The sequence below is a fragment of the Suncus etruscus genome, chromosome 18, assembly GCF_024139225.1.
Source record: "Suncus etruscus isolate mSunEtr1 chromosome 18, mSunEtr1.pri.cur, whole genome shotgun sequence".
NCBI classification, from domain to species: domain Eukaryota; kingdom Metazoa; phylum Chordata; class Mammalia; order Eulipotyphla; family Soricidae; genus Suncus; species Suncus etruscus.
The window spans coordinates 58,419,423-58,491,511 of record NC_064865.1 but is presented as its reverse complement, the minus strand read 5'-3'; the positions used below and the strand labels follow the sequence as shown (position 1 = coordinate 58,491,511).

At 35.6% G+C, this 72,089-nt stretch overlaps 5 protein-coding genes and 1 pseudogene across 5 annotated transcripts; 2 read left to right on the top strand and 4 right to left on the bottom strand.

Annotated features, from left to right (window-relative positions):
* Nucleotides 1-4,191: 4,191 nt before the first annotated feature.
* LOC125995937 (olfactory receptor 14J1-like) lies at nt 4,192-5,157 on the bottom strand. The gene has a single exon (XM_049764885.1). It carries the CDS (start codon nt 5,155-5,157, stop codon nt 4,192-4,194), a length of 966 nt encoding a protein of 321 aa, XP_049620842.1.
* Nucleotides 5,158-9,570: 4,413 nt separating this feature from the next.
* LOC125996863 (uncharacterized) lies at nt 9,571-9,706 on the top strand (annotated as a pseudogene).
* A 7,909-nt stretch (nt 9,707-17,615) lies between these two features.
* On the bottom strand, nt 17,616-18,581 carry LOC125995936 (olfactory receptor 14J1-like). The gene has a single exon (XM_049764884.1). It carries the CDS (start codon nt 18,579-18,581, stop codon nt 17,616-17,618), a length of 966 nt encoding a protein of 321 aa, XP_049620841.1.
* A 7,105-nt stretch (nt 18,582-25,686) lies between these two features.
* On the bottom strand, nt 25,687-26,655 carry LOC125995934 (olfactory receptor 14J1-like). Its single transcript, XM_049764883.1, has one exon. It carries the CDS (start codon nt 26,653-26,655, stop codon nt 25,687-25,689), a length of 969 nt encoding a protein of 322 aa, XP_049620840.1.
* A 6-nt stretch (nt 26,656-26,661) lies between these two features.
* Nucleotides 26,662-41,173, bottom strand: LOC125995933 (olfactory receptor 14J1-like). Its single transcript, XM_049764882.1, has 2 exons — nt 40,291-41,173; nt 26,662-26,681 (listed from the first exon to the last, which is right to left on the bottom strand). The coding sequence occupies exons 1-2, from the start codon at nt 41,171-41,173 to the stop codon at nt 26,662-26,664; spliced, it is 903 nt and encodes a 300-aa protein (XP_049620839.1).
* An 18,989-nt stretch (nt 41,174-60,162) lies between these two features.
* On the top strand, nt 60,163-64,856 carry LOC125995932 (olfactory receptor 14J1-like). The gene is made up of 2 exons (XM_049764881.1): nt 60,163-61,059; nt 64,653-64,856. The coding sequence occupies exons 1-2, from the start codon at nt 60,163-60,165 to the stop codon at nt 64,854-64,856; spliced, it is 1,101 nt and encodes a 366-aa protein (XP_049620838.1).
* Nucleotides 64,857-72,089: the final 7,233 nt, after the last annotated feature.

The window sequence follows — 72,089 nt, the reverse complement described above, 5'->3', positions numbered from 1 at the left end:
GAAAAATGTTTGCTTTTGTGATCTAGCACAGTTCTTAGTGTGATTTTTTTCTTCTTGTTGTGATGGTGTTCTTTTCTTAGAAAGAGCACACGGCCACATAGCGAAGTGAAGCAGCAGGCTCTGCTGGAGTCTCTTTTTGGCCCACTCCCAAGAGTTTCACGCAAGAGGACAGTAGACAGACATACACAGGTAGCACTCACAGTTTTTCTCATTTGGCCCCCACTGGGCAGGTGTAGTTTCGTGAATTTTCCAGGCCTGATGTCACAAACAGGGGACCTGGCTTCTGCAAAAGCTAGCCGGTTTTTATGTTCTGGAGTCCCGCCCTTGAAAATGGCCTCTAGGAGAGCGAGTTTTCTGGAGTCTCTTTTCGGCCCACTCCCAAGTGTTTCACACAAGAGGACAGTAGACATACATACACAGGTAGCACTCACAGTTTTTCACAGTTGGGCCCCACTGGGCAGGCGTAGTTTCGTGGATTTTCCCAGCCTGATCTCCCCTTGGTCTTTTTAAATATAAGTTACTTTGCTCGTATGAGGTTATAAATCAATATCTATTGGACTGTATTTCTTTAATAACTAGTGATAGGTACACTTTTTTTCTGTGGCATTTGTTCCTCTTTATGTTTTCTTTGATTCGGTGTCTTCTCAGTAACTCTCTATTGGTGGGCATTTTTCTTCTATGTTTATTGTTTTTAAATAATTTTTATTGTGACCAATATGAATTACAAGTCTTTCACAGTTATATTTAAGGTATATTGCGACAGTGAATTAGGGTCCTTCTCACCATCAATATTGTCTTCCCTACACCCTTGTTCCCAGAATGCATCACATACCACCCCCTGTGCCCCCTAGATTACTAGTATAACAGGCCCCCTTTATATAAAGCTTGTAGATTGGATTATCTTGATTCTATTGTCGTTTATTTTGGGTTTGGTGTATAGGTCTGATCAATTTTTATTTCTATTCAATGTGAATGTGAATGTTTGCTCCTGGTACCATCACTTTTGCCCCCTCAGTTTTTGAGGCAGAAAAAGATGATTCAAGTTCTGCGGTTATGTTGAAAAAAATATGAGAGGAGCACACCTGAAAAATATAAATATAAATTTAAAAGACGAAAACAAACAAACAAATCAAAACAAGCAAAGACAAAAGACAAAAAAGAACAGCAACTAAAAAAAAAAAAGGAAGGAGGCTGGTGTGATAAAGTTTTTTTTTTTTTTAGTTTTAGTTTTTAACCAGCTATGCTCAGGGGTTATTTCTGTCTCTTCATTCATAAATTACTTTAGCAGCACAGTAACTGTGGGATGCTGGGATTCAAACCACTATACATCCTGGGTAGGCTGCATGCAAGGCAAATAAATACCCTATCGTTGGACTATCTTTCTGACCCCCAAATATTTTATTTTTTCTATAGACATAGTAAGTATTGTGGAAATTAGAAAAGAAATTCCCTTGGCCTAAGAAATACAAGGTCTCTCCACCCTGGAAGCATAATATTATGAGAACATCTACAGGCTCCAGATATGCTCATTGTCGAACCCTCAGGTCTTTTTATGATGCCAGGAAACATTCTGCTCAGTTGTAGTTGTCAAAATCAGTTCTCTGTAACAAGAGATCTTGGTTTTTGCACAGATCCTAGGATGAAGCCTAAGACAGGGTTTTTTTACTTTATGGTCTCAGAAGTACTGCACAGTCATGGTTGTCAAAGTCAGACCTCTGAAATTAGAGATCTTGGTTTTTTGCACAAATCCTAGACTGAAGCTTAGGCTAGGATCTTTTTTTTTGTCTCAGGGAAAGTTCTGCTCAGTAGCGGTTGTCAAAGTCAGTCTTCTTTACTTAGTGATCTTGGTTTTTGCACAGATCCAAGGATGGAGTGTCCTCTGATTTCATCTTAACATTAGATGATGAAATAGGGCATCCTGCTCTTAGATTAAATTATTGCTGTTTTCTGGTGCAAATTGGTACAAGAGCAGTATTAGGAACTCCCTAGGGGAGATTGATTCCTGGTGTTGCTGCAAGGAGTTGTGTTGGTTCTATGGTTGGGATCTGGGGTTCGGGGTTGGATGGACACTGTCTAATCACATGGAGTCTAAGTCGAGTCCCCATGACAAATGTTCTGGATGAGAGGCCCCCCTGTATTATAAAACATATGGATTCTTATCCCTAGTAGATAAAAGCTCATTTCTATACATAAGATTTCTCCATTATTTTAGTATGCCTATGCAAAAGGGAATGATGCCATATTATATTGCTGGTGCCTTTGGGGGTAAGAATGACAGGCTACACAATCACTTCTGTGTCGTGGTTTTGACTTGAGCAAACAAACCTTTTTCTATTAGAATTTTTTACCAAGCAGAAAGAAAGCAAGCAAAATAATAATAATAATAATAATAATAATAATAAAAAAGGATGGAGGAGGCTATCTTTATTTGTGAAATAAACACACTAAGAGCCTGTGACTGTTCTGTTCTTTTAGGTCTGTTTCTTGCAGGCAGCAGATAACTGGTTTTTGCTTTCTGATCCAACCCACAGCTCTGTGTCTCTTAATGTGAGAGTTTAGTTTGATGACAATTAAGATTATTAGCATAGAGGGTTTATATGCTATTATATTGTATAGGTTTGTTTTTGTTAAAAATGTGTGTTTGTGTAGGAAAATTTCATGATTTCATCTCTCCTGACAGCTGCATAATATTCTATTGTGTATACGTACCACATTTCTTTAGCCATACATCTGTTGAAGGGAATCTTGGTTGTTTCCAGAGTCTGGCTATGGAAATAGTGCTACAATGAATATAGGTGTAAGGAAGGAATTTTTGTATTGAATTTTTGTGTTCCTCGGGTATATCCCTAAAAATGGTATAGTTGGATCATATGGGAGCTCAATTTCCAGTTTTTGGAGGAATCTCCATGTCAATTCCTATACATTTATTTATTATAGGTACATTAGTATATCTCAGAATGGTAGAGATGTTGCAGTCTAGTTTGTTAGGTTTTTCTTTTGTTTGGGGGTCTAAATGTAATCTAAGAGAGATGGAGGTTGGGCCTGTTCTGCCTAGAACTATCTGATATAGACTGAAGTGTCAGCGGGGTTTGTAGCACAGTAGTATTATGGCTAGTGTGTGCATACTCATCTTCTCTTCACCAGGAAAGGGATGGAATTATGAGAGGCAGGTGGCTGATTTCATAGTGTTGGGGGTAACAGTGCCTTGTAGAGTGATGATCTACATGGGTTTCGCTCCCAAATCCCCCGCCCATTGTCAGCAGCAATGACTGAGGTATAGAGCTGGCAGGGGGAGGGGCTGATTGCATGCCAAGTTTGAACTTCTTCCTTAGCCCCCCACCCCCGTTTCACTACACTGTAGAAGGACCTATGAAGGTGGGGTGCTTGTGGTCTGCGGGAGTGTTGCTTCCCACTCACCTGCCCGGTGTTGGGGACAGAACTGCATTTCTGATTAGCTATTTTTTAAATGAAAACTGAGAAAACAATATTAAAATAAGTATAAAATCACAAAAGACCTTGAAAAACCTTTATAACCTATGCAATGAACAATATATCTCCTGAGCTAACATTTTTATATAACAAAAATTTTTCAGATTTAGGGGTAACTAATAAGTAACTGGGTTGGTGCTGAAACAAAGTAGGCCTGAGACTATATTGTCAACAGCTTTATAGGAAGGGGCCTTAAAAAATTAAATAATACCCGTATTTCTGTGGCACTCCTACATTGTGTAGTTATATTAATATTTCTTCCTTAAAAATTCATATATAATAACCAAGTGCATTTTAAGAGACAATTCAATGGAACATATGACTTTTATAATATAAATGACTTATTTAAAGACCACGCATAATAGTTGATATAGTTGATCATAGTACATTTATTTTCAGAAAAGTTATATCAAAATTATTTTTAAATAAAGATAAAAGAAATAAAATAAAAAGAAGAAAGAAGAGTACAGCAGCAAGAAAATTTGTGAAAATCATTATATCTTTCAATGAGGTCATTAGACATTATTAGTATTTAGTAAGCTTTTGTTGCTAGTTGATCATTCCATTACTTTTGTTTCTGAATATTAGGAGGTATCAGATATACATTAGTGTCCTAATTAATGTGTTTCTTTGAAATGACAATAATAAAAATTGGAATATGTCACACAATTTTGAGTTATTGATCAACTATATCAATATTAGTCATATGTTGAACTTCTCCTTGAATACAGAGCAAATAGGAAATGCTTCAGTTCTTCTTTGTAAAACCTTCTTTACAGCTGACTTTATGGCTTTATTTCTCAGGCTGTAGATCATTGGATTGAATGTTGGGGGAATGACTGGGTACATCAAAGTCAGAAACATGTCCAAAGCAGTTGGAGAGTAAGAATGAGGCTTAAAATATTCAAAGGCACCTGTAGACATAAACAATATGACAACAACAAGGTGGGGGAGGCAGGTGGAAAAGGCCTTGGCTCTGCCCTCCACAGATGGCCTCCTCAGCACAGAGGCAAATATGTGCACATAAGAGAATATAATAAAAATGAAACAAAGAAATGACAGCAAAACCATGAAGACAGTGACACCAACCTCAGCAAGATAGTCATTGGAGCAGGAGAGTTTCAGGATCTGGGGGATGTTACAGAAGAACTGGTGGATGATCTTGGGGCCACAGAAGCGAATGGAGAAAGTAGCTGCTGTGTGCATGACTCCGGAGATGACCCCACTGACCCAGGCACTGATGACTCCATGGACACAGGTTCTGACATCCATGATGATGTCATAGTGCAGCGGAAGGCAGATGGCCACGTAGCGGTCATAGGACATCACTGTGAGCATGGCCATTTCAACACTACCACAGACAGCAAAAGCAAAGCACTGCACTATGCATTCCCCAAGGGAAATATTGCCACTCTGCATGAAAGAGTTGTAAATGTATTTCGGTACAGTCACAGAAATATAGCAGAGATCCAAGAAGGAGAGATGCTTCAGGAAGAAGTACATGGGGGAGTTGAGACTCTCATCCACTGAAGTGGTGGTGATGATGAGGATGTTGCCAGTTAGAGCCAACAAGTAGAAGACTAAGAACAAAGACGTATATAACATTTCTAGCTCAGGGTTGGCAGAAAACCCCATGAGGATAAACCCACTGATATTGAGATTAGCCATAGTCCTTCATCTCTGATTGACTTCAGCTGCAAAACAGATGAAAACATTTGAATAGAGATTTTCTGTTTTTTTTTTTTTTATTAATTTAAGCTTCCTGGAATTCCCACATTCCTGTTATAAATGAGCATCAAAACTCTCATTATTATTAATAGTATAAGGTGATCACATTAAGTCATTTTATTACCTTTTTCTCATCCTTGAAATTGATTTGGAATTTGATGAAGTTATATCAAAGAAGTTATATAAAACAAACTAGTTGATGAAGTTTTGCCTTTCCATCTCACTTAAAGAGGAAATTTATTTATATAGAGCTAACATGTATATAAAACTAAACAATTTTATTAATGTGACTCTGAAACATTCTCTTTTATTACCTAAAATATTTGTCCTGTGAATCCAAGTTTTTCAGAGAATTTGGGTTCTCATTGTAATTATATATAGTTTAATAGATCTGTAAAATACAATATCTACACAGTGTCCTGATTCATATCATAAATATGTGACCGGAACAGAGATATAACTAATATCAGTCAATAACTAAAACCATACTTTGGTTTCATAAAAGAAAAAAGCTTATGCATGCAAAAAGTTTTTTTTAATGCATTCCTCAGACTTTAGTACAATTACTTAATGGTTTCATTTGGAATATCAATAATTAAAGTGAATAAATTAACAAATGTCAGCAAAACAAACCCTAACATTTGTGTAAATTCTAGTGATTACCATGGATAAAGGGAAGGAGGAAGAGAGATAAGGGTAATGAGTTATTTTGACTGTCATTGGTGATATATGTGGTTTGCTGATATAATTGAACTAAAATTACATAGAAGGTAAAATGATGATTAATGAAACAATTAATAAATTTATTTTTTTCTTTATTTTAAGATTTTTGAAACAGAGTTGTACTATAGTTATGCTATTAAGTAGAGATAACTTTGACATAAAATTAAATAATTATGGACATGAAGTAACTCAATTCCCAATAGAAAAGGATAGAATTTGCCTAGAATAACATGCATATTAAAATACAGAACATTTATGTACTTTAGAAAAGATATTTAAGTGTGTATTTAATAAAATGTAATAATTATGAAATTAAGTTTTATATGAACGTGATATAACCAAATTTATAATCTATTTACATGAATAGTCATATAAGACAAACATTAGTACATTCCATTTGTGTATAAAACCAAAGATTTTAACAGTAACAATATAATTATATAAAGCAAAGTTACCATATCTTAAGCAAAATTTTAATGAAGTCAATAAATAATCAATAGTTAAGAGACACGCAGTTATTTTACATTGGTTTAATACAACATCATTGGTAATCTTAAGTGTAAATTAACAGCTATTTACAAGATAATATCTTTAGGAGGTTTTGAAAATATGATTGAAGAGTGATGTTTTTCTTTCTTCAGCATGGACTATTTTATATATACCTGATGCCAAAATATGATCTCAGAAATGTAATTGAAAGAAACTAAAGAGCAGAAATTAGCCACATAAAATGTAATTATTTCTAAATGGTATGTGAATAATTATGTTCATTGCTGATAGGTTGTTAGCCTCACTCACAGACCAATGACAATCAAATCCTCCATTTTCATTTTGCCATACTAATTCCATTGATGAAGTGAAATACTTGACTTGAAATGGATGATAATGTATATTTTCTTCTCCAGATATGTATCAAGTAATCAGACAATAAAGTTGTTCAAATGTGAGTTTAAAAATGAGGCCATCCAATTAATTATACATTGAGTATGACCTATTTGAAAACTGGAAAACCCTATTTATGTGTTACTTATATTTGTGCAGGTATATATCTCCATGTATGTAAATGTGCATGCTCCCCTAACTATGTATGCTTCTAGACATGAAAAGGACACATTTACTCATTTATCTCTTCCAACTAAAACTCACCAGCTCAATTTTTAAGGCTTCCAGGAAACTTCATTTTTTTCAATTTGGAGAACATTCACATTTCCCTGTATGGAACCAAAGAAAGATTTATTTATATACATAAAAGAGTGTCTAGTAACCCTAAGTTTCTTGTTTGGTTTTACTCACTAATTTAGAACTACTATTATAATGGCCATAGAGTAGAATATTATCCAGGTTTTCATTTATATTCATGTTTTAGGTCTCTTGGAAATAAAATGTTATCTAATTATACATGGTGAATATATCTCACTTAGATAGCTGTTGTATATAAAAGTAAGTTTATTACCTTATTAGATATAGAGACCTAACCCTGAATCATAAATTTACTACATCTCTGTGATTCCAAAGTTACAGCATGATAAAAGAGAAGGACCTTACATTTCCTCAGTTGCTCTTAGATATTATTTTAAGATCTTTGGCTCTACTTTTTGAATTATAATTTCAAATATTAAAATTAATACTTGAACAGATTACATCTGTATGCTTAAAATCTCTAAGTATAGTCTTTTAAGTGTTGCCCCAGAAGTGGACACTGGATTGACTTCTTTGATTGTAAATTGCTTCAACTTGCTAAAACTAATAAAATCACAATTAGGATCCTACGGGTCTATCCTAATTTTAAGGATATTAGTGCTTTCAAATGTAAAAATTATTGCAAATAATCTAGTTGGAGATTTTGTTACTAGTTATTATTGTTGCATATATTTTCCCTACAATTCTCAATAAAGCCTTTAAAAATGTATTTTGTCCATTCCACGATTTTCTTTCATCAAGGATGCAATCAGGTGGCTGAGATGATTGGTTGCATCAAGAACCAGAATATCTCATGACATTCTTGTAATATTTTTCTAGATTTCACTTATAGGTGGGGGTGGAGATAAGAAGTCTTGGGGTGGACTTGAGGGTAGGACTGATGTTAGGGGGAAGGGAACAATGATTATAGATCCATCTCTGTGATCTGGGATTATTCCTGGTGGTGTTTTTGAATCCAATTGGTCTTTGGATCAGGGCAAGATAAGCACCTTAACCTTGGACTATCTCTTTACTTCTGGATTTTTTTCTTAATCCCTTAATGTATTAATGACAAAATATGAATGTATGCTTTGATTAAAATATATAACTAAGGGTTTAGGGTATGGATCAAAGGGATGAGACATGTGAAATTCATGTAGTGTAGTCAGATACTGTTCTCAGCAACACACAGAATCCCAGGCTGTGCTGACTTTGGATCCTCCAAATATATTTAATCCAAGAATTGAGGATTTGGCTCTTGTCATTGGGAGTGCCTGGGTTTAATCTCTGATCAAATATCAAATATGCACACACATACTTTGATATATTTTCTATATAAAAATGTGTTTACTTCTCTTAAATAACTTATTTCTGCAATATGGAAAGTATATCAAAACTTTGGAAACAATTTTCTAACTGTAAATAATGCAAAAATAATGTATTAATGTTTCTACAATAAGAAAATAAACTCTATCACTGTGCCATCTTTTATGTATTTGTTCTGTCACTGTGCCATCTTTTATGTATTTGTTCTGATATTCTACAATGTATAAAGAAGAAAGGTTTTTCTAGGGAAGTGAGAATTTTATTCCACATAATATTTCTATATTGGAATGGAAGGTATTTCCAGTTTTTCTCCATTTTTCTCCAAATTATCTGTTCTAATGCATTTAATTAAACGTTTACAACTTAATCACTAATACAGTTTCAAAAATCTCTATAATCTTTCCCTTTAGCATCCCAGGAAACTCACCATAGACAACCAGAAACTTGTTTTGACATAAGACAAGTTCAGTGTCAGCAGTAGACAGCAAAATAGCAAAATAGCAAAAGTAGTAAAAGTAGCTATGGGTTTGATCTCTGTTAGTTACTTTCCCACCATGATATTAAGTTTGTGGAAGGAAAATGGTCTATATTAGTCCTTCCTTGATCACCAGAGGTGGCCAAGTCCCTTTGGTACTAGCAAATTTTCTGTTTCTCAGGGCATGTACATAGTTTTAATAATACCCTTGGGCCCAAACATGCAATTATATTGAGTTTTCCTGGAGATTATACACTTGAGTTTATTTCATGATGGTGACCCTGAGTGTCCTGAGGGTCTAATTTTATTTGTGCTCATTGTGCCAATTTATGCAAAAAAATATAGTTCTGTTTTAAATAAATTATTGCTTTATTTTGCTGTGCTGGGAATCACCCACTGCTTTATAAGTGCCAAGAAAATACTCTCCTCAGAGCTATACACCTGATTTTATAGTTTTTGTTGTGTTTGAAATTCATAATATCAGAGTTAATTATGAAAATTAGTAGATATTGATTTGATCCAAGTCATCTCATTCAGCATTTAATGCTATACTTTTAATAATAAGAAAAGTGAATAAATACTAGAATATTACAATCAATGAAGCAAACATATATCTCCAAGTTTGATACCCCTAAATATGAAAGGAATTCATACTTACCTGGCAGGGGAGATACCATGATCACGAAGGTGGTTTTTCCAGGGTAAGGCTTAGCCATTGAACTTCGGATATGCTGACCCCTGCGGTTTCCCCAAATGTGGGAAACTCGACTGCATAATTTAAAAAACAAAACCAAAAAATTATGAAATGAATTTTAGTTTGACCAGGAGGCACATCCATAAAAATTCATCAAGATACTTGTTCAGTGGTGGATTGAATACTATAAAGCCATTCGATATTATAAAACAACTTCTAGTTTGTGATCACAACCAATAGAGAGTTTTTATTAGTAAAGGTGAAAACCCGTATCTAACAGAAGAGTCCCTTTTTCTTCATTCTAGCCAGTCCTGGGTCTTCTTCATATAAGTTATTTTGCTCATATGAGGTTATAAATCAATGTCTATTGGACTGCATTTTCTTGATAACTAGTGATAAGGAACACTTTTCTCAGTGACATTTGTTCCTCTTTCTGTTTTCTTTGAGTTAGTGTGCTTGGTTCCACTCTCTATTGGGGAGTGGATTTATTATTAATTAATTAATTATTAATTTATTAGTTTTATGAATGTGTCAATAGCTTTGATAGTAGATTTTAGATATATGGAGTGGGAACATTTTATCACATTAAATATGGTTACTTTAGACTATCCATTGTTTTGCAGAGCAAACAAGCTTTGAGAAGGGGCATGTGGGCTCAAATGAAATGTTCAGGGCTTATTCCTGACTTTGCACTCAGGGTACAAGACATTGAATTGATGTTGGCCACATTGGAGGCAAGTATCTTAATTTTCTGTACTATCTCTTTGGTCTAAAATGATAACTATAGTTTTTATTATTATAGTTTTGTAGAACAATCAGAGAAAATAACACCTATTTTTGTCACTGCTTTAACTATTGAGTTGTTTATAGTTTCATATGCAATTTCTTATATTTGTGTTGTATTATTGAAAATGCCAGTATTGAAAATGATGTTGTGTCCTGAGGCCATATAGGTGGCCACTTGCTCAGGAATTCCAGGCTCTGTGGAGTGGGGTCTATGTTCTGACATGGCTGCTGATGTGGATCATGGGTGTGGCTACCGGACTTCCAGAAATACAGAGGAGAGACAAGCTGCTTGTCCAGACTCTGAGAAAATATTCATTCTTGTTGAATTGATGGATTAGACATTTCTGCAAGATCAGTGAAAACGCACTGCAGTTTGGCCATTGGTGGTTGTTGTGGGTGTGTGTTCAGCAGACAAGGCTTCAGCAGCTTGTGATACTTCTCTGAGACTGGGTGATGTGCCACAAAGCTATCAGTTGAGACTGGTGTACCCAGGAGTTTTTGCAGCTTGACTTGCTTCTCTTTCAAGAGTAAAATGACATTTTTAGCTGACTGATAAGCAAACATGGCAACATTTATGGGCCATGGGCTCTCAAATTTATTTATCTTAACCATATTTGTTGACTACATTTTCATTTAACTTATATTGGTGGCCATGGGATGTCAAATTTATTTATGTTAACCATATTTGCTGACTACATTTTCATTTAACTTATATTGGTTCTTAGTATAATTTCTAAGCCTGTTGTGCCTTTCTTTCAAAAGAAAATATATCAACTGTTTGCAGACAATGAAACAAAGAAATATCTTCTAGTCTCTTAAACATTACTAACATGTTTGTATTATAATTTAAGCAAAATTATTATAATAGTATTAGTTTATTATATTACTACAAAGTATTTAAGATTCTCTACCACTATCCTTATATCATGCCTTATATTTCTCCTACTTCTCTTTGCTCCTTCACTGTTTTGTCATCCGAGATTTGGAATCTAAGAATAAAGGCGCATCAATGTTTGATATTCTTCAGTGCAGTTTGAGATTCTTGGTTTATCTTTCTATATACCTTCAAATTATTTCTCTTAACATGACACATTCTATTTCCACCAAATTAGCAGTCAACTACATTATTTCAACTTTTCTTTTTTTTTTTTTCCTTTTATTTTTTGAGGTTTTTGGGCCACACCCAGCGGCACTCAGGGTTACTCCTGGTTCTTTGTTCAGAAATCGCTCCTGGCAGGTACGGGCTACCATATGTGATGGCAGGATTCGAACCACCATTGGTCCTGCCTGGGTCAGCCACTTACAAGGCAAACACTCTACTGCTGTGCTATCTCTCCAGCTTCAGATTTCAACTTTTCTTTTTTTTGTTTTTGGGGCTATACCCATTTGATGCTCAGGGGTTGCTCCTGGCTACACGTTCAGAAATCGCCCCTGGCTGGGGAGGACCATATGGGACGCTGGGGGATCGAACCGCGGTCCTTCCTTGGTCCTTCCTTGGCTAGCGCTTGCAAGGCAGACACCTTACCTCTAGCACCACCTCGCTGGCCCCAGATTTCAACTTTTCTTAAAGCTGCATTTTTTTTTTCTGACTTTGTCCACTTCCCTGTCATTGAACACTTGGGTTGTTTCCACATCTTAGCTATTGTGTTAGACATGGCAATGAACATAATTTTACATAGTGTTTTAATTGATAAATAAAATTCATTGGGGAATTTATGCTCAGAAAATGTACTACTGGATCATACTGGAATTCTATCCTCTCATTCTGACAAATATCCATAACCTTCATTTTGTGAAATATTCATAATAGTTGAACCAGAAAATGTTCCATTCAACAGTGAATGAGGATAACTTTTTCACCAATCCCCACCAAAACTTCTATTTGCAGTCTTTTCTTCTACATACCATATCACTGGCATAAAATAGTGTCTTGACACTGTTCTGTATTTTTCTGATAGTAGGATACAATAATCCTTTTGGGACTTTGCTATGTCATCTTTATATCTATCTTTTTCTGTGACATATATATTTCTTTCTTCTTCTACATTTTGATGGTATATTGACACTTTTATTTTTGAACCTTGTAAACTCAGGTTTCTTGGGTATTTTGTATTATCTGAATGATTGTGTGCCAATATTTTCCCATACTCAATAAGGTATCTTCATTTTAGCCTCAATTTCTTTGGTCATATAACCCTTTTTAATTACATGTGGTCCATTTATTCACTTTTATTTTTTTTATTTTACTAGTATTGTCAATAATCAAAGGTACTAATTAGGTTTATATCCTGGAGAGTTCTATATTTATCTTGGTATGTATTTCATAAATTATTGTCTAACATCAAGTTCTTTCATCATAGTTAATGGCACAAGACTGAAGAAAATTCCCATAAGATCAGGCAACAGCAATAATGTTCCCATTTTTCCACTTATAATCTCTGTGAACTTGGAAGTTGTTGCTAGAGAAAAAGACAAGAAAGAATTCAGAGACCCAATGCTAATAAATAATCAGTTTGCATATTAAGAATAATATGCATAGAAACTCCAACATTCTCATAAGTTTTTAAAAACAATGATCCAATAATCAAAATTGTGGAATATTTAATACATACAAGTTTATTGTATTTTTATATAAAATAATGAACTTGATAAAAAAGAAAGTAAAGGGACGCCCCATTTAAGAGGGTTCAAACATAGAATACCTAAAAATCAACTTAGCAATGAATATGAAATCTGCCCTTCAAAAGCTATGAATCAGAATTGAAGGAAATAGAAAAGGGTACAGGAAATGGAGAAATATTCCATGTTTATGAAATATAAATTTTATTTTGTCCATCAAGTACCTTATATGGATTAAATGTAATTGCCATCACATTCCATTCACAGCAAAAGCTACTAAATTCACCAAAGAGCCAAAGCAATTGTGAGGAAAAAAGATGATAGAGGCATCGAGTTTAATAGTGGAATAAAGACAAATTTAGAACAAAAGAGTATAATTAATAGCACAGTAAATAACCCCCCAGATTTATTTACATTATTGTACATTCTAAAATTTAGCCCCCCCCCTTTTTTGAGTCACATCCAGTGGCACTCAGGGGATATTCCTGGCTCTGCACTCAGAAATCGCTCTGACAGGCACAGGGATGCCGTAATTCAAACCAAGGTTCGTCCTGGATTGGCTGCGTGGAAGGCAAACGCCCTACCGCTGAGCTATCTCTCAGAACCCTAAAATTTAACCCTTTCTTTCAGATTATACTTTGTGTTTTGCATTTTGTATTTGGTCTCTGCATACTTGAGGATTAGTTTAGTTTTATATTTTATTGCTAACATTTTTCTCTTGCTGTTTTGGGCCACATCTGTACTCAAGATCTCTTGGTCTATTTGTGGTACCATATGGAATATGGGGATTGAACCTGAGTTAGCTGTATGCAACACCAACACTCTACTTGTTATATTATTGCTCCAGCACCTTATCATTAATTAAAAATATTTTATCTACTCATGTTTCTTATAAAAAAGTGCTCTGGGCAACAGGCCAGGCCAGTTATTAAACATGAGATGAGGCTCCTACACACAGCTTGTTCTCCAAATATTTAAGTTTCTTTACCCATCTCTTTTTTTTTAATTTTATTTAAACACCTTGATTACATACATGATTGTGTTTGGGTTTCAGTCATGTAAAGAACGCCACCCATCACCAGTGCAACATTCCCACCACCAATGTCCCAAGTCTCCCTCCTCCCCACCTAACCCCTGCCTGTACTTTAAACAGGCTCTCCATTTCCCTCATATATTCTCATTATTAGGAAAGTTCAGAATGTAGTTATTTCTCTAGTTAAACTCATCACTCTTTGTGGTGAGCTTCCTGTGGTGAGCTGGAACTTCCAGCTCTTTTCTCTTTTGTGTCTAAAAATTATTATTGCAAGAATGTCTTTCATTTTTCTTAAAACCCATAGATGAGTGAGACCATTCTGTGTTTTTCTCTCTCTCTCTGGCTTATTTCACTCAGCATAATAGATTCCGTGTACTTTACCCATCTCTTGACCAACTTCAATCTTATTTAATTTGTAGCTTCAGCTCATTGTCTTATAAAAATACCTGACCTAATTTTAGTGTTCTTGATTTTAGTGCCACTTTTCTTTCTCAGCAAGAGGTCTGTGTTAACAATGTTCTATGAACAATGAACATTTGGCTCTATGGGGTTGGAAAGTCTTGAAAGTCTTGAAAGTGAATGAGAGCTTTCCAAGCATTCATTGAGGCAGCTGTTTTTGCTAATGTTCTTTGGTTAACATGTTTAATATTGAGTTCTATATTCCATTATCTCCTTTGTGATGCTGTGTCTCTTTCTTTAGACCTGTTATGAGTTGCTTTGTGTCATCACTGGGTGTTTCTATGTTAATAACTGCTAAGTTCTCTTGATGGAGAAACCCTTAATCATTAAATGATCTCAATTTTATCTCTCAACAACATTTTGAGTTTGAAATAATTTTTATTTCTGATATGTCCATGGTTGCACATGTCTTTTTGCTCTTTTACTGAAATTTAAGTGTTCCCCTTTTAAACAAGTAACATGACATGTCTTTTTATTTCCATATATATGTGTGTATATATATTTATAATATATATTTATATATACAAACCTATCGATGTCTTTCATTTTTGTGTCAGGGGTTGAGTCATAGTTGGCAGTGCTCAAAGGCTACATATGACTCTGTTCAGGGGCACCTTCTGTCAGTCTTTGAGAGATCATGAAGTATTGGAATTGATCATGGCCATCTTCTTGCAAGGAATGGGCTTGGCCTGTCAATATATGTGCTGTAGCTCCCCAAAGCCCTGGAGGAGTAGTTACTGAGTGCATAGCCAGGAGTAACCCCTAGCACTGTGAGGTGTGCTCCAAAACCAAAACCAAAAATATGTATATACGTATATGTGTTGGATCTCCTCTATGGCACACTTCCCAAACCAACTGGCATACAGAACTCCTGTATACCTATTTGTTTCAGAGGACCTGGTAGAGCATTTTTAAAGGTATTCTTCTTGAGGATGAAAGCTTTGGAGAGACACAGTCCTAAAAGAGGAAGAACAGCACAAATAAGGGTGCAATCCCCCCCCCCAATTAGTGATTCCTAATTGGGCTTGACTCTGGGCTATTCCTCCTACCTCACAGAGAGCCCTAAAGGAGAGATTACCTATCAACACAGTGTTGACCCAGAAGCAATTCTAAGGCCAGTGTTCATACTTATCTTCTCCCTGACATTTCACTTGCCCCAGAATATGCTTCTGCTATGTCCTCTTACCCTGCACATATCCCAATTCCTCTTTTCCTATATAAAACTTGGAATGAAATAAACTGCCTCTGGTTATCAGCTGGGACCTCTTTCTTTTTCAATCATCAGCTGGCAGAAACATCCTTTTTCCCTGAAAACACTCGAAGGGGTAAGTTGACCATTGCTGGCCAATAGAATTAGTGCTTATATGTAAGTTATTCCCTTTCATCTCTTTTTCCTCATTTGTAATACCTCTTAGGCAAATGTTGCTACTGCAGCAGTCCTGTAGACCTCCTATCTTTTATTTTTTTGTTTGGCTGCATGCAAGGCACACCACTAAACTATATATCACAATATCAATCCAGACCCTCAGATTCATTTTTATATGCTTAATATGATTCTTAATTTTATTTTATTTTTATAATTATCTTTATTTAAACACGTGATTACAAACATGATTATAGTTGTATGATTACAGTCATGTAAAGAACACCCCCCTTCACCAGTGCAACATTCCCACCACCAATTTCCCAGATCTCCCTCCTCCCCACTCCCGCACACCTGTACTCAAGACAGGCTTTCTACTTCCCTCATTCATTCACTTTGTTATGATAGTTTTCAATGTAGTCATCTCTTCAACTGCACTCATCACTCTATGTGATGAGCTTCATGTCATGAGCTGCACCTACCAGCCCTCATCTCTCTTGTCTCTGAGATACTGTTAAAAATGTCTTTCATTTTTCTTAAAACCCATAGATGAGTGAAACCATTCTGCATCTTTCTCTCTCCCTCTGACTTACTTAACTCAACATAATAGATTCCATGTCCATCCATGTATAAGAAAATTTCATGACTTCATCTCTCCTGATGGCTGCATAGTATTCCATTGTGTATATGTACCGCAGTTTCTTTAGCCACTCATCTGTTGAAGGGCATCTTGGTTGTTTCCAGAGTCTGGCTATTGTAAATAGCACTGCAATGAATATAGGAGTAAGGAAGGGATTTTTGTGTTGTATTTTTGTGTTCCTCGGGTATATTCCTAGGAGTGGTATAGCTGGATGGTATGGAACCTCAATTTCCAGTTTGTGAAGGAATCTCCATATCGCTTTCCATAAAGGTTGTACTAGACGGCATTCTCACCAGCAGTGAAAAAGAGTTCCTTTCTCTCCACATCCCGCCAGCACTGCTTGTTTTCCTTTTTGTGATGTGTGCCAATCTCAGTGGTGTGAGGTGGTACCTCATAGTAGTTTTGATTTGCATCTCCCTGACGATTAGTGATGTTGAGCATCTTTTTATGTGCCTTTTGGCCATTTGCCTTTCTTCTTTTTCAAAGTGTCTGTTCATTTCTTCTCCCCATGAATACATATTTTTACTCCAATCATCTGACCTAAAGAAAAAGAATTCTGCAATCCCTATCAAATTGACTAGCTTTTTTCATTAAAACAGAACAATATTAAAATAAATATAGAATCACAAAACATCTTAATAACGTATATAATCTACACTCCTAAGGTATATAACATACATATATATATGTACCTAAGGTACCACGTTTTTTTCTATATAGCAAAACATTTTCAGTATTATTGGTATATAATAAATAACTGTGTTGGAGATAAAATATTGTAGGCCTGAGGTTATATTGCTAACAGATTTGTAGACAGGGGCCTAAAATCAAATAAAACTGTATTTCTCTGGCTCTTTAGATTGTTCAGTTATTGATTTCTAAAAATCAATCTATTTTGCAATGAAGTCACTAAGACATTGTTAGAATTTAGTAAGCTTTTATTGCTAGTTGATTATTCCATTACTTTTGATTGTGAACGTTAGGTGGTAACAGATATACATTAGTATCCAAAATAATGTTTCTATGAGATGACAGTAATAAAAAGTTGGAATAAGTTGTGACAAAAATTATTTTATTGTTCAGCTATATCTATATTAGCCATTATATTTTGAACTTGTCTCCTAATAGATAGCAAATAGAAATAAATGCTTCATTTCTTTGAAAAACCTTCTTTGCTGCTGACTTTATGGCTTTATTTCTCAGGCTGTAGATCATTGGATTGAATGTTGGGGGAATGACTGTATACATCATAGTAAGAAACATGTCAAAAGCAGTTGGAGAGTAAGAATGAGGCTTAAGAAACACAAAGGCAACTGTTGATATAAACAATATAACAACAGCAAGGTGGGGGAGGCAGGTGGAAAAGGCCTTGGCTCTGCCCTCTGCTGATGGCATCCTTAGCACAGAGGAAAATATGTGTAGGTAGGAGAATCCAATAAAGATAAAACAAAGAAATGCCAGCAGAGAGAGGAAGACAGACACACCAACCTCAGCAAGATAATCATTGGAGCAGGAGAGTTTCAGGATCTGGGGGATGTCGCAGAAGAACTGGTGGATGATCCGGGGGCCACAGAAGCGGATGGAGAAAGTCGCTGCTGTGTGCATGACGCCAGAAATGGTCCCACTGACCCAGACACTGACGACTCCATGGAGGCAGGTTCTGACATCCATGATGATGTCATAGTGCAGTGGAAGGCAGATGGCCACGTAGCGGTCATAGGACATCAACGTGAGCATGGCCAGCTCAACAGTACCACACACAATGAAAGCAAAGCACTGCACTATGCATTCCCCGAGGGAAATATTGCCACTCTGCATGAAAGAATTGTAGATGGATCTGGGTACAGTCACAGAAATATAGCAGAGATCCAAGAAGGAGAGATGCTTCAGGAAGAAGTACATGGGGGAGTTGAGGCTCTCATCCATGGAAGTGGTGGTGATGATGAGGATATTACCGGTTAATGCCAACAAGTAGAAGACTAAGAACAAAGAAGTATATAAGAGTTGTAGCTCAGGGTTCGCAGAAAACCCCATGAGAACAAACCCGCTGATGGTGAGATTAGCCATAGTCCTTCATCTCGGATTGACGTCAGCTGCAATACAAATGGAAACATCTGAACACAAGTTTTCTGTTTCTTATTATTTTAAGCTTTGCATAATTCATGAAGTTCATTTTAGAAATGAGCATCATAATATTTTATTATTATTATTATTATTATTATTATGTAGTACACATAGGTATGACCACATGAAGTAATTTTATTACCTTTTTTTCAGCGATGAAATTAATTTGGAAGTTGATGAACTTATATAAATGTAGTTAAAATTGATGAAGTTTTGCCCTTCCATTTGTTTAGAAGGGGAAATGGAGAACACTAAAAATGAATATAATACTATGTAATTTTTAATATGGCTATGCATCATTCTTTTAGTACCTAAAATATTTAAACTGCATTTATATTTTTCCAATGAATTTGGGTTCTCATTAGTCTTTATATCTAGTTTGATAGATCTGTTAAACAGGATATGTTCACCATGTCCTGATATATATCACAGATGCATGACAGGAACGAAGATATAGCTAATATCAGTCAATAAGTAAAACTATAATTTGGTTTCACACAGAAGAAAGATTAGGCATGCAAAAATGTTTTTGTTCATATGCTTTCCTCAGACTTTAGAACAGTTACTGGATCTTTTCATTTTTATTTAGAATATCAATAATCAAAGCAAATGAACTAAAGATAGTCAAACAAACCCTAAAATTTGAGTAAATTCTCATAATTACCATTAGTAAAGGGAACGAAGAAGAGAGGTAACTACAGTGGTTTATTTTGATTATCTTTGGTGATATATGTAGTGAGCTGATATACAGATATATTTGAAGTAATGTTACATAGAAGGTAAAATGGTGGTTAATAAAAATATACATTAGTAAAAATAAATTTCGTATTTTTCTTTATTTCAAGAAAGTTTTAAAACAGAAAAACGCAACAGTTATGCTGCTAAGTAGAAATACTTTTGACATAAACTTAAATAATCTTGGACATGAAATAACTCAATTCCCAATAAAAAATGACACAACTACCTTGCCTAGAAGAACACTGAAATTAAAATACATAACATGTATGAACTTTAGAAAATATATTTTATTTTATAGTTAATAAAATTCATGAATTATAAAACAAAATATTGTACCAACATGAATTCACAAGGTTCAAAGTCTAAAATGTTATCTGAATAAAGTCATATAAGTCATACAGTAGTGCTTTCCATTTGTATGTACCCTGTGTAAAAAAAAATCAAAATTTTAACAGAAACAATATAATTATATAAAGCAAAGTCATATTTAAGAAAAATTTTAATTAAGCCAATAAGTAATCAATAGTTAAAATACATTTATTTTATATTGGTTTAATACAACACAGTTGGTAATCTTAAGTGTAAGTAAACTACTTACCAGATAATATTTTAGGAGGTTTTGAAAATATGATTGAAGGGTTATGTTTGTCTCTATTTGGCATATACTATTTTATATATACCTGATGTCAAAATATAAAATCAGATATAAAATTGAAAGAAACTAAAAAGCAGAAAGCAATTAGCCACATAAAATATAATTATTTGTAAATGGCAAATAAATAATTGTTTATTGCTGATATGTTATTAAGCCTCACTCACAGACCAATAGCAACAGAATCCTGCTTTTTTACAGCACTCATTCCATGGTTGAAGTGAAATACTTGACTTGAAAATGATGATAATGGATATTATCTTCTCTAGATATGCATCAAATAATCATACAAGAAAAAAGTTCAAATGTGAGATTAAAAAGAGGCCATACATTTACACATTAACTCTAACCTATTTGAAAATTGGATCATCCTTATTATGTGTTGGTGATACTTGCGCAAGTGTATATCTCCATATATGTAACTGTGTATATTTCTAACTACATATGCTTCTAGTCATGAAAAGGACACATTTACTCATTTTTCTCTTGCAACTAAAACTCACCAGGTCAATATTTATAGCTTCCATCAACCTTCATTTCTTTGTCTGTAGAGAAAGTTCATATTTTCTGTATGGAACCAAAGAAAGATTTATTTATAGACATGAAAGAGTGTCTACTTTACCCAAGTTTCATGTTTGGTTTTACTCCCCAATTTATAACTACTTTTATTATAATGGCCATAGAGTTGAGTAATATCCAGGCTTTCATTTAGATTCATATATGGTATGTTCCTTGGAAATAAACTAATGTATCTAATTACACATGGTCTATATATCTTAATTGGATATTAAACCATTGTATATAAGAGTAAGTCTATAACCTCATTATTTTAAAAACTGACCAAACTCTGAGTCATTATTTTAGTACATCCCTTGATTTCAAAAACACATGCAACATAATAGAGAAGGACCTTACAATTCCTCTGTTGTTCTTAGTTATCATTTCAACATCATTGGCTCTACTTTGTGAAATATCATTTCAAGTATAGAATGATTGCTTGAATACATTTTACTTTTTTGCTTGAAATACCAAAGTAAAGTTAGTCTTTTAAGTGTTGCCACAGAATTGGACACTGGATTGAATTATTTGATTGTAAATTGCTTCAACTTGGTAACAATAATAAAAATTAAAATTAGATTCCTACAAGTCTATCCAAATTTTAAGGACATTAGTGCTTTCAAAATGTGACAATAATTTCAAATAATCTGTTTGGAAACTTTTTTACCAGGCAATTTTTTTGGACATATTTTCATCTACAATCATCAATAAAATAATTAAAAATCTATTTTGTCCATTCCAAGATTTTCTTTCATCAGTGAAGAAAACCGGGCCGGAGCGGTGATGCAAGTGATATGGTGTCTGCCTTGCCCATGCTAGCCTAGGACGGACCTCGGTTCGATTCCCAGAAATTCCTTATGGTCCCCCAAACGAGAACTGATTTCTGAGTGCATAGCCAAAGTAACCCCTGAGCATCACCAAATATGGCCAAAACCTCACCCCCCCAAAAAAAAAGAAATTCTTGCAATATTTTTCTAAATTTTACTTGTAGGTGGGGTGGGGATAAGAAGGCTTGTGGTGGGTTTGGGGCAACTTTAGGGGACTTGGTAACATGATTTTTACATCCAGATCTGCTCTGGGATCAATCCTGGTGATATTTTTGAACCAAATTTGTGATTTGGCTAGGACAAGCCAAGACCATAACCCTTTATTTTTGGATTTCTTTTTTAATTAATTCATTCAATAATGAGAAAATATGGTATGTGTTTTCATTAAAATATATAAACAAGGTTTTAGGAGATGGTCCAAAGGGCATGTGGATTTTATATAGTGCAGTAAGATTCTGTTCTCAGAAGCACACAGAACCCCAGGTGGTGCTGTCTGTGGTTCCTCCAAAAATATTGTATCCAAAGACTGGGGATGTGATTCTTGTATTTGGAAGGGCCTGGGATTAATTTCTGATTAAATATTAAATCCACACATTCCCACACACTGTTGACCTTTTCTCTGCATAAAATGTTTTTACAAACTTTAACTTATTTCTGCAACATGGAAAGTATTTCAAACCTTTGGAAACCATCTTACAACTAACAATAATGAAATACAAATAAGAATCTGTACAATAAGAATATAAACTTTATTATTGTGTCATTCTTCATGTATTTACATTGATCTTCTACTATGGCTAAAGAAGGAAAGCTTTTCTAGGGAAGTGAGAATTTTATTTCTGGATATATTATGAATATCTTACACATAATATAATTTCTGGAATGGAGTATAAGGAATTTCCAGTTTTTCTTCACTGAAGTTTTCCTTTCCATTCAATTGATCGGATATCGTACATTTTACTTAAAGTATTACAATTCAGTCTCTAATACAGTTTTCATAATCTCTATAATCCTTACCTCTAGCATCCCAGGATACTCATTATAGCATGACCTGGAACTTGTTTCAACATAAGGAAAAGCTCAGTAGACAGCAAAAGAGCAAAAAAGCAAAAGTAGCTGAAGGTATATTTTCTATCACTTACTCTCCCACCATGATATCCAGTTTGTTGATGGAAAATGGGCTATCTTAGTCCTTTCTTGGTCACCAGAGGTTAGACCCTTCTGGTCCCTTTGGTATTAGCAACTTTTCTGTTACTCAGGGCATGCACATAGTTTTAAAAATACCCTTGAGCCCAAACATGCAATTATATTGACTTTTCCTGGAGATTGTACACTTGGGTTTATTTCATGATGATGACACTGGTGTCCTAAGAGTCTAGTTTTACTTGTGCTCATCAAGCTAAATTATGCAAAAAAAAAAATAGTTCTGTTTTAATGAAATAAATTAATTAATTTTGTTGTCCAGGATTCACCCACTGCTTCACAAGTGCCTAGAAAATACTCTCCTCTGAGTTACACACCTGATCCTATAGTTTTGGTTGTGTTTGAAATTTATAATATCCAAGAGACGTAATTTATTATAAATTATTAGATCTTGATTTGATTCAAATGACCTCATTCCAGAATTTAATCCTGTAATTCCAATCATAAGAAAAGGAAGGACATGCTAGTAAATTTCAAACAAAGAAGCAAAGATATGTCTCCATTTTTGGTACCCCTAAATATGAAATACATTTTATTTTGATCCAGGAGGCACAGCAATACAAAATTATCTAGAGCTTTTTAATTGGTAGATTGACTACTCTAAATCCATTGAACACTAGAAAACTACTTCATAATTAATGATCAAACCCAATTGAGAGTTTTTATTACTCAAGGTGAAAACTCTCCATCCCACAATGGAAGAGTCGCTTTTACTCCATCCCAGCCAGCCCTTGGTCTTTTTTACATAAGTCACTTTGCTCATATGAGGTTATAAATCAATGTATTTTGGACTGCATTTCCTTGATAACTAGTGATAAAGAACATTGCTTTCTGTTGCATTTGTTCCTCCTTATGTTTTCTTTGATTCAGTGTCTGCTCAGTAACACACTATTGGGGGGGGCATTTGTCTTTGATGTTTAGTTTTTTTTAATAATTTATATTGTGATCAATGTGAATTATAAGTCATTCACAGTTATATTAAGGTACATTATGACAGATATTTCTGACTCATTCAGGGGCATCTTCTGTCAGTCCTTGAGGAATCATTAAGTATTGGAATTGATCCTGGCCATCTTCTTGCAAGGAATGGGTTGGCCTGTCAATATATGTGCTGTGTCTTTTTTTGTGACTTGGGGCCATTATCAAGTTTGGAAATGATCAACATCAATCAATATATGAATATTTTAGAATGGGTTCAGATTGTATTTTTAGTTTGTCTTCCTTTCTTTAGCTTCTCTTGTCTCCTCTATCTTGTCTTTTGTGGGACTAATAACTACTGTTTTCTTAACACAAAGTTTTAAAATTTATTTTTGGTGGGCTTTCTGAGCTTCCTGTTTGAATATTTTCCTTCGGTGAACTGGTTAGTTCTTGTCTATTATATTTTCAATCAATTTTTTAGGATGCAGAGCGAAAGTATAATGGGTAGGGCTCTTGACTTGCACAGAACCAATGGAGTGTGATCTTTGGTGTCCCATTTGTTCACCAGAGCCCAGCAGGAGTAGATACTGAGTGCATAGCCAGGAGTAACCTCTAGCACTGTGAGGTGTGGCTCAAAACGAAAATCAAAAAATATGTATATATGTATATGTGTTGGATCTCCTCTAATGCACTATTCCCAAGCCGAACTGGCACACAGAACTCCTGTATACCTATTTGTTTCAGAGGACCCAGCAGAGCAATTTTCAAGGTACTTTTCTTGAGGATGAAAGCTTTGGAGAGACTCAGTCCCAGAAAAGAGGAAGCACAGCACAAAGAAGGGTACTATCCCCCCATGATTAGTGATTCCTAATTGGACTTGACTCTTGGCCATTCTTCCTTCCTCACAGAGAGCCCTAGTTGAAGGAGCGATTACATATCAACACAGTGTTTGTCCAGAAGCAATCCTATGGCCCATTGTTCATACTTATCTTCTCCGAGACATCTTAATTGCCCCAGATATGCTTCTGCTATGTCCTCTTACCCTGCACATATCCCAATTCCTCTTATCCTATTTAAGACTTATTGGAATGGAATAAACTGCCTCTGGTTATCAGCTGGGACCCCTTTCTTTTCCAGTCATCAGCTGGCAGAAACATCCTTGGTCCCTGAACACATCCAAAGGAGGATCTTGACCTTTGCTGGCCAATGGGGTCAGCACATATATGTAAGTTATTCCCTTTCATCTCTTTTCCCGGATTTGTAATACCTCAGGCAATGCTGCTATTGAGTCCGTCCTGTAGACCTCCTATCTTCTCTTTAATTTTTTTTCTGTTCTTTCTTGATAGCTTCCTTTGCATGAGTCTCTGGATTCATGACTTGATTTTTGGCTTTATTCATTATGCACATGAAATTTTCCTTTGTGTTTTCAGTTTAACTATAATCACTAAAATAATTACCAAATGCACAATAAAATATATAAAAATTGAAACTGAAAAGATGAAAAATTCATTCACCCAGAACTTGAATACAATATTAAAATAAAGAAATCCATTTAGTGCTCATAAATAGAATAAATATTTTATTCCAATCATCTGACCTAAATAAACAAACAGAATTCTGCAATTCCTATCAAATTTGTCTAACTATTTTTCATGAAACCTGAACAAAAAATACTAAATAAGTATAGAATCACAAAACACCTTGAATTACTTATAAAATCTACACAATGAACAATATACCGCCTAAGATATGACTCCATTTCTCTATAGCAAAAATTTTTCAGTATTATGGGTAACTGATAATTAACTGTGTTGGAGCTAAAACATTGTAGGCCTGAGGCTATAATGCCAACAAATTTGTAGACATGGGCCTAAAATATCAAATAAAACTTGTATTTCTATAGCTTTTTTAGATTGTTCAGTTATTGATTTGTGAAAATCAATATATCCTGCAATGAGGTCACTAAAACATTGTTAGAATTTAGTAATTTTTCTTGCTAATTGTTCACCCATTACATTTGTTTTTGAATATCAGGTGGTATCAGATATACATTAGTATTCAAAATAATGTGTTTCTATGGGATCACGGTAATAAAAAGTTGGAATAATTTGTGACAAAAATTGATTTATTAATCAGCTATCTATATTAGTCATTATATACTAAACTTGTCTTCTAATAGATAGCAAATAGAAATAAGTGCTTCATTTCTTCTTTGAAAAACTTTCTTTGCAGCTGACTTTATGGCTTTATTTCTCAAGCTATAGATCAGTGGATTGAATGTTGGGGGAACGACTGTATACATCATAGTAAGAAATATGTCAAAAGCAGTTGGAGAGTAAGAATGAGGCTTAAAAAACGCGAAGGCAAATGTAGATATAAACAATATGACAACAGCAAGGTGGGGGAGGCAGGTGGAAAAGGCCTTGGCTCTGCCCTCCACTGATGGCATCCTCAGCACAGAGGAAAATATGTGCATGTACGAGAATCCAATAAAGATGAAACAAAGAAATGCCAGCAAAGAGAGGAAGACAGACACACCAACCTCAGCAGGATAGTCATTGGAGCAGGAAAGTTTCAGGATCTGGGGGATGTCACAGAAGAACTGGTGGATGATCCGGGGGCCACAGAAGCGGATGGAGAAAGTCGCTGCTGTGTGCATGACTCCAGAGATGGCCCCACTGACCCAGACACTGACGACTCCTTGGAGGCAGGTTCTGACATCCATGATGATGTCATAGTGCAGTGGAAAGCAGATGGCCACGTAGCGGTCATAGGACATCAACGTGAGCATGGCCATTTCAGTACAACCACAAGCAATGAAAGCAAAGCACTGCACTATGCATTCCCCGAGGGAAATGTTGCCACTCTGCATGAAAGAATTGTAGATGGATCTGGGTACAGTCACAGAAATATAGCAGAGATCCAAGAAGGAGAGATGCTTCAGGAAGAAGTACATGGGGGAGTTGAGGCTCTCATCCATGGAAGTGGTGGTGATGATGAGGATATTACCGGTTAATGCCAACAAGTAGAAGACTAAGAACAAAGAAGTATATAAGAGTTGTAGCTCAGGGTTGGCAGAAAATCCCATGAGAACAAACCCACTCGTGTTGAGATTAGCCATAGTCCTTCATCTCTGATTGATGTCAGCTAGGAAAAATGAAAACATTTGAACAGAAGTTTTAATGTGTCTTATTTTAATTTTCATATAAGACATGAAGTTCATTTAAAAATGAGCAACATAACTTTTTATTATTATTATGTAGTATGTATAGTTATGAACACATTAAGTAATTTTATAACCTTTTTCTCAGCCATGAAATTAATTTGGAAATTAATGAAGTTATATAAATGTAGTTACAACTAAAAAGTTGATGAAGTTTTGTTCTATTCTTTTAGAAGGTGAAGTGTATTTATATAACACTAAATATATATATAATAATATGAAATTTTAATGTGGCTATGAATCATTCATTGTACATAAAATATTTAAACTGCATTTATATTTTTTAGTACATTTGAGTTCTTATTGTCTTGATATCTAGTTTGTTAGATTTGTAAAACAGGATACTGTATTTTCTGGCGTATAAGACAACTTTTGAAACAAAGTCAACTGAAAATCGGGGGTCATCTTATATGCCGAGTATATCCCGAATATCCTGAAAAATGTTTCAATATGCCACTAAACAAAAATTGTCTGAATATTGCTAAAAAATGAATTTTCCAACTCGATCCTGCACCAATCACTGCAAGGCTGCTCTCTAACTCAGCCAATCCAAGCAGGCTTTTGATGCATGCAAATTAGACAATGTTCTGCACCAATCACTGCAAGGCAGCTCGGACCGCCTCTCTAACTCAGTCAATCCAAGCAGGCTTTTTTTTTTAAGTTTTTATTTTTAATTATGAGAACAAAGATGCAAAGAAAGAGGACAAGGCAAAGTTACAGTGGAAGGACAATCACCCATAACATAATTCTCAGAAGTCCCCTTGCTGATATCTTAACTTTGAAATTTCAGCCAAAGAACATTAAGATAAATAAGACAGAATCCATCTTCAATTACTTTGTCCCTCAAGTCCCCAGATTGTAACACATTATAATATTTCTTAACAGCACACAAGGCAATCTAAAGCCATAAAACTTATGTAACTCCTTAAACATTACAGGCATAGCATTTTTTTACATTTCCATGTACATACATATTAGCTTAAGTTAACCTCAAATTTTAAGTGGGTTATTTTTAAGGATTAGAGTCAAAGGAGCACAGTAAAAATGATATTAGAGTGGCAATTGTTGTTTGCATAGGCCCACCAAAATATGAGAGGCATGGAAAGGAATAACCTTGGCCTAAATACAAAGAGACCCGACCCCTGAAGTTTCCTGGCACAAGACCAACTCTAGGCTCCAGGCAAGCTAGATCGTATGTTCCAAGACATTGTCTGTAGTGCCAACACGCTGGAATCTCAAGCAGGCTTTTGATGCATGCAAATTAGATGATGTTCTGGACCCGAATCTACACTGTCAAAAGTATGCTCAGATGGCCAGAGTCAGAGGGAAGTCTATTACATTAGAACCTCTGAACCTTTGCTTGATGTAATTGGCTCACTGTGGTACATATAGTTGCAGCACAGGAACGTTCTGTCTTATACAGCGAATATAGGCCTAACCCTAGGTTTTAACTGCAAAATTAGGGGGTCGTCTTATATGCCGGAAAATACGTTATGTACACAGTGTCCTGATGTATATCACAGATATATGACAGGAACAGAGATATAACTAATATCAGTCAATAATTAAAGCTATAATTTGGTTTCACACAGAAGAAAGTTTATGCATGCAAAAAGGTTTTTTAAAATGTTTTCCTTAGACTTTAGGAAAATTACTGATTTTTTCATTTTCATTTAGAATATCAATAGTCAAAACAAATGAACTAAAAATAGCAAAACTGGGGCCGGAGAGATAGCATGGAAGTAAGGCGTTTGCCTTTCATGCAGAAGGTCAATGTTTCGAATCCCGGCATCCCATATGGTCCCCTGTGCCTGCCAGAGGGGATTTCTGAGCATAGAATAGCAATAGTCAAAACAAATGAACTAAAAATAGCAAAACTAAAAATACCATTAGTAAAGGGAACGAAGAAGAAAGGTGACTACAGTGGTTTATTTTGATTGTCTTTGGTGATATATGTAGTGAGCTGATATACAGATATATTTGAAGTAAAATTACATAGAAGTTAAAATGATGATTAATAAAATATATATTAGTAAAAATTAATTCAATAGTTTTCTTCATTTTAAGAAAGTTTTAAAACAGAATAATGCAACAGTTATGCTACTAAGTAAAAATACTTTTGGCATTAACTTAAATAATCGTGGACTTGAAATAATTCAATTCCCAATAGAAAATGACAGAAACACTTTGCCTAGAGAAGAACATTAAAATTAAAACACATAACATGCATGTGCTTTAGAAAACATATTTAAGTATATAGTTAATGCAATTCAAGATTTATGAAATAAAATGTTGAACCAACATGAATTCATAAGTCAGTCTAAAATGCTTATCTAAATAAAGTCATATAAGACATACCGTAGTGTATTCCATTTGCTTATATCTTGTAAAAATATAAATTTTAAGAGAAACATAATTATATAAATCAAAGTTCTCTTTAAGAAAATTTTTAATTAAGCCAATAAGTAATCAATAGTTCAGACACACACTTTTATTTTAAATTGGTTTACTACAACATCAATTGTAATCTTTTTTTATTTTTATTTTGATCATATTGGCTTGCATATCTTTTACAGTAGTATTTTAGGTACATATTAACATTGAATCGGGAATACCCATCACCAAATTTGTCCTCTCCCATCCCCATTCCCTTTCTGCAACCCATATCTCCCACCACGATCCCCCAGGCTGCTAGAGTAGGTGGTCCCCTCTTTGTCTAGCTTACTATTAGTGATCATCTATCTGTTTGGTCCTGGTATCCTTCTTTGTTTCCCCCTCTACTTGAGAGGTGAAGCTAGATAATTCGAGTTATGTGGTTTTGTTTGAAGGAACGAAAACAATAGAATGGGGTAAAAAATAAAAAATAAAAAGTTAATCAAGTGAGCTGACAATGAGCAGAGTCCTTCTAGACTTTATCTAGAGGCTTCCAAACTCAGTTTGAGAGAGGACATGAGAAAGGTAATTGAAACACCCCAACAATACAGAAAGAAATATCAAATTAAGTATCCAGTGTGCACTTCAGCAATAAAGACAAGCACCACACAATAGTCTCAGTTCTGAAATCAAACCATGCCGAAGTGCAATCAAAAATTGAAAGATAAAATAAAATAAAATAAAATAAAATTGAAAACATCAACTTCAATATCTACACCAAAATGAAGATGTCAAAAAAATCGATTAATCAATAAATATATATATGTGGAAAATGATTATTTTCTATTTTTTTCTCTTTTTCTCCCTGCATAGGCACAGTAACTATTGGGGATATTATAGAGGGAATTCCCTTGGTCTAGGAGATACAGGGTTTCTCCACCTCTGAAGTATACTGTCATGGGATTAACTCTAGACTCCTTGCCTGATCATTTACTCTCCCCTTGGTGCTTTTGTGGTGTATGGAAGACTTCTGCTTCATCATGGATGGTAAAATCAGACCTCTGTATCTAGAGATCTCACCAAGTGTAATCTTAAGTGTAAATTAACTAATTAACAGCTAATATTTTTATTTATTTATTTGGTTTTAGAGTCACACCCAGCATCACTCAGGGGTTACTCTGGCTCTACTCTCAGAAATAGCTCCTGGCAGGCAGACTCAAGGGATCATGTGGGATGCTGAGATTTGAACCACCATCCTTCTGTATGCAAGGCAAATGCCCTACCTCCATCTATCTATCTTTATGCTATCTCTCAGGCCCCATAATTTTAGGAGGTTTTGAAAATATGATTGAAAGGTTATGTTTTTCTTTCTTTGGCATGTCCTATTTTATATATACCTGATGTCAGAATATGAAATCAATATAAAATTGAAAGAAACTAAAGAGCAAAAAGCAATTAGCCACATAAAATGTAATTATTTCTTAATGGCACATAAATAATTATATTTATTGATAATAGATTGTTAGACTCACTCACAGACCAATAACTACAGAAACCTCCTTTTTTGTAGCACTATTTCCATGGATAAAGTGAAATACTTCACTTGAAAATGATGATAATGGATATTATCTTCTCCAGATATGTATCAAATAATCATACACAAAATTGTTCAAATTTGAGATTAAAAAGAGGCCATACAATTACACTTTGACTCTAACCTATTTGAAAACTGGATCATCCTAATTACATGTTGTTAATACTCATGCAAGTGTTTATCTCTATATATGTTCCTGTGCATACCTCTAACTATATATGCTTCTAGACATTAACAGTACACATTAACTCATTTTTCTTTTGCAACTAAAACTCACCAGGTCAATATTTATAGCTCAGGTACCTTCATTATTTTGTATGTAGAGAAAGTTCATATTTCCCTGTGCAGAACCAAAGAAATATTTATTGATAGACATGAAAGAATGTCTACTTTCCCCAAGTTTCCTGTTTGGTTTTATTCACCAATTTATAACTACTCTTATTATAATGGCCATAGAGTTGAGTAATATACAGGCTTCCATTTTGATTTATATATGATATATTCCTTGTAAATAAATTAATTCATCTAATTACACATGATGTATATATATTATTTAGATATTAAACCATTGTATTTAAAAGTAAGTCTATTACCTTATTTTATTTAAATACTGACCTAATCCTGAGTCATTGTTTTACTACATTCCCTTATTTCAAAGATACAAGCAAATCAGTTATCATTTCAACATCATTGGGTTTACTTTGTGAAATATCGTTTTAAATATAATATGACTACTTGGATATATTTCACCTGTATGCTTGAAATTCCAAAGTAAAGTTAGCCTTTTAAGTATTGCCCCAGAATTGGACACTGGATTGACTTCTTTGATTGTAAATTGCTTCAATCTTCTAATTGAATAAGAGCACAATTTGATTTCTACAGGCTTATCACAATTTTAAGGATATTAGTGCTTTCAAAATCTAACAATTTTTTCAAATAATCCATTTGGAAACCAGGCAATTTTGTTGGACATATTTTCATCTACAATCATCAATAAAATCATTATAAAATCTATTTGTCCATTCCAAGATTTTCTTCCATCAGTGAAGAAAACAGGAAGCTTAAGTGACTGGTTGAGTCATGAACCATAGTCTCTCATGAAATTCTATTTTTCTATATTTCACTTGTAGGTGGAGTGGGATAAGAATGCTTGCGGTCAGTTGGGGGCAAATTTAGGGCACTTGGTAACACCATTTATACAACCAGATCTGCTCTGGTGTCACTCTTGGTGATGTTTTTGAACCAAATTTGGTTATTTAATCAGGGCAAGCCAAGACCTTAATTCTTTATTCCTGGATTTTATTTTATTTTTTTTTTTTGGTTTTTGGGCCACACCTGTTTGACGCTCAGTGGTTACTCCTGCCTATGCGCTCAGAAATCGCCCCTGGCTTGGGGGGAATCATATGGAACACCAGGGGATCGAACCGCGTTCCGTCCTACGCTAGCGCTTGCAAGGCAGACACCTTACCTCTAGAGCCACCTTCATGGCCCCTATTCCTGGATTTTTTAATCCATTAATTCAATATTGAGAAAATTTGGGTATGTGCTTTCATTAAAATATATAATCAAGGATTTTAGGGTATGGTTCAAAGAGTATGGTTAGGGCAGGTGGATTTTATGTAGTGCAGTAAGATTCTGTTCTCAGAAGCACACAGAACCCCAGGTTGTGCTATCTGTGGTTCCTCCAAAAATATTTGCTCCAATGACTGAGAATGTGATTCTTATATTTGGAAAGGCCTGGGATTATTCTCTGATTAAATATTAAATGCACACACATTCACACACACACACTGTTGACCTATTTTTTGTATAAAATGTTTTCACCTCTCTTAAACAACTTATTTCTGCAATATGGAAAGTATTTCAAACTTTTGGGAACAATCTTATAACTATCAATAATGGAATACAAATAAGAATCTGTACAATATGAATATAAACTCTATCATTGTGCCATGCTTCACATATTTACATTAATCTACTATGGCTAAAGAAGGAAGGCTTTTCTTGGAAAATGAGAATTTTATTTCTGGATATATTATATAATATAATATTTCTGGAATGTAAGGAATTTCCAGTTTTTCTCCACTGAAGTTCTTTCTATCAATGGATCTGATTTCATGCATTTTACTTAAAGTTTGACAGTGTAATCACTGAAACAGTTTTTATAATCTCTGTAATCTTTCCCTCTATCCCAGGAAACTTACCAGAGCACAATTTGGAATTTGTTTCAACATAAGGTCAAGCTCAGTTTCAGCAGTAGACAGACAGCAAAATAGCAAAAAAAAAAAAAAAAAAGCAAAAGTAGCTGCAGGTCTGATATCTGTTACTCTCCTGCCATGATATCCAGTTTGTGAAGTAAAATGGTCTATATTAGTCCTTCCTTGGCCACCAGAGGCTAGCCCCTCAGGTCCCTGTGGTACTAGAAAATTTTTTGTTGCTTAGGGCATGTACATAGTTTTAAAAAATACCCTTGAGCCTAACATGCAATGATATTAAATTTTCCTGGATATTGTACTCTTGAGTTGATTTCATAATGAACACCAAGTGTCCTGAGAGTCTAGTTTTACTTGTGCTCATTGAACCAAATTATCCTAAAACTATAGTTCTGTTTTAAAGAAATTATTTTTTATTTTGTGCTAAAAGTCTCCTACTGCTTCACAAGTGCCAAGTAAATACTGACCTTCGATTTACACACCTGACCCTATAGTTTATGTTATGTTTGAAATTCAGAATATCCAACAGACTTAATTTATTATAAAACTAAATTGATTACATATTGATTTGATTCAAGTAATCTCATTTTAGTATCTAATATTATAATTTTAGTCACAAGAAAAGGGATTAAATCCTAGGAGATTGCAAACAAGGAAACAAAGATATATCTCCAAGTTTGATACCCCTAAATATGAAATGAATTTTATTTTGATCCAGAAGGCACATACATAGTCATCTAGATATTTGTTCAGTGATGAATTGACTACTATAAAGCCATTTAATGTTATAAAAGAACTTTATACTCATGATCACACCCAATTGAGATTTTTATTATTGAAAGTGAAAATCCTCTACCCAACAGTGAAAGAGTCCCTTTTCTCCATGTTAGCCAGCATGTTCTTTTTCCATAGAAATTAGTTTGCTGTTATTAGGTTATAAATTATTGGATTGCATTTTCTTGATAACCAGTGATAAAAAACACTTTTTTTCTGTGCCATTAGTCTCTATGTTTTCCTGAGTCAATTTCTGCTCAGTTCCACTCTCTTTGGGGGTGCGTGGTTTTTTTTGGTGTTTAATTTTATGAATGTATTATTCATCTTTGATACTAGATATTTAGTAGATACATGAAGTGAGAACATTTATTCCCATTAAATGTTGTTATTTTATTTTAGCCATTTTCACAGAGCAAAACATGCTTTGAGAAGGGCTTTGTTAGTGCAAATGAAATGTTCAGGGCTTATTCCTGTCTCTGCACTCACAGTACCAGAGATTGAATTGATGTTGGCCACATAGGAAGCAAATATTTTAATTTTCTGTACTATCTCTTTGGTCTAAAAGGATAACTATAGTTATGTACAACAGTTTTGATTATTATAGTTTTGTAGTACTATCAGAGAAAATATCATACTATTTTTTCTTGTCATTGCTTTAAATATTAAGGTGTTTATGATTTCATATGCAGTTTGTTATGTTAGTGTCATATCATTGAAAATGCCACCTTAGCAAGGTGGCCACTTGCTAAGAAATGACAAACTCTGTGGAACTGTGTCTATGTACTGACATGGCTGCTGATGGGGATCATGGGTGTGGCTACCGGGCTTCCAGAAATAGAGTATAGTCAAGCTGCTTGTCCAGACTCTGAGAAAATATCCCTTCCTGTTGAATTGGTTGATTAGGCATCTCTGCAGAGATCAGTGAAAAGCACTGAAGTATGGCCATTGGTGGTTTTTGTGGGTGTGTGTTCAGCTGACAAGGCTTCAGCAGGTTGTGTACTTATTCTGACTCCTAGCGATCTGCCCCAGAGCTCTCGATTGAGACTGGTATACCCAGGAGTTTTTGCAGCTTGACTTGCTTCTATTTCTTTTTTTTAAAATATAATTTTTATTTTGATCATAGTGGCTTACATATTGTTGACAATGATATTTTAGGTACATATTTACATAAAATCAGGGGGGATTCCCATCACCAAATTGTCCTCCCTACACCTTCGTTTTTGTCCTACCTCCCATTTCCTCTTCCCTCACCCCCAGGGCAGCTAGAATATGTGGTCCCCTCTGTATCTAACCTACTAGTTAGTAGTCTTGTACCTGTTTGGTCTTGATGCCTCCCTTATTTCCCCCTCTAACTGGAGGCAGGACTAGCTAGTTCAAGTTGTGTGGTTTTGTTTGAAAAAGAGAAAAGTAATAAACTGGGGTAAGAGTCTAATACACCGAAAATGGGCGGAATCCTTCTAGAGGCTCTCATCATCGATTTGAGAGATGAAGGAGAAAAAGGTGAAACACTCCACCAGTACCAAAAGAAGTGTCAAATATCCAGTGTGGACTCCAGCTATATCGATAAGCACCACAAAAAAAAAAAAAAAAAAGAATATATCAGGACCTAAGCGATACAAAAATAGTGGTAGGGCGTTTGCATTGCACATGGCTGCACAGGATGGACTTGGGTTCAATCTCCAGTCTCCCATTTGGTTCCCCCGAGTCAGGGCCGATTTCTGATCATAGAAGCAGGAGTGACCCCTGAGCAGCACCAAACTTGACCCAAACCCCCCCAAATAAGGGAACATATCAATTGTTTGCAGAAATTAAAAAAAGAAATATCTTCTAGTCTTTTAAAATCTACTATATGGGAATCTAGGATTTGGGTGCAAACACTCTTCAGCTCTGGGAACTTCTCAGCAATGATGTCTTTAATGTTTGCTTCTTTGTATGGGTTTTATTCTTGGTTCTCTGAGACCCCAATGATACTAATGTTGTCTCTATTGAATTTATTCTAAGAGTTTATTGTTGTCTCTTGGCTTACTTGAGATATTTTTCCATCTTCTATTCATTTATTTTAAGATTCTTTCCTAACATCTTCTACTACATGGATGTGTTATGCTGCTAATATTCCAGCTCATTGATTCTGTCTTCAGCAGTTATTACTCTGTTGGCTGGTCATTCTGGTGAGTTTTTCATTTTGCCTATCAAGTTTTATAGTTCTTTCATTTCTGTTTAAAGTTTCCTTATTCCTACATGCATATATTCATGAATACTTTTGGCTGTTTGTTTTATTATTTCTTTAAATTCTTTGACAAACCTCAATATTTTCTCTCTAAAGTACTTATTGAGAGACTGTATAGATAGCTGATTCTAGCTGAGTTTTCAGAATAAACATCTTAATTCACTAAGAGTGGTGTAGTACTGTGTTTCTTTCATATTGTGATCTTTGTAGTGTGGTGGTGTTTTTATGTGTTGTAATGGGGCTCCTCAAGTAGAGGAATTGTGCGACTGCGGGTAAATGCAGAAAGGTTATGCTTTTCTACAGGCGCACTAACCTGGGTTGAAAATTGCTCTTCTGAGTCAAAAGCAGCCTGTCAACCCTACTAGTCAAGACTTTTTTGCAGTCATGCTTTTCTAGTGACACTCTGGGGTGAAAAGGCTCTCTTAAGTCAAAGAGTAGCTTATCTTATGGCCAGACTTTTCTCTGGGCACACTAACTTATCTAAAGAAGTGATAATGGAAGATAGGAACATTAAACTGCAGACAGACACTACAGTATAAATAGTCAAGGCTGCTCAAATTCATGTTTATATTTTTGAGCATTGTGATATATATATGTATTTTAACATGCTAAATATTTATTTATTTATTTATTAAACCTATCACCAGTGCAACATTCCCATCACCAATGTCCCAAGCATTGTGATATATAGTCTGGGTATCTCCCAATTTTTGAACTATTTTATGTAAATATTTTCTAAAAATAAAGTGTCGCATTTTATTTTAGACTGAGATTTCTTTTTTATCACATACACTCTTTTAATTATAGGTAGTTCATTTCTTCACTTTTGTTTTTCTTATTTTTACCACCGATGTCAAATAATTAAAATGATTTCTTAGGTCAATACTCAGGAGAGTTCTTACTACAGTTATGCTGGTATGTATTTCATGAATTATTATCTAATACTAAGGTCTATTAACATAACTAATGTCCAAAGATTGAAAACTTTCCCTGTAAGATCAGGCACACAGAAATAATGTTCCCTTTCTCCATTTGTAATATGTATGGGCTTGGGAGGCTGCCAGAGAAAGCAAGGCAAGAAAAAGAAATGAAAGAGATCAAAATTGGAAAGAAAAAGCTAAATATCACTATTTGCATGTGAAAAATAATGGCACAGAAATACCAATAATCATATTAAAACTCTTATAAACAATAAACCAATACTGCAAATTTGCACACTAAATTAATATATAAAATTTCTACATTAGTGGTGGGAATGTTGCACTGGTGAAGGGGGTGTTCTTTACATGACTGAAACCTAATCACAATCATATTTGTAATCAAGATGTTTAAATAAAGAAAAAAATTTAAAAAAATTTCTTCTATCTTTACATAAAATAATGACCTTGAAAAAATGAAATAAAAAGAACACCCCATTTAATAGGGTTCACACATAAAATACCTAAAAATCAACAACAATGACTGAAACTTGTCCTTCAAAAATACTGCTCATCACTGAAGGAAATAGATGAGGACAACAGAACTTAGATAGAAAAGATTCCATGTTTTGGATCAAAAGTATTCATATTGCCAAAATATTCAGCCAAGGAAAACTTTAATAAGATTAAATGTAATCATCAAATTTTAGAGAAATGCTTCAAGTAATTAGAACAATATCTATTAAGATCTGTATGAATTATACAATTCCTCAAAGAGACAAGCAGTTTTGAAAAAAAAGATGATGGAAGCATTCTATTTTCTGATTTTATTTTGCAATACCGCTTAATGAAAATGTTGCTGTTGAGGTAGCCTTCATGTATTTTTGTTTTTTTGTTCGTTTGTTTGTTTTTGGTCCACACCTGGAGGTACTTAGGTATTACTTCTGGTTCTGCATGCAGACTTGAGGGACCATATTGGATGCCAAGGAATGAACCCAGATCCAACACAGTTAAGCTGCATGCAGAGCAAATGCCCTATATCAATGCTATCACTCTGGCTCCAGATCTCATATCTTTAGTTTCTTTATGTTCTTTTTTGTGTTTTTTTTTGTTTGTTTGTTTGTTTTCTGTTCTTTTTTGATAGCTTCCTTTGCATGAGACTCTATCTCCATAACTTTATTTTTGCCTTTAGTCATTATGCTCATAACATTCTCCATGGTGTTTTCAGTTTAACTATAATTGCTGAAATGATAATTCAAAGCACAACAAAATGTATATGAGTGGACACTAAAAAGGTTAAAGATTTGTCCACAAATTGAAGCCATTGTTCTAATAAATAAATAGAAAGCACACAAAATTTATTTTGAGTGTATCATGAATTTATATATATACATATATATTTATATATCAATATATATGTATGATATATATCTATATCTATATATATATAAATTCATGATACACATGATATATATATTGGGTTTGGGGCCACCCCTGGTGACACTCAGGGGTTACTCCTGGCTATGCACTCAGAAATCACTTCTGGCTTGGGGGACCATATGGGATGCTGGGCGATCATGCTGAGGTTTACCCCAGGTTAGCATGTGTAAGGCAAATACTCTTCCGCTTTTGCCACTACTCCAGCTCCATGAATTAATATTTTTATAATAATCATCTTACCTAAACAAATAGACAGAATGTTGTGTTCCCTATCAAAAAAAATTTTTTTTGGTTTTTCAGGTCGCACCCATTTGATGATCAGGGGTTACTCCTGGCTAAGCACTCAGAAATTGGTCCTAGCTTGGGAGGACCATATAGACAATGGGGGATTGAACGGCGGTCCTTCCTTGGCTAGCACTTGCAAGGCAGACACCTTACCTCTAGCACCACCTCACCGGCCCCTCTCTATCAAATTTGAATAACAATTTTTATAAAAATTGTGGTTCAATATTAAAATAAATATGGAATCAATAAAAGACCATGAAAGATCAATACAACTTCCACAATAAACAATATATCTCCACAAGTGTAATGAAAGTGACCTTCTTCCTGTTGTTGCTTAGGAATGACTCCAGCCAAACAGAGGTTTTGTGAAAAAGGGGTTTAACCAGACAAAAACAGGTGGAAAGGGAGGGCAGTGTCTTACAGCAATACTATTTAGAAAATCCACCAAGCAATCACTATCACAACCAATTCCAACCAACAACTCCCACGCCTACAATATTCTAGCTTGGATTCTTCTATGCCCAGGGCAACTGTTTTTCAATTTGATACAGGAGTCTATAATTGACAGCTTTTGCTCTTAAGATCCTCTTTTTGGGGGTTAATCTCCAACACATAGGTACAATTTTCTCTCTGACAAAAAGTTACAAGTATTTTGGTTTTACTGCTGTATCAGAGTTGAATAGCTTAAGCTGGATACAATATAGTAGAAAGGGACCTAAAATTAATTACAGAATATCAAAATTTGCATTACTGTGGGTCTCCCAAATTTCCTAGTCATTTAAATACTTTTCCTTCTTAATGTATGCAGAATAATCCAGTGTAACTGAAGAGGCAAAACAAAGTATGTAACTTTCTCAAGGCAACTTTAGCATGTCTGAGTGAAGCTAAAGAGACCAATAGAAAATGTTGTGGGGCCAGAATGATGCCACAGCAGTAGGGCATTTGCCTTGCATGTGGCTGACCTTGGTTTGATCCCTGGCATTCCATAGGTTCTGCAAGCCAGGAGTGATTTCTGAGCGCATAGCCAGGAATAACCCTTGAGTGTCACCAGGTATAGTCCAAAATCCACCCCCCCAAAAGAAAGAAAATTGTTGCGCATTGAATGATAAATAATGCTAGAATCAAAACCTATTATCAATTCTTAAATAGACAATACACATAATATATAACATTCAAACTACCATTTAATGAGGAAAATAAACTTTCAGTGTAATTTTTCCATAATAACGTTATAAATTAGTAGGGGAACAAAAGGAGTTGGAATCTTAAGCATTGTGAAATATTTGCTATTTTCACACCTTATTTGTAGGTTAAAACAAAATTCATGAGTCATATTTTGTTGATCTAAGTATGAATATTTTCATTTCTCAGCTAGCACATGCATAAAATGGTTTCACAAACTATAAAATATCATCTAAAATAAATTTTAATACAGAAGCATCATAATAGGTAGGGTAGGGTGCTAGCCTTGTATGTGGCTGGTACTGGTTTGCTCCCAGGAACCCTATATGGTCATCCAAGCACTGCCAAAAGGAATTATGAAGAGTATAGCTGGGGTAACCTCTGTGTACCAAAGACTGAGGTCCTAAAATTTAAAACAATTTATTTTATCAAGCAGTTATATTAATATTAGTGTACATTGAATTTGACTCCCAATTGAGAACAAATACAAGCAAATGCTTCTTTTCTTCTTTGGAAAACTTTCCTTACAGCTGACTTGATGCCTTCTCAGGCTATAGATCATTGGATTAAAGGTTGGGGGAACTACTGTATACATCATTGTAAGAAACATGTCCAAAACAGTTGGAGAATCACACTGAGGTTTAAAATACTCAATGGCACCTGTAGAAAGAAATAAAATGACAACAGCGAGGTGGGGGAGGCAAGTGGAAAAGGCCTTGGTCCTGCTCTCAGCAGATGGCATCCTCAGCACAGAGGAAAATATGTGCATATAGGAGAATCCGATAAAGATGACAACGAGAAATGCAGCCAAAGATAGGAAAGCAGTGACACCAATCTCACGGATGTGGTCATTATAGCAGGAGAGTTTCAGGATCTGGGAGACATCACAGAAAGACTGGTGGATGATCCGGGGACCACAGAAGTGGATGGAGAAAGTAGCTGATGTGTGTATGACTGCGATGATAACCCCACTGATCCAGACACCTACAAGTCCATGAACACAGGTTCTTACATCCATGATGATGTCATAGTGCAGTGAAGGGCAGATGGCAACATAGCGGTCATAGGACGTCAACGTGAGCATGGCCAGCTCAGCAGTACCACAGAGAGTGAAAGCATAGCACTGCACTATGCATTCTCCGAGGGAAATATTCCCACACTGCATGAAAGAGTTGTAAATGGATCTCGGTACAGTCACAGAACTATAACCAACATCTGAAAAATAGAGATGCTTCAGGAAAAAGTACATGGGGGAGTTGAGCCTGTCAACCCTGGAAGTGGTGATGATAAGGATGTTGCCAGTTTGAGCCAATAAGTACAGGAACAAGAACAAAGATACAAATAAGTTTTCTAGCTCAGGGTTGGTGGGAAAACCCATGAGAACAAACCCACTCACAGTGAGATTAGCCATAGTCCTTCATTTCTGATTCTTCTTGGCTACAAGACAAAAAAATTTTTTTGAACAAAAATTTTTGTTTGTTGGTATTCAGAATTTCTTGTCATTCATTAAGTTAGAAATGAACCTCATGACTTTCTCATTGTCTTGAAGAAATAGTTTTTGTAGTGATGCTCACATCAAAGTTTTATTAAATTTTTCTCAGCTACTTAAATTAATATAAATGTTTTGCATTTCTGTCTCCTGTAAAATGAGGAAATATATCTATATAAAAGATAGAAACAGCGATTTTAAATGCGACTATGAGTCATCCCATTTTATTTACCTGAAATATTTATACTGTACATATTTATAAATTTTTCAAGTGCTGTAATATCTCATTGCTATTTACATGTACTTATATAGATTTTTGGAACATAATATCTATATGAACACACTCCTGATATATGTAATAGATATGGCAGGAACATAGTTCTATTACAGTAACCACCTACGTCTATATTAGAAACCATCTTTATCTGCCTCACAAATGGAGGGAGAAATAATGGAAGGTATAAGACCAAACAGTCTATGAACATTGAGTAGAAACAAAAAACTATCAGACGTAAACACCAAATCCAAATTCAACGACAAGGGAATCGATGCCCAATCTACAAACTAGACAAAGAGGGGACCATTTATACTTGCAGCCTGGTGGAGGGGGGAAGGGCGGGAGATAGGGGATGCATGCTGCGAACTGGGATGTAGGGAGCACGACATTGGTGGTGGGAATGCCCCTGATTCAATGTCACTATGTACCTAAAAATATTACAGTGAAAGACTTCTAAAAAACTCTAAAGTGTTCTCATTTAAGCATAAAGTTTATGTATACAAAAATATCCTTTCAAATACTTTTTCAGAATTTAAGAGTTACTAAAGAGTTTCACTTTCATGTAGAAAATCAATCATCAGAGCAGATAAACTAGCAAATACCAGCCCAACAAAAACCCTTACAATCTGATTAAACTCTAAGAGTTTTTGTTTCTCATTATTCAAACTCTAGGAATTACCGTCGAGAACAGGGAGGGGTTAGGATGTTGGGTAATTTTGATTGTCTTCGTGATATGTATAGCAAGCTTACATATATATATACATATATATACATATATATGAAAGTTATATACAACAAAGTTTTAAAACAGAATGTTCTGAGAGTTTTGCTATTAAATAGGAATACTTTTGATATAAACTTACATATACAAGGATACGAAGTTACTAACTGTCCAATAGAAAATGACAAAAATACACTTTGCCTAGGATAATAGTAAAAGTAAATTGTCAAATCTGAGTTGAATAAGAGGTCATTCCCACCACATACTATTCTAACCTATTTGTAAACTAGATAATCTTCATTATGAATTTATAATACTTATGTAGGTGTATGTTTGCATGTTATCCTTCAGTCCCAGAAGGGTTTAAATTTGGGGCTGGAGTGGTGGTGCTAAAGGTAAGGCATCTGCCTTGCAAGCGCTAGCTAGAATGGACCTTGGTTCTATCTTCAGGCATCCCATATGGTCCCCCAAGCCAGAAGCAATTTCTGAAGGCATAGCCAGAAGTAACCCCTGAGTGTCAGTGAGTGTGGCCCCCAAAACAACAAAAAATGAATTAGGTACTTTTTATATATTGAATGGAGATAATGCCACGGCTTAATTCAGTGGTCCTCAAACTATGACCCGCGGGCCACATATTGTATTTGTATCTGTTTGTTTCTTCATTGCAGAATAAGATATATGCAGTGTGCATAAGAATTTGTTCATAAGTTTTGTTTTTACTATAGTCAGACCCTCCAATGGTCTGAGAGACAGTGAACTGGCCCCCTGTTTAAAAAGTTTGAGGACCCCTGCTAGATGATGACACTTGACGCTTCTTAGACATGAAAATGACACATTGACTATCATTTTTTCTCTTTCAATTAAAACTCACCAAGTTAATTTTCGCAGCTTCCAGAAAATTCTATTTCTTTGTAACTGGGGAAAGTTCATGCTTTCCTATATAGAACCAAAAGAAGATTCAATTATCCTCATGAAATAGTGCTGACTTACCCAAAGTCTCATGTTTGGTTTTACTCGTCAATATATATTGCGTCCATTATATAGTAGAATAATATCCCGGGTTATTTTTTAGATTTTTATATATTTTATGCCCTTGAAAATATAAGTGTCTTTAATTAATTGTAGTTTATTTTAAATAGCATTTAAATATCAACTCATTATGCATAAAAGTAATTTATTAACACACTACATATAAAAACACCAGTCATTGTTTCAACACAACTCTGATTTTTAAGACTCAAGAAAAGAGAAGGGCCTTTCAGTATCTCTGTTGTTCTTAGATATCATTTCAACATTTTTGGTTCTACTTTGTGAAATATCATTCCAAGTATTTAAAATGATCACTCGTAGCCTTGAAATTCCAAAGCATTGTTAGTACTTTAAATGACGCTTCAGAATTGTACACTATGGGGCTGGAGAGATGGCACAGTGGTAAGGCATTTGCCTTGCATGCAGACGGACAGTGGTTTGAATCCCAGCATCCCATATGGTCCCCAAAACCTGCCGGGGGCGGTTCTAAGCATAGAGCCAGGAGTAGCCCCTGAACACTGCCGGGTGTGACTCAAAGCCCCCCCAAATTGGACAATAGATTGATTTCTTTGATTATAAATTACTCCAACCTGCTAACCCAAATAAATTACAATAAAAATCCTATTTGGGGGCCAGAGAGATAGCATGGAGGTAAGGCATTTGCCTTGCATGCAGAAGGACTGTATTTCGAATCCCGGCATTCCATATGGTCCCCTGGGCCTGCCAGTAGAGATTTCTGAGCATAGAGCCAGGAGTAACCCCTGAGCACTGCCAGGTGTGACCCAAAAACCAAATAAATAAATAAAAATAATAAAAATTCTATTTGTTTATTTTACGGATATTATGCTCTCAAGGCATAAAAACGATTCCTATGATCAAATTAATGATTTTGTTGGCATCTTTTTTGTACATATTGTCCTCTGTAATTCTCAATAAAGTATTTAAAATCTATTTTATTTATCCAGGACTTTTTCCATCAGAATTTCTCCCTTATGGAAGAAATTAGGCAGCTGATGATTACTTGTTTTTTATCAAGAATCAATTGATACAACTGATTGTCATTCATTGGGTTTTATATGTAGGCAGGATGTGGGGTGGGAAGAATAGTTTGTGGTACAGTGAACATCAGCTATGTTATATATCCAACTTTGTGATTAGTTATCACACCTATGGTGTTTCTAGAACTCAAATGTGGCATTGGGCTCTATCTTGGCTTAGCGCAGGGTATGACAAGTACCTTACTTTTGTTCTATTACTTTATTTCTGGATTTCTTTTTTAATCCTTTATTGAATTAAAAGAAAAATATAGGTATTTGCTTTCATTAAAATATATAATCAATGGTTTTGGGTGTGGGTCAAAGGGATTAGGCATAGTGTTTTCATTTTGGACAGGAAGATTCAGTTCCCAGTGCCACAGAGCCCCTGAGGCTGTGCTGACTGTGGCCCCTTCATTAATATTTCAACCAAAGGCTGTGAATGTGACTCTTGTATTTGTAAGAGCCTTGGCTTAATCTCTCATCACACACACACACACACACACACACACACACACACACACACACACACACACACGCACACACACACCTACAAAGTTGGCCTATTTTCAGTATAAAATTTGCTTACCACTATTAATCAACTTATTTCTGGATATGGAAAGTATTTCACAACTTTATAAATCAAGTTTATAACTGTAAATAATAAGGTACAAAAAAGAATCTGAATAATAAGAATATAAACTACCACTGTACCATTCCTTCATATATTAACACTAATATTCTATTATGTCTATAGCAGAAAGCCTTCGCAAGGGAAGTAAAAACTTCATTCCACATAATATTTCTTCAGTGGAATGGAAGGGATTTCCAGTTTTTTCCTCTAGAATCCTCATTTTTAAAAATGACCTAAAATCATACACTTATGTCTAAAGTGTTACAAGTCAGTAAATAATAAGACTTTAAATAATCTATAATTTTTTATCTCTAGCATCCCAGAGTATATTCAGGAACTTGTGTCAACATAAGGACAAGTTCAGCATCAACTGTGGGCCCTTAGCTGCAGGTTTGTTCTGTGTCATTTATGCTCCCACCATGAAATGTGGCTGGTGGAGAGAGAAAATGGTCCATATTAGTCCTTTCTTGGCTAAAAGAATTTAGTACTGGAGGTCCCTTTGCTACTGGCATAGTTCTGTTGCTTGGAGCATTTCCATAGTTTGTAAAAAGCCTCTTGGGGCCCAAACATGCAATTATAATGAGTTTTCCTGGAGATTATTCATCCAAGTTGATTTCATGATAACACTGAGTCCTGAGCATCTTTGCATTCATTGAACCAAATTATAGAACAATGTAGTTGTGTTTTAATTAATTCATTTATTTGACTGTGTTTGGAACCAAATCCAGAGCTTCACAAATGCTAAGAATTATACACCTAATCCTATAGTTTGTGTTGTGTTTGAAATTCAGAATATATAACAGTCTTAATTTAAAATTTAATTACTTCAATATTAATTTGATCTATGTTTTAATGACGGTATTTAATACTATAATTCCATTTATAAGAATAGGGAGTAAGTACAAGTAGATTGCAAACAAGGAAGCAAAGAAATATCTAACTTTGATATCCCTAAAATTATCAAAAGAATTTTATTGAGACAGAAAGTAACAAATATCCACTAAAGGGCCACCTAAATGTAGTTAAATACAGAGCACACACCTGTTTTCCACAAATCAGAGATTTTGTCCTACCTTCCTATTTCCTTCGCCCATCCCTTTTGAGATGTAAAGACCTACCTTGCTATGATTAGCATCCGATATGTACCTTTACCTTCAACTTCATTAGCTCCCCACTGCTCCCAGGTGGCTTGAGTCCAGATAAAAAGAGGGGGGATGGCCAGCAGCTCTCAGTCCTCAAGGCTAGAAACTTTTTGACCCCCAAGCTTTTCTCCCTAAGTTTGTATATTTTTTAAATCCTGTCAGTGCCCCAGCTTCAGACACATTCAGTGTTAAATTATTGCAAATGGAGCCACTACATCTGGCATCTGAACAGGGACCTTCACACAGGGACAAGAACGGTGAGGGGGCTAACAAGTTTTCTGGGGTAATCTGGGAGTGGGGCTAGCCTGTCTGCCAGTGGATTGGGGAGAAAGACACCAATCCCTCCTGGATCATCACCATGGTGATCATTCTGGACTGAATATGTTGTGCCCTCTATTGTATAATCAACATATAAGGGCCTCTTCCTGAGTTGCTTCATATTTCTCTGGTTTGTTTACCAACATTTATCTCTCCATACTGATTATGCCACGTCATTTATTGATTTGCTTCCGCATTTTTCAGGTAGAACTGAAGATCATATTTCCCAGAAAAAGCTCCAGTCATGTGTTAACATTGTCTATAAAATAAATTGTTGGTTTTCCAAAAGAGCATTTTAGAGACCAAAATTTTGAAAAGGGAATTTCCTGGTATTACTGACACTGTATTCTATTCCGTGGAGGAAAAAGTTCACCCTAAAACAATTTCTTCACCCAGCCAAACTTAAATTCAGGTTTGAAAGGAGAATACACAGCTTCATGGATAAACAACAGGTTATAAACTTTAAAGACAATATCAGCCTTAAAGGATGAACTGAAATATATACTTTAAGATAAGACAAACCACAAGACATACCAAATTCCTACTAAAAGATGACACTAAATCCCACGACAATCATCTACTGTATTTGCCAGCGTATAAGATGACCCCCTAATTTTGCAGTTAAAACCTAGGTTTAGGCCTATATTCGCTGTATCAGACAGAACGTCTCTGTGCTGCAACTGTATGTACCACAGCGAGCCAATCACAACAAGCAAAGGTTCAAAGGTTCTACTGTGATAGACGTCCTCTCTGACTCTGGCCAATCTGAGCAGGCTTTTGACAGTGTAGATTCGGTACAGAACATTGTCCATTTGCATGCATCAAAAGCCTGCTTGGATTGGCTGAGTTAGAGACGCAGTCCGAGCAGCCTTGCAGTGATTTGTCCCTTATCATAGGCACCTTTTCTGGCAATTCCCTGGTGGCATCAGTTAATCTCCCCCACTACATGAACCAAACAAACCCCATCCTCGGTCCCTAGCACTGAACCACCAACATGGTTAGCTGGGTTTTGCCAGAAGTGGCCCCCAGATCTCCTGAGTACTGTTTGGGAGCCCCCAAGAAAGAGATTTGGAAACTCTGCAGCCTGATTTTTTTTTTTTTTTGTTACTTTTAGTGGCATATTGAAACACTTTTCGGGATATACTGGGTGCATAAGACGACCCCTGATTTTCGGTTGACTTTTTTTTGTTTCAAAATTCGTCTTATATGCCGGCAAATATGGTACTTTCTTAACATCAGTGAACTAAATGCACCAATTAAGAGACACAGTGGCAAAAAAATGGATAAAAAAACTAAATCCAAAGTTTTTCTCCCTATAAGATACACATCTGATAGTCTGAACAAATATAGACTCAAACTGAAAGGTTTGAGGATAATCATTCAAGCCACAAACTCCCTTCAAAAGGCCAGAGTGGCCATACTAATTGCAGATGACACAGATTTTAGACTTAAGAATGTTAAAGGTACTGAGAAGGATACTTCCTAATAATTAAGATATATATATATATATAATTAGTATATATATATATATATATATATATATATATATATATAATTAGTATATATATAAGAGGAAGAAATAACACTCCTAAACATATATGCACCCAATGACAGAGCAGCAACATATTTAAAACAATTACTGACAAACTTGAAGGATGTTATCAATAACAACACAATCTCCCACTATGGGAGATTCAACACTGCCTTGTCACTACTTGATAGGACAACCAGGCTGAAACCTAACAAGAAAATACTAATACTAAAAGGAGCAATGGAAGGAATGTTCATTCTCAGAAAACTAGATACATATTCTTCTCCAATTCACATGGATCATTCTCCAAAATAGAGCACAGGCTAGCCCAGAAAACATACCTACATAAAATAAAGACAATAGAAGTTTTTACATACTACCTTCTCAGATCATAATGTACTGAAATTAGAAGTCAATAACAAGCAGGAAAAGAGAAAATAATTAACAACTGGAAATTAAACCATTCACTACTGAACAACCAGTGGATCAAAGATGAAATCAAAGAGGAAATAAAAAGATTTCTGGAAACAAACAAGAATGAAGACTCGAATTAACAGAATCAATGGGACACAGCTAAAGTGGTACTAAGAGGAAAATTTATATATTTGAAAGCATTCATAAGGAAGAAGAGACCTACATAAATAACTTAATGGCACAGCTTATAAAGTTGGAATGTGATCAACAAAATGAATCAAAAATAGGAACATGGAAGGAAATAATAAAGTTTAGAGCAGAAATCAATGAATGGGAAGTCAAAGAAACAATGCAAAAGATAAAAGGAAGCAAGATGTTGTTCTTTGAAAAAATAAACAAGATCAGTAAACCACTACTAGCAACACTCACAAAGGAAGAGAGAAAAACTCAATAAACTGAATCAGAAATAAAAAAGGTAAATTACTGTTGTTTTAGTATTTTAATTAATGAGTCCTAGAGTTGATGTGGGGATGATTGAGACCTTTCTGAGCTCAACCGAGCACCCACAGCCCCTCGGCCTGGCAGATCTGAAGGTTGCAGGGTGAGGACAGAGAGATTTACAAAGCAGTCAGAGAAGTTCCAGGAGTCAGCCAGCTTTATTTCACAGTCCCTACCACCATGTACACCTCTTCGCAAGTCCTCTATGTTAAGTCTTTTCCTAGCAGCTACTTGTCTACTCCTTCTGGCTCTCGGCCTCTGTCTCCCTTTCAGCTGCCTTTTTCAGGCTTCCTAACTGGCTTCCAGGTTGACTGACTCCCTTTGCTGATGCTACTGCTGCTGAATCTATTGCTGAATTGATGACACTGTATCTCTGTTGAATCTCACTTCTGCCACACTTCTGCCTCTAACTCTCCTTCTTAATCCCGGTCTCCCCCCAAGCCAGCCTCTTTTACACGGCCATTCCAGGTGTGGGCAGTTCTGATCATTCAGGTGGGAAAAATAAGAAGTTGGCGGAGGGGATACCAACAAATTACTACACGTAATACAGAAATTCAAGGGTGTAATCCGAGATGACTTTGAAAATTCTATGCTACAAAACATGAGAATCTGGAAGAAATGAATAGATTCTTGGACTATTATAACCTCCCCATGTTGAACCAATATGATCTATCATATCTGAATAGATCCATCACTATTGAGGAAATTAACATGTTCATCAATAGTCTTCCCAAAAACAAAACCCTAGGCCCACATGGATTTACTAACAAATTCTGTCAAACCTTCCAAGAAGACCTACTGCCTATACTTTTCAGGCTCTTCTAGGAAATGGAAGGAACAGAAACACTCCAAAACAGTTTTTATGAAATGAATATTACCTTGATACCAAAGGCAGACAGAGATGCCACCAAAAAAGAGAGAGAGAGAGAGAGAGAGAGAGAGAATTAGAGACCAATATCCCTGATGAACATAGATGCAAAGGTCCTAAACAAAATCCTAGCAAATTTGATCTAATGTCTTAATAAAAAGAGATTATTGTAATAATTCACAGAAACAATAGAGAGGATGGATGGAAGGTCCGGCCCATGATATGAAGCTTACCACAAAGAATGGTGACTTCAGTTAGAGAAACAATTAAACTGACAAATACCATGACAATGGTAGTGAGTGAGAGAAATAGAATGTCTGTCTTGAATACAGGCAAGGGGTGGGGGAAGAGGAAGATGGAGGGCATTGGTGGTGGGAACATTGCACTAGTGAATGGGTTTTTTTTTATATATACTTCTATATATTATATATTACTATATGGTTATAAGTATACAATTATATAACTACATATATATATGTATATATATATACACCTAAAATCCATCTACAAACATGCTTGTAATCATGGTGCTTAAATAAATATATTTAAAAAAATTAAATAATTATATTTGTAAAAGAATTAAATGAAAAGAAAGTCATGCACCATAACCAAGTATGATTCAAACCAGAGATTCAAGGATAGTGCAGCATACTCAAATAAATCAATGCAATACTCAACAAGTACTAAAAGAAAATTTAAAACCACATGATCATATAAATAAATACAAATAATGCATTTGATAAGGTCTAACACCCACGCATGATAAATACTTTGAACAAGTTAAAAATGGAAGGATCTTTTCTCAATATAGTCAAGGCCATTTACTATAAGCCCATGGCAAATAATATAATCAAAGGAGAAAATCTGAAAGCCTTTAAGATCTGGCACAAGGCAAGGCTGCCCCTTCTTGCCACTCCTATTTAATATAGTACTGGAAATACTTGCCATAGCAATTAAGAAAGATATTGATATCAAAGACATCCAGATAGGAAAGGAAGAAGTCAAGCTCTCCCTGTTTGCAGATGACATGATACTATAAATATAAAATCCTAAAGACACTTAAAATCTCCTAGAAACAATAGATTCAATATTGCAAAGTGGCAGGCTACAAAATTAATGCACAAGAGTCAACAGCTTCTTATACACAAAAAATGATAGAGGAGAAATAGGCATTAAAAAATCAATCCTGGGGCCGAAGAGATAGCATGGAAATAGAGTGTTTGTCTTACGTGCAGAAGGATAGTAGTTCGAACTCCGGCGTCCCATATGGTCCCCTAAGCCTGCCAGGAGCGATTTCTGAGCATAGAGCAAGGAGTAACCCCTGAGCACTGCCGGTGTGACCCAAAAGCCAAAAAAAAAAAAAAATTAATCCCATTCACAATAGCACCACAAAAATTCAAATACCTTGGATTTAACTTAACTAAATAAATAACTAAAGGACCCCCACACACAAAGAAAACTATAAATTATTGCTTCAATAAATAAAAGAGAAAGAAAGAAAATGGAGACAACTGCTCATGGATTGGGAGAATTAACATAATTAAAATGGCAATACTTCCCAATGCATAATACATATTTATTAGAATTCCTTTAAGGATACCCAGAACATTCTTCAAAGTGAATCTAACACTTATGAAATCATTTGGAACAATAAACGCCCCAGAATAGCTAAAAATAATCCTTAGAAAAAGAAGGGAGCCATCAATTTCCCAAACTTTAAATTGTGTTACATGGCAATAATCATTAAAAAAGCATGGTACTGGAATAAAGACAGATCTTCAAGAATAATAGAATAAATTTGAATATTCAGAAAATGATCCCCAAATGGAACAAGGAATACTTCTTCAACAAGAAATGCTGGGACAACTTGCCAGCTACATGCAAAAAGTAAACCCAGACCCCTCTTTAACAGCATGTACAAAAGTCAAATCCAAATGGATTATAGACCTTGATATCAGATCTAAACCTATAATGCATATTGAAGTAAATGCAAGCAAAACACTCCGTAACACTGAGACTAAAAGAATCTTCAAGGAGGAAAATCACTGACCAAACAAGTGGAGGCAGAGATAAGCAAACAGGATTATATCAAACTGAAAAACTTTTTTTTTATTTTTTTATTTTGAATTATGAGAACAAAAGATGCAAAGAAAGAGGACAAGGTAAAGTTACAGTGGAAGGACAATCAGCCATAACATAATTCTCAGAAGTCCCCTTGCTGATATCTTAACTTTGAACTTTCAGCCAAAGAACATTAAGATATATAAAACAGAATCCATGTACAATTACTTTGTCCCTCAAGTCCCCAGATTGTAGCACATTATAATATTTCTTAACAGCACACAAGGCAATCTAAAGCCATAAAACTTATGTAACTCCTTAAACATTAGAGGCATAGTATTTTTTACATTTCCATGTAAATGCATATTAGCTTAAGTTAACCTCATATTTTAAGTGGGTGCATTTAACCTCAAATTTTAAGTGGGTGCATTTTAAGGATTAGAGTCAAAGGAGCACAGTAAAAACGGTGTTAGAGTGGCAATTGTTGTTTGCATAGGCCCACCAAAATATGAGAGGCATGGAAAGGAATAACCTTGGCCTAAATACAAAGAGATCCTACCCCTGAAGTTTCTTGGCATAAGACCAACTCTAGGCTTCAGGCAAGTTATCGTCCGATCCAAGACATTGTCCGTAGTGCCAACACACTTTTCAAACAGTCTCTGTTGTTGGTATCATGTTTCTGTATTAAAGATCCTGGAATCTGCATATCCTAAATTGAAGTCATGATGTGGAGTGTCTTCTCGTTTCACCTCACCATGAAAGGGCAATACAGGAAGCCCTGTCCTGTAAGCAGGTCATTGTTAAGTCTTCTCATTGTTAAGGGAAGTCTCTTTTCAGCAGGACGATGTGTGAGCAGTGGTAGGGTCTTCCATGATAGAGGATTGCTTCCAGGTGATGTTATAGACAAACCTCACAATTAAGGGGTAATACAGCAAGCCCTGTCCAGTAAGCAGGTCATTGCTTTTGTTAAGTCTTCTTAGTGTTAAGGGAAGTCTATTTTGAGTAGATCGATGTCAGAGCAGCTGTAGGGTCTTCCCTGGTAGAGGAATGCCTCCAGGTGATGTTATATACAACCTTGGATGTTTTGTAGATGTCTTTTCTAGATCAGGGGTGAATGGAGAATGCCCATTCTTCTAAGGCCTGTACCAGGTCTTTATGTCAATGTTCAGGGTGTAAGGTCTCATTGCACTACAAGATTTGTGTGTTGCCATCTCTATTAGATAAGAACTTATTGGTATGTATAGTATTTTCCCATTTTAGTGTGCCTAGGCAAACAGGAAATAAAGCCACGTGGTACTATCAGATATATGGGGGTATAAGAACATTTCCAACAATACCCATGACTATGTTCAAACATAAGCATTAAACTGAGGGATTCTTTCACACCAAATTTCATATTGAGCAGTTCACAAAGAGAAGATAAAAAACATGGGGGGGATCATCACTGTATAAGAAAATATTCAGCAAAAGTTATAGCCGTCAAAGAAAACACCCATAAAATGTTGAAGAGACATAAGTGTCCTTTTTATGCCTTTTAAAATAGTTGGGTGGGTGTTAACTCCAGGGCACCACTTTGATCTGTGACTTAGGACTCTACAGTACTTAAGTTAGAAAGGGTAAATGAGGAGTAATGATGATAGGAGTTAAGGAAGTTAAAGAGAAATATGATCTTATGAAGGTGTATGCAAAAGGGCAGAGTACAAAATGGACATTCTGCATATATAAAAACATAATTCAATGATAGTGAGTACTATTAATGTTTCTTGTGCACGCGGGGGTGATAGCCCCCCGCATGATTTTGAAAATATAGACTGGACAGAGGTTACCAGTGACTTCAAGAAGCTGGGAGGCCAGAAGTTCAGGGCCCCACCCAGACCCTCCCTAAGGAGCTGAATGGATACTGGGGGAAAGCCTAGGGTACCTTCGAGCTCCACCAAGGGGCCCAACTCACCGGCATGCCTAGGCATGTGGCCCGGGGAAGCCCTGGAGATCTGGAGCAAGGTGATAGAGGGGTGCTGGGGTTACCCAAGTCCCGCACCCCCACTAGGCCTGGTTAGGAAGGCCTCCGGCATGGCGGTGGCCTGCCAAACCCTCTCCTGCTAGACTCCTGGCTCCCAGGAAGGAGAGATCCTTCAAGAAGCTGGGAGGCCAGAAGTTCAGGGCCCCACCCAGACCCTCCCTAAGGAGCTGAATTGATACTGGGGGAAAGCCTAGGGTACCTTCAAGCTCCACCAAGGGGCCCAACTCACCGGCTTGCCCAGGCATGTGGCCCGGGGAAGCCCTGGAGATCTGGAGCAAGGTGGTAGAGGGGTGCTGGGGTTACCCAAGTCCCCCAAACTGAAAAACTTTTGACTTAAAAGGAAACAATGACTAGGACACAAAGGCCACCCATGGAATGGGAGAAATTGTTCATTTGATATTCATTAAATAAAGGGTTAATATCTAAAATATACAAGGTACTGACAACTTAACAAGAAAAATAACCTAACCCCATCAAAAATGGGGAGAAGAAATGAACAGATATTTCCTCAAAGAAGTATAGATGGCCAAAAGGCACATAAAAATTTTTTCCACATAATTAATAATCAGGGAAATGCAAATCAAAAAAAACAAAGAAATATTATCTCGTGACATAGACTGGCACACATCACACAGAATAAGAACAACCACTGCTGATGTGGCTGTGGGGAGAAAGAAATTTTGATTTGCTTATAGTGGGAATGCTGTGTAGTTCAGCCTTTCTGAAAAACAGTATGGATCTTCCTTAAAGAACTGGACATTGAGTTTCCATATAATCCAGCAATACCACTCCAAGGGTTATGCCCTAGGGACACAAAAACACAATACAATAATAATTTCTGCATTCTTATGTTCATAGCATTGCTTTTTTACAATAGCCAAAATCTGGAAACAACCCAGATGCACAACAACAGACAAATGGCTAAGGAAACTGTAGTATATATACACAATGAAATAATATGTAGTTGTTAGAAAAATTAAGTTACAAAATTTGCTTCTACATGGATTGATATGGAGTTTATTATGTGTAGTGAAATAAGTCAGAGGGAGAGAGATAAACACAGAATAGTCTCGTTCATCTGTGGGATTTAAGAAAAATAAAAAAAATAGTATAGTAATAATATCCAGAGACAATAGAGATTAGGGCCAAATGGCCAAGTTCATTATATGAAGCTTATCACAGAGATTGATGAGTGCAGTTAGAGAAATAACTACACTAACAAATATCATGGCAATGACAGAGAGAGAGAGAAAGAGAGAGAGAGAGAGAGAAAGAGAGAGATAAAATGCCTATCTCAAAGACAGATAGGGGATAGGAGTGGGGGAGAAGGGGCATGGGGGAAATGGGGGACATTGCACTGGTGAAGGGGTATGCATTTTATGGCTGAAACCCAACTATAAACGTATTTATTACCTTGGTGCTTAAATTAAGAAATTATTATTATTATTATTATTATTATTATTATTGATTTTGGGCCACACCTGGTGATGCTCAGTTGTTACTCCTGGCTATGTGCTCAGAAATCGCTCCTGGCTTGGGAGACCATTTGGGACGCTGGGGGATCTAACGGAGGTCTGTCCTGGGTCAGCTGCGTGCAAGGCAATTGCCATACCACTTCCTCCATCACTGCAGTCCCAAGAAATTATTATTAATAAAATTTCTTAGGGGAAAAAAACAACAAAATTCGTAACACCACAACAACGATGGATAGGAACCTTTAGTAGAACCTAGAGACTCTATCCTAGACCCTGACCTATAACCTGCGCAAATACCAAGATCACTAGCTACAGTCGCTTGTTTTTCTCACACACAAGCGAGAGGAAACTTTCCTGGCATCACAAAAACGCCTTTGGGATGGGGTAATGAGTATATATGGAGCCAGGGGTTGATCCCATGATGGTATGCTTCAAGGATGGAGAAACCCTGAATCTCTTAGGCCACAGGAATTCCCTTTCTTCCCCAATGCTTACTGTGCCTATGCAAAAAAAAAAAAAAAAAAAAAAAAAAAACAGTGGGGGGAACGCCAAACCCTACCACTCCAGCACCCATACTTTTTCTTGTTTTGTTTTGATTTGTTAGTTTTTTACTTTATTTTCCTTCTCTTTTTTCTTCCAATTTTCTCATTCATTTTCACTCTTGTGGTTATTATTTAGAGATTTATTTTTATATTTATTTGTCGGCTCCATTTTTTTCTTTCATTTTTCTTTTTTTTTCTCTCTCTCTCTTCTTTCTTTTTTTTTTTTTTTTGGTAGTTGTCACCAAAGTTTTTTTATTCCCATTTTCTTATCCTTTTTATCTCCAATGATGGTGGAATAGATGCTCAATCTACAACAAGCTGTAAAGTGGAGACCAGTTGCACTCGCATACTGGGGTGGGTAGAGGAGGGAGATATGGGATGCATACTGGGAACAGGGGCGGAGGGAGGGCAGCACTGGTGGTGGGAATGCCCCTCATTCATTGTCACTATGTACCATAAATGATGCAGTGAAAGATTTGTAATGCACTTTGGTCACAATAAAAATAAAAAAAAAGAGTTAAGAACAATATTTACGCAATACATTAGGATCACAGAGGCATGCAATGAATGGAAAACATATGTAAAAATTGTGATTTTTCAATGACTAGGTGTACCTGTTCCCAGTTGAATTTATCTTAAGCAATAAATTTGTTTTCACTATATTTGGCCGTTTTATAGGAATCAAACTATGGAGCACACAGACATATTTATTCTAAATGACCCTATATTATTTATTCAGAGTAAAACTTAATTGGGATATAGTTATAAATAAGTGAACGTTTCTTAGTTTTATTCATTAAGTGTATTGACATTTATCTGCTTTTCATATAATATCTTTACTAACCATATTAATTTCACAGTTTATTTAATGTCTAGTTAATTTAGTTCACTCAATTCATTGAAAATATTTGCTCAACCTACTTCAATTTATAGCATACATTAGAGTGATTTTTCAATGTCCGATGAACATAAAATAAAATTTAAATAGGTGTGGTTATGGTATTAAATAAAAAGTACTCTACTTAAACTCAGAATAATTTATTTGGACCCCAGAGTATAATGTGAATTCTAAATTCCCAGAGACTCAGGAGGTATGATTTGCCAAGGAAACTTCCTAGTCTAACCTCCAGTGGTCAATGAAGGATTCAAATAGGCTTATATTTGATCTCTTAGTCCAGATTTGTAGAAATCAAGAATTTCAGATAAATGTTAACTGATATCACTGACAGCTTGTCCTCATGTTAAGGGAAGAAGTTCTTGAATGTATTCTGGTGAGTTTCCTGAGACTAAAAAATATTAAATAAAATGTATTTATTCAGATGATTTTAATTAGAAATCTGGAAGAAAGCATTGTAAACTTTGATTTCAGAAATATTTTTGGAGTAGAACTCTCATCTTCAAGCAATATATTTTATAGAGCCATCATATAAGTACATTAGCATATTTATAGAATGGGTTTTTAAATATAATTGATTATTTTTGGTTTTTGGCCACACCCAGTGAGGCTCAGGAGTTACTCCTGGGTCTGTACTCAGAATCACTCCTGACTTGGGGGACCATATGGGATGCCATGAATCAAATCTAGTTCAGCGGCATGCAAGTTAAAGTCCCTACTGCTGCTTCACCACTCTGGCCCCTAATTGTTTAGTTTTTTATTTTAGTTAATATTAATTGATTTGTGCACCATATCTGGTGGTCTATGAGACTTACTGCTAGCTCTCTTGTCAGGAATCAATTCTAGAGGTGAACAGAAGACCATATGAGATGATGGGAACAAAACGATGTGGTTTGAATGCAAGGCAAAATACTTTTTAATATAAACTTTTATTTAAGCACCATGATTACAAGCATGTTTGTAGTTGGGTTTGGTGGTGGGAAGGCAAAATATCTCAACTCTTAAAACTTCATAATAAAATAATTGACAGTTGTTAAATGTATTTTGTGAAATATTTGTTGTATTTAAAAATGTTTAATTTTTATAGTTATAACTATAAAATCGATTTAGGATTTTGGTTGTCCCTTTTATATGTGAGGCAAAGAATAGAGACAAAAACAGATTTAAAGGAGGAAAGACAATTTGAAAATTCTGGAGTAACAGTAAAAGACCTATATGAACTCATTTAAAAACAAATGTATTTTTTTTTTACCACACTTGGCAATACTCAGTGGGCTTGGAGGACCATTTGAGGAGCCATGGATAGAACCATCATCAATTTTGTGCAATGCAAATTCCCTAACTGCTATACTATGTTTCCGGGCCCTAAACTATGACTCTTTTTAATGGTCATAGGGACAAAAGTCTTGAAATGACTAATGACTAATGAAAAGTCTAAAAACTAACATATTATTTTCCTATTTGTGATCTTATTGTAATATAGTAGTGTGAAGTGAAAGATTTTATAGGGGTTAGATGGATGCTCATGTCACAAAGTTATTTTAGATGCAAATAATTTAATGCACAAGTGATATATATACAAGTAGTAAATATCTATATATTAAAAAAGAAAAATATGTAATGCAAAAAATAAAAATATGAACATTATTTGATTATATGGCCTATTTGTTATTATTTTAAATAAATATGAATTACTAATTAAGCATGCAACGTTTCCTTTCATATGAATATGAGTATTCATATGAATATGCTGAATATGCAATGTTTCCTTTCATATAAAGTTACTTTTGTTAGTTTTCATCTAGAAAATTAAACAACATTCTCACAAATAGAGATGGAAGAAATTTCTAAAGTCTACAAATATGGACTCCCTGGTTACGGAAGGAAAAGAAAAATACCGAGGTGAATTAATGTGGCATTAGTATGACAAGAAGCATTAGCTTTTAAGGCCTTTCTATATTTTTCTGTTAGTATCTACATTAAAATTCTTTATTTTGATTTAAACTCCTTTTTAAGATATTGTGGAACACATACACATCCAGAAAACATTGTACAACACAAATAATAAAAAAATGAGGAAGAATTGTTTTCCATAAAATAGCCAGTTTGATGTGTGCTAAGTTTTAGACTTCTGGAAAAAACCTACTGTAGCAAAGGTCTGATTCGAATTATTTTTTAATACTATTAATTGGCGTGTAACAGAAACAAAAATATTTGTCACCCTTAGCTTTATATTAATACACTACTACCTTTGGAGCTTTTATAGTGCTGAAAAACTCAAAGTAGGCTCAGATTTTCATGTCTCTGAGATAGGATAACAGTCTTTGTTATGGTCTTGTTATGGTCTTGTTATGGTCTCATTTCCTTCTAATTTTTTAGTCTTTTTCAGTTCCAGTCACTTCTATGTATACATTTTGAGATCCTAGGGTAGATAAAATATCCTAAGATAAAGAACTCAAAAGTATATCATGAAAATTTGCCTTACAATCATAATTTTTCAATCATCCTATTACCTTAGAATTTTAGGATTTGCCTGTTTTTATGGCTGTACTAATTTTAACTAGGTTAGGTTTTCCTTGTATTTTCTCTTTTAATTTTGGTGTGAGATTGAACCCATGTCTCACCGATGCAAAGCAATACTCTACCACTGCGAAATATCCAGGGCTCTGAATAAATTTTCTTAAATACAGATTATTCTCTAAATATATAAAAGTGCTATCTAGATATACAGTTGATTGGTTTAGTTTGCACACTATTTTTGTTTTCTGTTAGTTAAATTCTAAACTCACTATAAGCATATATGCACATTCTTGACTATGCAATTATATACTTTAGATTTCTTTCTTCATAAAATAGTGTTTTTGAATGATAAAGAATATCCTGGAGTCGGAGAAATAGCATGGAGGTATTGCCTTGCATACAGGAGGATGGTGGATTAAATCCCGGCATCCCTTATGGTCCCCCAAGTCTGCCAGGAGCAATTTCTGAGCATAGAGCCAGGAGTAACCCCTGCGTGCTGCTGGGTGTAACCCAAAAACCAGATAAATAAATAAAAACATCCTAAGTATGAAATCGTATTTCATATTTCTCTTATATTTTATTAAGTTAAAATACTTATAAAATGATTTAGAATATATGTAAATGATACATAATGGAACAGATAATTTCCCTTTTTACAACAGAATTTGAATTGCCTTCTTTTGTAGTTTTCTACTAGGCAATATGCAATATTTGATGAATTGATATGGTTTTGACTAACTGAAGGTTTATAGTTGCTTGTTAGCTTGTAAGTCTTAATATTTTATATTTATGAATAAAAATATTGAGTTAGTATTTATTATTGGCTTATTTAATTTACCATTGTGTTTCAACTCTACAGAATTTGGGGTGTTTTACTTATCATTCAAGACCAGTCATTGGCAGTCCAACTCAGTCAAAAGTTAATGAAGACTATGAGTAACTTTACAACTGGGTTTCTTCTTACAGGATTTTCAGCCAATCCTGAGCTAGAAAGCGCATATGGTTCTCTCTTCTTAGTTATGTATTTGTTAGCTTTAACTGGAAACATCCTCATTATCATCGTGACTTCCATGGATGATAGTCTCAACTCTCCCATGTATTTCTTCCTGAAGCATCTCTCTTTCTTGGATCTCTGTTCTATTTCTGGGACTGTACCACGATTTATTGTGAACTCATTCTTGCATAGAGGCAACATTTCCTACTGGGAATGCTTTTTTCAGTGCTTTGTTTTCACTCTCTGTGCTTCTGCTGAGATGTCCATGCTCACAGTGATGTCCTATGACCGCTATGTGGCCATTTGCCTTCCACTGCACTATGACACAGTAATGGATGTCAGAACATGTGTCCACGGAGTCATCGGAGTCTGGGTCAGTGGGACCATTTCTGGAGTCATGCATACAGTAGCAACATTCTCCATCCATTTCTGTGGACCCAGGGTCATTCACCAATTCTTCTGTGATGTCCCCCAGATCTTGAAACTCTCCTGCTCCAGTGATTTTATGAACGAGGTCAATGTCACCATTTTCACGACTTTGTTGGCATTTCTTTGTTTTATCTTTATTGTATTCTCCTACACAAACATATTTTCCTCTGTGCTGAGGATGCCATCAGCAGAAGGCAGAGCCAAGGCCTTTTCCACTTGCCTCCCCCACCTCGCTGTTGTCATATTATTTCTTTCTACAGGTGCCTTTGAGTATTTCAAACCTCATTCTGAATCTCCAACTGCTTTTGACATGTTTCTTACAATGATGTATACAGTATTTCCCCCAACTTTCAATCCAATGATCTATAGTCTGAGAAATAAAGCCATCAAGACAGCTGTAAAAAAAGTAATTAAGAGAAAGAAAGCTCATTGGGGCTAATGACATATATTATTTTCTCCTTTGAAAGAATATTCATATTCTATTGGCCAATAAGATAAATATAAAAATGATCATACAGAAATTTAATAGAAACTTTTAAAGATAATGTTTAAAGATAACATTTAATAATTAAAGAACATTTGTTCATAGTGTGTAGAGAATCTCATTTTATTCATTCACAATTCATTGCATTAGTATTGTTAATAGAGTCATATACTTTTCTTAGAAAATCTTAGTGACTACTTGTCTGGAACAAGAAAAAAAATAGATATGGAGTTTTTAATAAATTGAACTGAAGGAAATGTTCATGCTTTTGATATAAGACTGCCCATTGCTCTAGCTTTACAGTGTTATTCTTTTTCAGAACCCTAACTCTCCTTCTGTCCATCCAAAGAGGGGATTACCCTTGGAACTTTCTATAGTCATATAAGTTTTAGACTCACTTTCACATTTTCTGAAACATACACGCTTTGCTTTTTGATTTGATGTCAATAAATCTAGAAATCAAGTAGAAAATTGTGTCTCCTATAGATCACCAAGATACTTTCATGCATAGGTTTAAATCTTCAAAACATTATTTATCAATGAAAGTCATGGATTTAGCTCAGTTGGAAAACACATGTTATGCCTTCAATATGAGGTCCTGCATTCAGTCCCCAATATCAAGACATAATAAAAGTGGGGTCAGAGCAATAGCACAGAGTTGAGGGCATTTGCTTTGCATCCAGCAGATCCAGATTAGATCCTCAGCATCCCATAGGGTTCCCTAAGCCTGCCATTAGTGATTAGTGCTCAGAGCCAAGAGTAACTGGAGTGCTGTGTGTCCCAAAAACAAAACAATAAAGACACAACAAAGCAATCCACCCAAATGGAGAAAGCAGGACAAAGGGATCCTCAGTGTATTTTTTATGTTAGGGGACACAGAAATTTTTGGTAGATTTATAACTATCTGCTTTTATTCTGAATATAATTATCTTTCTTTGTCATTATTTTGAATTGTAATCAATTTTTATTTTTTGACTTTGTATTCAATTTCTATTCTTAACTGATTTTATGAAGGGAAATATGAAGGCTATTTTACATTTCTTTGTAGTATATTATCTACCTGTCTAGGGTTTTGATATTTTCCATTCTAAAGATAGAAACTGGGTTAATTTTTGAATGTTCAATTAATTGAGTTACATTTTAAATAGGGAACTATTTTTAATTGAAATATTTGAATCACAATTGCTTCATATGCAAACAACTACTATATAGCAATAAATGTTTATTTCACTCATATGTAAGGAATAGTGCTAGTTAATGTTAAATATTATTTATTTTACTTAACACATTAAGACTGATTTATAATGCCATTCTCACTATGTAGATGAAGACTCAACTAGAGCTGAAGTAATTTGTACTAGATTCATTTAACTATTATATGTAGTTCTTTCTTACAACCTCTAATCAAGTTTTAAATGGTACTTCTATATTTTTACCTGTCTATGACTATTTGGTTTCTCTTTTCTGACTTTCTATTAGCAACTGTCTACTTCTTTTATGGGAATCTATGTCTTCTTTTACCTCTTAAATAACCTCTATTTGCCTTGTATTTTTGTTTTGTTTGGTTTGGTTTTGGTTTTGGTTTTTGGGTCACATCCAGCAGAGCTCAGGAGTTCCTCCTGGCTCTATGCTCAGAAATTGCTCCTGGCAGGCTCGGGGGACCATATGGGATGCTGGGATTCGAACCACTGTCCTTCTGCTTGCAAGGCAAAGGCTTTACCTCCATGCTATCTCTCCGGCCCCTGCCTTGTATTTTTAATTAGAAAACAGTTATTGCCCAGTTCATTTATTTTTAGGTCTTTGGGCCACACCCGGTGACATTGAGGAGTTACCCCTGGTTATGTGCTCAGAAATTGCTTGCAGTCCGTCCTAGGCTAGTGTGGGCTTGATAGATGCCTTACCACTTGTACTACTGCTCCGGCCCCTGTCCACTTTAGGTTTTTACTGAATAAATATTATTAAATTATCTCCTTTCCTAGAAATATGCTTCTACATGAATGTATCTGGAGTGTATTGTGCTGAGTGAAAAGAATCAGAGAAATAGATAGACATAGAATGATTGCACTCACTTGTGTGATATAAAAACAAAGATAGCATGGTATTAATATCCAGAGAGAGTAGACACTTGGCCAGTTAATGATAGGAAGCTTGTCACAAAAGCAGGGTAGAGCAGTTCTGGCAGGGAAAGGACCACTATGACAGTGACAGTTGGAAATGATCACTTGGACTAGAAGTCAATGCTGAGGGGATAAAGAGCTATGCAGAATACCTCTTCAGTAACAGTATTGCAGATCACAATGACTAAAAGGGAGTAAAAGGGAAGAGAGAAAAAGAGGGAGGAGAGAGAGGAAAAACGTCTGTCACAGAGGCAGGCAGGGAAGGTGGCAGGGAAGAGGGCAGGATGAAAGCTGGAGACATAGGTGGTAGAAAATGTGCCCTAGTATAGGGTGCTGGACATTGAGTGACTGAAACTCAACCAGGAACAATTTGGTAACTGTGGGGAAACTTATTCTGAGCAACCTTGTAAACCACGATGTTTAAATAAAGTAATTTGAAAAAAATTGCCCTTGTTTGATCTCACACAGTTCCATAAGTACAATCCCTTCCCTGAAGCTATTTGTTGAGAAAGATTAAAATTATCAGAAAAATACCACACTTGGCAACAGTCGAATCTTAGCAAGTTCCATTTTTTCCTCCCTAATCTTATATTCTTTACAGATTAATATTGATTTTCATAGTGTATATTCTTCACCCTATGCTCAGGACTCAGAGACTAATATGTGGAGCTGTGGGTTAAAATTGGATCATTGCTTGCCAGGCAAGCATCTTCTTCTCTGAACGATCTCTCTGGCTCCTGAAAATAGGTTTTGAAAGAAGAAAATTACATAGAAAATATTTGTATTCTCTCTTGTGCCAGATTTTCTTTTTTAATTTTTTCCTCAGTGCTTATTCATAAAGGAAAAGTACTTATATCTCATATATTATATGCCTTTTTAAAGTTAGGCCAGTTGGAGTCTAAGAGATAACTCAAAGGGCTTGAGTTCTTGTTTTTTTTTTTAATTTCTAATTATTTATTTATTTAAACACCGTGGTTACAAGGTTGTTCATAATGTAGCTTTCTACTTCACAGAAAATTTTTCATAATTGAATTACAATCATACTATGCATAACAACTATCACCAGTGGGCATTTTTGCCACCAATGTCTCCAGTTTCCCTCTCACCCTTCATCCCCCTCTGTCTTTGGGGCATATATTTTCTCTCTCTTTCATTCCCTCCCTCCCTCCCTCCCCCACTCTATCTTTTTCTTTTGCTATCTATCTTTTCCATTTTTATAGTTAAAATCCTCACATTTGCTTTTTAAAATAGTATATTTAAATACCATGATTACAAACATATTTGTAGCTGGATTTCAGTCATAAAAAGTACACCCCCCGTTCACCAGTGAAATTTCCCCCATCATCAATGCCCCCATCTTTTTGTCTCCCCCACCCCCTTATCTTTTGTTGGGGTCAGGGGCAATGTGCCCCTCCATCCTTTCGGCGCCTTGAGGGTTTCAAAGAGACACAGACCATGCACAGGCAACAGGCGAGATTTAATCTGACCGGTCAGGGTCGTCTGCTGAGACAGATCTCAGAGCAGAGACCCCGAGGCTTTTTTCTGCAGAGTTTATATAGGAATTTTCAAAGCAAGAACAGCACTTTTCCTTATCAGTCATAGACGCAGCTATGAACAAAGGCTTACATTAAAAAAAGCATCATAACTTTGAGAGACACGTTCAATGAACAAAGAGATGACCATTAAAACTTATCAATCCTAGTGTTACATATTGCAGGTGTCAGCTTATCACAGTGGGCCAGGACCCTGGCCTTGTTAGTTGTAGAGAAGAAAGGGGATTATTAAACTCAAGGTTCAAATGTAGCTAATGGTTAGAGTTCTTGGCCCAGAGTGGCACATACGTCAGCCTTAGAAGCATGGGAGTTGGGCTTTCTGGCGCCAAGAGCCCCCTCTGGCTGGTACTGCTCGAATCACTCTAGGCTTATAATAATTAGTAATAGTACATGAGTACTTATCAATTAACTTAACTTATTGATATATCCTATAAAGCTCAAAACTTATTTAAAGTTGCAGTTATAAACTAACAGTGAGCATAAATGGGTATTCATCTCACATGCCCAAGACTGGTCTTATCTTCCAGGCTTGCTGTCATTGGGAGCTGTGAAAGCAGAACTTGCTTATCTTAGTTCAAGCTAGCTGTCTGAAACCTCTTCCTAACTGTCTGAGGCCTCTTTGTTTCTGTAGCTCCCCACTTTTCTGGCAGATTTCTGTTAGCAGGCTAGAATTCTAAAATGGAGCAGTCCTTTGAAAAAGAGAAGTTAAAAAATATATATATATCCTAAAAACATTTAAGAAATCTTTCCCTCATCACTTTGAGGCAAACATTCTATTTCTTTCACTCACTGCCATTGTCATGATAGCTGTTAATGTAGTTATTTCTCTAACTGCATTCACCACTCTCTGTGGCAAGTTTCATATTGTGGGCTAGTTCTTTCAGTCCTCATCTCTATTGTCTCAGCATATTATTATAATGCTGTCTTTTATTTGAAAACCTCCCATTTGTGAAATGATAGCCCAAATATATTACTGCTCTGTGATAATAGAGTTAAATTTCAATTTGAAAGTCAGGCAACCTCAATGCTATGAGTCTACTTTTATAAGATTTAAAATTTTTAATTGTCAAAATTTTTAATTGTCACACCACTAGCTAAAGGTTTATTTTAAACTAATTCTAGTAAAAATTTTATTTTTTGAAAATTCGTTCTTTGGAGTTTGTATTGGGGTATGTGCTATAACATTTGGAGTAATTCTTTGTTTCTTGGGTAGCAATCTATTAGTATAGTTGCCCCTTTTCATATCATATCACTAGTAACCACAATGGTATCTAATTTTAAAATGAATATCCTATTACTTTAGCAATTTAAATTAAATTAACTCTTATATTTTATATTTTTATACTACAATGTTTGTCCACAATTTTTCTGATGCATACAAAAATAAAACACCAATTGCACAATCATTATATCACATTAACTGAAAAATGCTCTACAAGAAATCTCAAGATTCCTTGAATCTTAAAGCCTCTGCGTGTTTGTTTGCTGAGTCCCAAATTCTCAGGGACCAGGATTCAAACTAACCTTTAATATGTCCAGAATCATATTGAAATGAACTCATTTTATTCTATCCACAAGCAAATTTGACTGAAAGAGGAAGGTGTTTGATATCAAGGCCTTGGGCTAAGTGTCAGATGCCTACACTGACATTTGTCCTTATGTTGAGGGAAGAATTACTTTAATGTGTTATGTTGAGTCTCTTGAGATTTTAAAAAGAAAGATTGCACAATAAATAAAAATTCCATAAGTTTTTTCAATAGAAACTTTTCAAAAGCATATGATTTTTCATATTTTATGGAAATAGGGAACCTGAAAAAAAGAAATATGAATTATATTCAAGTTCTCTCCACAAGTCTCAAACTTGAGAAATTTTTCCATGTCTTTACTTGGCATTGACCTGTGTGAGAAAAAATTGTCATTCTCAGTTCTAATGGGCACATCTGATTTACAGCTGAACATCTAAAAAGAAGGTCCCATGTCTTACCTGCCTATAAATCATGAGAGTAAAACTATTTATAAATCATATATAAATATTAATTTATCATTCAGAAATTATTGTTTATGTTCTTTTTGGGGAGGGTATTTGTGCCACACCCAGCAGTGTGCAGGTATTACTCCTAGTTCTGCACTCAGGAATTAATCGTGGTGGTGCTCAGGGGACCATATCCAATGCTAGGGATGCTACCTACCCACTGGACTATCTTTCTGACCCCTATTGTTTGACTCTTCTGTCTATATGTTTTCTAGTAAGTGCCAATTCCATTCTCATATATTTACATTATTTAAAGTTTTATATAAATATCGTACATTTCAGTCTAAATATTTGTCATGATCTCATTTGTGGAAGAATGCTTCAGAATCATAGTTTCAAATGATCCTAAATTTTTGTCAATACTTATTTGATTCTGTTTAAGGTTTGTTGGTGGTTTTTGTCACAGTTCTAAATATAAATGAAATTTAAGTTTTCTTACTACTTAATATTCTTTAATGCCAAAATGCTTATGCTATACCTTAAAAGCCTTAATTAATGCTAAAATGCTTTAACTATAGATATACTCAGATTTTGCCATAATACTTACATTTTAGATTACCTTCTTTATAAAACCATATTTTATAATTTGAATATTTAGGTAGAAAATCATATTTACTAGTTCTCTTATTTCGTTGTAAAGATAGGATTTATGGTAAATTATTCTTCAAGAATATTTCAACTATAAAATTTATTAACCATGCATTCGGAAAGGTAAGTTCCTTCATCATTTTTACTGGGAAATTAATAATAATATTAAAAACAATGAATGGGGGCTTGTGATTTCCACAATTTCAGAGAGGGGGGATTTTCATGACCCATGTCCAGATAGGACAAAATATGCAGCAACAATTCCAATGCAGCAAATCATTCAGGTCACTGGCACCATTAGGACCATAAGAGGCTCTTCAAGAGAATCTGATTCTATTAGTCCCAGGTGAACAAGTATGCCTTTAATAGTTCAACTGCTTCTTCCTATAATCAAACCTACGGTGCCTGGGGTATGGGTCCTTCTTATCCCAGTTCTCAACTTGTAAGGACATTGACCCAGAGTGAGAGTTAAATTTTTAGAAAATATAATTTCAAGGGTTCTGCTTCTGGAGGTCGTGGGGTTGAGATCATTTATGCAACAGTATTTATTTGGGTTGGACTGGGAAGCATACTTGTTAGTGGTAGGATGTTGTTTTAATTAAAGTATAATGTCTAAGGTACACGTGTCTTTTGAGATCTCCCTCAGCATGGCATGGCCTGGCATGGGTCTGAAGATTACAGGGTAATGGCGAAGAGATTAATTCATAAGCAGTCAGTTAGCGTTTCTTTGGAGTCAGCTTGCCTAACTGCCATATGCTTTTCCTCACATGGCTTCTATGCTAAGCTTTCTTCTTAGAAGTTCTGGTCTGCTCCTCCTCCTCTCTCTCTGCCTCTTTTTCTACCCATCCTTTCCCCCAACCTAGACTCTTTTCTTTCTTTCTTCAAAATAGTCCGCCCCACCCTTTGTATTGGCAGTTCTGATTCCTCATGTGGAATTGACATCAACAGAAAGCCCAGGCAAGGGCTTTGGGTGAAGGGATACCCCACAGTACGGGGGTGCCTGATTTTGAGGGCCAGGTGCTGGCTCCTTTGTCAGTTTCTCTCGCATAGGCTTCCGTCCCAAGGGAGCAGTATTGGAAAGCAATCTGCAATTACTACGCAAATATTGAGGCTTTCAGCAATGGAAACAGTGCATTTGAGTCCACAGGCTATGTACTGATCTTTCCCTGGTAGTTAATATATGAGAGATAGCACAGTGGTAGGGCATTTGCCTTGCAAACGGCAGACCCAGTACCAACGGTGATTCAAATCCTGGCATCCCATATGATCCCTTGTGCCTGCCAGGAGCGATTTCTGAGCAGAGAACCAGGATGGTAATCCCTGAGTGTCTCTGGGTATAGCCCCCCAAAACAAAACAAAACAAAACAAGACAAAACAAAACAAAAGAGATGTAAAAACAAAAACAATTTTTGGACCAGTGAAGTCCTCTGCCATATCTGGGGAAAGATTTAGGTTTCCTTACTTTAACTTGGTCCCTTGGGGTTTGTTTCATTGTTGCATATGACATCACAGGGATCTTGGAGAAAGGGGGCCAAGGAGTTACTGACAAATTCCTACATGCCTTAGGCCATTAGGTCCCCTGTTTCCCTGATTGGCTGCAAAATAGCTCTGTAAGTTTTTGGGTCACACCCGGCAGTGCTCAGGGGAAACTCCTGGCTCCATGCTCAGAAATTGTTCCTGGCAGGCATGGGGGACCATATGGCAAGCCGGATTCGAACTGATGACCTTCTGCATGAAAGGCAAACGCCTTACCTCCATGCTATCTCTTCGGCCCAAGAACAAATATTTTTAACTGGATGAATTGTTTTCAGGGTGTTAAACTGACACCTTTGTCAGTTATCAGATGATATCTAGGTGTGGGTGGTTTGAATCTGAAAATGCAGTAAAGTTCATGGAACTTATTATTGAAGTTTCACTGACCTTTTTCTTTTTTTACTGTCTTTTTTAAGACCAATATTCTAGCCTTCTTAACTATTCTTCCAAGTGTGTCAGCCATAAGCAGTCAATGTTTGTGTTCTGTTAGTTTGCTGTATTTTAGGCTCCATCCCACCCCTCTGTTCCTTTTTGACAGAAAATTTCAAGGCACTCATGTTTAGAAAAATAATTCATATTAAAGTGTTGCATTTTTAATGAAGATTCTGGTAGTTTTTCCCTCTAAATACTTCGGTTCTTAAAATAGAAGCCCATGTAGATTCCTTTGCAGAGCTTGTTTGAAGATGCATTCAGCTGTTCACTTGAGAGTAAATTTTTAAAAATCACTTCCTCAACTACAAATAATAATCTGTAAGATAGAGTTTTCTTGGTTGGGAAATCATTAAATTAAAAAATCTGAAACTATTATACTTTACCATTTTGGTTCTCATAGTAACATTTGAGCATTCTGATGAGAGTCCTAAATTGGCCTGAGAAGAAGGAAAACTCTCAATGTTTTTGCCATTTAAATTACAATAATCTCATTTTTCTTCTGCTTGGGTTCTTTTGTTTTTGTTTTTTTTTTTTTTTGGGGGGGGGGGCACACCTGGCAGTGCTCAGAGGTTACTCCTTGCTGTCTGCTCAGAAATAGCTCCTGGCAGGCACAGGGGACCATATGGGACACCGGGATTCGAACCAACCACCTTAGGTTCTGGATCGGCTGCTTGCAAGGCAAACGCTGCTGTGCTATCTCTCCGGGCCCTCTGCTTGGGTTCTTATTGTTTCTAACTCTGCACTTCCTGGATCAGGCTATTTGCATCCATCCTCAGACTTAGAAAATATTGACTATGAATTTTTCTACCAACATTTCTTTAACTTTCTCTTTTTTCTTTATGTAATCCTTGTGAACATTAATTGTCTTCTAAATGCATTTCAGATATCTATGATGGTGTCTTCAGATTCTTTTTTTTTTTTTTTTTTTTTGAGAATCATTTTTTTATTCACAAAAGCTTGATTTTTTTCAAAAGCAGGAGAATACATTTTGAAGAATGATGGCCCATTTTCTTTTTTTTTTTTTTTTATTATTTTTTTTTTAATTTTTTTTTTATTTAAACACCTTGATTACATACATGATTGTGTTTGGGTTTCAGTCATAAAAGGAACACCACCCATCACCAGTGCAACATTCCCATCACCCAAGTCCCAAATCACCCTCCTCCCCACCCAACCCCCGCCTGTACCCTAAACAGGCTCTACATTTCCCTCATACATTCTCAATATTAGGACAGTTCAAAATGTAGTTATTTCTCTAACTAAACTCATCACTCTTTGTGGTGAGCTTCCTGAGGTGAGCTGGAACTTCCAGCTCTTTTCTCTTTTGTGTCTGAAAATTATTATTACAAGGGTGTCTTTCATTTTTCTTAAAACCCATAGATGAGTGAGACCATTCTGCGTTTTTCTCTCTCTCTCTGACTTATTTCACTCAGCATAATAGATTCCATGTACATCCATGTATAGGAAAATTTCATGACTTCATCTCTCCTGACAGCTGCATAATATTCCATTGTGTATATGTACCACAGTTTCTTTAGCCATTCATCTGTTGAAGGGCATCTTGGTTGTTTCCAGAGTCTTGCTATGGTAAATAGAGCTGCAATGAATATAGGTGTAAGGAAGGGGTTTTTGTATTGTATTTTTGTGTTCCTAGGGTATATTCCTAGGAGTGGTATAGCTGGATCGTATGGGAGCTCGATTTCCAGTTTTTGGAGGAATCTCCATATCGCTTTCCATAAAGGTTGAACTAGACAGCATTCCCACCAGCAGTGGATAAGAGTTCCTTTCTCTCCACATCCCCGCCAACACTGTTTATTCTCATTCTTTGTGATGTGTGCCATTCTCTGGGGTGTGAGGTGGTATCTCATCGTTGTTTTGATTTGCATCTCCCTGATGATTAGTGATGTGGAACATTTTTTCATGTGTCTTTTGGCCATGCGTATTTCTTCTTTGTCAAAGTGTCTGTTCATTTCTTCTCCCCATTTTTTGATGGGGTTAGATGTTTTTTTCTTGTAAAGTTCTGTCAGTGCCTTGTATATTTTGGAGATTAGCCCCTTATCTGATGGGTATTGGGTGAATAGTTTCTCCCACTCAGTGGGTGGCTCTTGTATCCTGGGCACTATTTCCTTTGAGGTGCAGAAGCTTCTCAGCTTAATATATTCCCATCTGTTAATCTCTGCTTTCACTTGCTTGGAGAGTGCAGTTTCCTCCTTGAAGATGCCTGTAATGTCCTGTAGTGTTTTGCCTATGTGCTGTTCTATATATCTTATGGTTTTGGGGCTGATATCGAGGTCTTTAATCCATTTGGATTTTACCTTTGTACATGATGTTAGCTGGGGGTCTAAGTTTAATTTTTTGCAAGTGGCTATCCAATTGTGCCAACACCACTTGTTGAAGAGGCTTTCCCTGCTCCATTTAGGATTTCCTGCTCCTTTATCAAAAATTAGATGGTTGTATCTCTGGGGAATATTTTCTGAGTATTCAAGCCTATTCCACTGATCTGAGGACCTATCCTTATTCCAATACCATGCTGTTTTGATAACTGTTGCTTTGTAGTACAGTTTAAAGTTGGGAAAAGTAATTCCTCCCATATTCTTTTTCCCAATGATTGCTTTAGCTATTCGAGGGTGTTTATTGTTCCAAATGAATTTCAAAAGTGTCTGATCCACTTCTTTGAAGAATGTCATGGGTATCTTT

Excerpts from the sequence above, each read along its gene's own strand:
- LOC125995934 (XM_049764883.1), bottom strand. The coding sequence starts at position 26,655 with ATGGCTAATCTCAACACGAGTGGGTTTGTTCTCATGGGATTTTCTGCC.
- LOC125995932 (XM_049764881.1), top strand. The coding sequence starts at position 60,163 with ATGAGTAACTTTACAACTGGGTTTCTTCTTACAGGATTTTCAGCCAAT. Across the intron at positions 61,060-64,652 it reads TCAAGACAGCTGTAAAAAAA|GGGCAATGTGCCCCTCCATC; the intron begins GTAATTAAGAGA and ends TGTTGGGGTCAG.
- LOC125995937 (XM_049764885.1), bottom strand. The coding sequence starts at position 5,157 with ATGGCTAATCTCAATATCAGTGGGTTTATCCTCATGGGGTTTTCTGCC.
- LOC125995933 (XM_049764882.1), bottom strand. The coding sequence starts at position 41,173 with ATGGCTAATCTCACTGTGAGTGGGTTTGTTCTCATGGGTTTTCCCACC. Across the intron at positions 26,682-40,290 it reads GAGAAGGCATCAAGTCAGCT|CTGACATCAATCAGAGATGA; the intron begins GTAAGGAAAGTT and ends CATTTTTCCTAG.
- LOC125995936 (XM_049764884.1), bottom strand. The coding sequence starts at position 18,581 with ATGGCTAATCTCACCATCAGCGGGTTTGTTCTCATGGGGTTTTCTGCG.